The sequence below is a fragment of the Euprymna scolopes genome, chromosome 33 (genome assembly GCF_053919585.1).
Source record: "Euprymna scolopes isolate OS-2025 chromosome 33, ASM5391958v1, whole genome shotgun sequence".
Lineage (NCBI taxonomy): Eukaryota > Metazoa > Mollusca > Cephalopoda > Sepiida > Sepiolidae > Euprymna > Euprymna scolopes.
This window is the reverse complement of record NC_136514.1, coordinates 6,119,612-6,184,675: the sequence shown is the minus strand read 5'-3', so window position 1 is coordinate 6,184,675 and position 65,064 is coordinate 6,119,612. Positions and strand designations below refer to the sequence as shown.

General features: G+C 34.5%; 1 protein-coding gene across 1 annotated transcript; it reads left to right on the top strand.

Moving 5' to 3' along the window:
* Positions 1 to 18,977: 18,977 nt before the first annotated feature.
* Positions 18,978 to 47,184, top strand: LOC145258127 (uncharacterized). Its single transcript, XM_080115870.1, has 3 exons — positions 18,978 to 19,706; positions 37,596 to 37,890; positions 45,673 to 47,184. Exons 2-3 carry the CDS (start codon positions 37,644 to 37,646, stop codon positions 45,831 to 45,833), a joined length of 408 nt encoding a protein of 135 aa, XP_079971996.1. The 5' UTR covers positions 18,978 to 19,706; positions 37,596 to 37,643; the 3' UTR covers positions 45,834 to 47,184.
* Positions 47,185 to 65,064: the final 17,880 nt, after the last annotated feature.

Here is a 65,064-nt window from a genome sequence, read left to right as displayed (position 1 = left end):
TGAATTGTAGATACACTTGTATTTGATGTTGTTGGACTCCGAATAAATACAGTTTTAACGAGCTCAATTTTTATGAAAAAGCAACAGACAGTATTAGAAGTAACGCATTAAACGAAATAAGCAAATGTTTTTAAAAAAAAATTTGCAAGTATGAGTAAACATCCAGGCAATATCGCACATTTACTTTTATAAATTAGTTCTGGTTTTGAAAGTCGTTGAAAGTAAACGATAATTTGAAATTACATTTTTTTTTTTTTTTTTTTTTACAGTGATCACCACTTATCAAGGCCCGGAAGCCACTTAGGGATAAGGGTTATTGCAAGTACAGTACGTTAGTGTGGAGATTTGATGAAGTGTTTACTTAAGGGGGCGGTTCATTAGGAATTTGTTAACATTGGACTTGAAGACATCCAAGTTGTAGTCCGGTGGGAAGCAGGCAGACGGAACAGAGTTCCACAGGCATGCAGTTCTAAGAAAGAAGCTTTGTTCATGGAATCTGCGTTTTGATTTAGGCACAGATATAGAGTGGGGGAAATTTTTGACAGTGGATTCAGCTAGACGGGTGTTTTTCGTGAAAGATTGGCGAGGGGAGACCAGAGATTGGAGGTCAGACGAGCACCTGCTATGGAAATAACGATAAAACAAGGATAGGCTTGCAACGTCGCTTCTGTGGGAGAGAGGCTGCAGGGTAGAGAAAAGGGCATCCCCCACTAAGCCACGAAGTCTATTTTGTACTCTGTCAAGGCAGGATAGGCTGTTTTTAGCAGCTCCTGCCCAGATATGGCAACAGTATTCCATCCTTGGACATACTTGGTTTTTATATAGATAGAGAATTGCATCAGTAGTGAGATATCTTCTGGAGCGGTAGAAGGATCCCACCATCTTTCCAGCGACCTTGGCAACAGACTTGATGTACGTGTTCCATTTCAGATCAGGAGTAAAGGTCAAACCCAGAAGCTTGTCAAAACACGGGGCCTCACCCAGACGAGAGCCATCCATCACAATTGATGCCAGATGGGGATCAGAGCTTTTGCTCAATTGGAAAGCCCCACGAATTAAATAAATCAAAAATTTAAATAATTGCTTTAAATGTAAAACAATTGTAATAATCATGAATAAATCGAATATTTAGATCCAAATCTGCGGAAATGATTTTGTCTTGTTATGTTATCACATAGAAATAAATATTGGTTCAGAAAATGACATTTATTTTAAAATTTTAAATTGCGATACATTTTTTTTTTTAAATTATTTTTTGCTCCTTTTTACTTGTTTGATCATTAATCAACTAAGCTCCGACCTCTGTCCCATCACCGCAATGTTGCATCACTGTGCCTGTTTTACAAATATTTTAATGGAATGTGTTCTGATGAACTCGTTGCACTTGTGCCTCTTCAATATGCATATCCCCAACAAACCCACTTAGCAACAAAACCATACACCTTTACTGTTGAGATCCCTAAATGCCAGAAAGATTTCTACTCTAATAGTTTCTTCCCTCAAATGGCTAGACGTTGGAATTCCCTGCCTGCTTACCTGGCTGTACTGAGATGCAGAGGTTTAAATGTAACGTAAACCAATATCTTGTTAATCTTTCCTAGACATGGTCCCAAATAGTAGCCCCTTACGTCCAAGTGATGATATGCCTTGTTTAGGGGTGAATGTGAGTAAAAAAAAAAATAAAATAAAAAAACATATTGGTTATGTACTCGTCCGATTTAGCTGCTTTTTTTAATTTCTTCCAGCATAACTGGTAATTACTAACAATTTTGTTAATTCTGGAAGTTTTAATTCAAACAATAAAATAAGTATAAATTATTGTTTGAATGGCCCACAGCAATTAAAGCATTAAATTACAGTTCAATTTTCAAAATTAAAACAGAAAATTATTTCATAAAAGAATTTGGACAAAAATGAAGCAAAGTGGTTAATATATTCTAACACTCCTTGCAGTAAAAAAAAAATTGGTTGTAAAAATTGTAAAAAATAAATGAAGTTATCTTTTTACACTTAGAGATTAATATTTTTTTAATTAAAATTTCAAATGGAAGAAATAATTTTGTGTGCAATAAAAACAAAACCAAGAAAAAAAATAGACGCCAGTGATTATAACATCGAATTAAAGTTTGATTTTCATGACATTAAAAAGTAAATAAACATTTTATTTCAAAATTAAAATACAATTGTAGACAATAATTTTAGTTTTTAGATTTTGAGTAAAGGAACATAATTCGTCAGGATCTTCAAATTAACTAAAATAGTTTATTTCCGAGAATTTTTAAAACCAGAACTGATGAGTAAATGTGTAATATAACTCAAATCCATTATTTTTATTACATTTTCATCCCAAACAAGGCACATTGCCATTTTGGTGTAGGGGGCTAGTATCAAGAACATAAGCTACTGGGGTACTATGTAGGGAGTTGCGCAGTAAGATGTCAGTTCACGTTACACTTGAACTTCTGCATGTCAGTACAGTTGGGGAAGCAGGGAGCCGGAATGGAATTCCAAAGTCTAGCGGTTCTGGGGAAGAAACTACTGAAGTAGAAAGCTCTCTTACATCTAGGGATCTCTCCTGTGTAAGGGTGGGATTTAGCTGCTTGTCGGGTATGTCGAGGGTATTTACATCATGGGGGCACAAGTGCTTGCAGTTCGTCGGAGCATTCACCATTAAAATACTTGTAGAACAGGCAGAGGGATGCAACATTTCGTTGGTGGGACAGAGGCTGAAGCTTAGATGATAGTTCAAGACTTATCAGGTTGGAGACTCTCTTTTGAACCTTGTCTAGGAGCGAGAAACTAGTAACAGATGTACCAGCCCAAATATGACAACAATATTCCATACATGAGCGAATGGTGGCCTTATAGAGGCACAGGATACTTTCGGGTGTTAGTAGTTTTCTAGCACGGTAGAGAGAACCTACCTTCTTCACAATGTCCTGGCAATGCTCTCAATGTAATTGTTCCAACTCATGTTTCCTGTGAACGTTAGGCCAAGGAGTTTAAAAGATGTACTTTCAGATAATAAGTCTTTGGCCATTGCTATTGGTGGTAGAGAAGGTCTCTTGTAATTATTTAAGGAAACAAGTTTAGTCATGGCAGCATTGAATGTGACCATCCCTTTTTGTCCCCATTCCACTACAGATTGGAGGTCATCCTCTAGTGTTTTTGCCATTTTTTTAGTTATGTGTTCATTTGTTTTCCTGTCATGCCTGATATAGAGCGTGATGTCATCAGCATATATACCCATCTCAGAGGCAATTTTGTCGGGGAAGTCATTTATGAATATTAGGAATAATAAAGGTCCAAGGATAGACTCCTGAGGCACTCCCGCATTTATATCATATTGTTTAGATGTACGATCGTCAAGGACAGTCTGGATTTTTCTCTTATCTAAGAAGGATTTAATTATGTTAAGTATTCTTCCAGTGATACTGTATGATCTGATTTTCCTGAGAAGACCTTCATGCCATACCCTGTCAAAAGCCTTAGATATATCTAGAACTATCGCTCTACCCTCCCCTGCTTTGTCCAGTGAATGGTATATACGTTCAGAGATTAGTTAGGATATCTGCTGTGGAACGGGCTTGCCTAAATCCATATTGTTGGTCAATCAAAAGTTTAGCATCTGTAAGTGATGGATTAGAGCTTGGTTAATTATGGACTCAAATATTTTGGCAAAAAGTGGGAGGAGGCTAATGGGGCGATAATATAATGGGTCAGTTCTTTTGCCAGACTCATATCCACGTATCAAAAAATATACCCGTATCCACGTATCAAAAAATATACCCGTATCCACGTATCAAAAAATATACCCGTATCCACATATCATAAAATGCACCCATATCCACGTATCATAAAATGCACCTATATCCATGTATCATAAAATGCACCCATATCCATGTATCATAAAATGCACCCATATCCATGTATCATAAAATGCACCCATATCCACATATCATAAAATATACCCGTATCCACGTATCATAAAATATACCCATATCCACGTATCATAAAATGCACCCATATCCACGTATCATAAAATGCACCCATATCCACGTATCATAAAATGCACCCATATCCACGTATCATAAAATTCACCCCTATCCACGTATCATAAAATATACCCGTATCCACGTATCATAAAATGCACCCATATCCACGTATCATAAAATGCACCCCTATCCACGTATCAAAAAATATACCCGTATCCACGTATCATAAAATGTACCCATATCCACGTATCATAAAATGTACCCATATCCACGTATCATAAAATGCACCCATATCCACGTATCATAAAATATACCCGTATCCACGTATCATAAAATATACCCATATCCACGTATCATAAAATGCACCCATATCCACGTATCATAAAATGCACCCATATCCACGTATCATAAAATGCACCCCTATCCACGTATCATAAAATATACCCGTATCCACGTATCATAAAATGTACCCATATCCACGTATCATAAAATGCACCCATATCCACGTATCATAAAATGCACCCATATCCACGTATCATAAAATACAGACAAACAAAAAGAATAAAATATTTCCCTTTTTATTTTTCTCTCAATCATTTTTAGCGTTTTTCTTATTAATGAATTCAATTTACAATTTACGATAAAAGAAAAGGTACCATTTAAAATGGCTGCAAATCATTTCTTCATTTGCATATTTCAAAATTACACATTAATCAGAAGTGACTTTTCTAGAGCATTCATTGTCAAGCTCAAATATCAGTTGACATGATACTGCAAACACAGATGGAATTTGAGAAATGACATTATTAGTATTATTATTTAAAAAAAAATTTTTGCAAATTAGTCCACTGAGCAAATTATTCTTTGTAATATATAATATTCAATAGAGGATTGATTCTGTATTAATACATACACAATCTGCATTCTATGGAGGTCAGGCGCGAACACAGACCCCACAATTTTATTATCCCATCCCTATTTAAGTTAAAACATACTCATCAAAGTATTCTTATGTACATCTATATCAAAAACACTTGTAAACGTTTTTTTTAATTTTTAAATTTTTTATTTCCATACTTTGTGGACCAGACCCCACAATTTTAATGAACCACCGTTCTGCCAGATCAAACATACCCATTCCTGTGTCTCGATACATTTTCTATCATTATATGTAATCAGTTTTTTAAAATAGTCAACCATATAAGAGCCTATTCGTGACCAGACAACCCCCCCCACACACACACACAGACATTCAGCTTTATATTATATTATATATATATATAAACGACATCAATTTTGTACCAACCTAATAGAACCAATCATAGATAATGATTTACCTTATAACACTACACTACTATTAATAAAGCATGTTTGATTATCTCCCCTTCCCACTAGATTGAGAATTAAAGAGTGTTTCTATATTAAAAATATTGAATTTCAAATAAAACAAATGGTACCTACATAATTGTCATGTCGCAAATAGTAACATATTAAAAAATTATGGAAAATGGTAAGGTAGAAAAATAATTCCGATAAAGTTTAGATGGGGAATAAAATTAGTCTGACATTTTGAATTATGTTCATTGCGTGATGTAAGCAACTGAACTTAATTATCTCCCCTGTCAGCTCATCTCATTTTTATTAAATGTCTGCATGATACAATAATTTCACAATTTTTTTCGTGAATAATTATTTTTCTACCTAATCGTTTTTTGTGATTTTTTGATATGCTACTATTTGTGACCTGACAATTACATAGGTACCATTTGTTTCACTTAAAAATCAATTTTTTTTTATTATAATAGAAAAGTGCCAATTAAAGTTATGTAAAAGATAAAGCCTGTGAGACTGATAAACTATAAGAAAAGTTTTAATACCAAACAAGTACTATGTGAAGCAAGTTAAATATGGTGATATTCTAATCCTTCGTACTAAGAATTCCGTTTTGTCTGAAATTTTGTTTCATTTTTCAAACTTTTTTGTAATACAAAATATTTTTCTATGTCATAATGTTTTAGCCGATGTAACTTCCGACCATCTTCAGATGCTGCTTACTGAACTCTGGAATCTGTACGCGTACAGAATTTATTTCTTGGTATTAAGATAAAAAAAAAGTTCTTAGAGTGATCTCCCTTGCTTGTTGTTGTTGATGAAGTGCAATTTGGTTTTTATGCTTCGGCAAAGAACCACTGGTGGTATACTTTATCAAATCTGAATATTATAACTATTCGATCATGATTTTATTAATAAAACTATCCAACTAAATCTTTTGTTTTTTTTTGTTTTGTTTTTTCGTTTCTAATAACTTTGAATTATTATTTTTATTTTTATTTTTTTTGCATTAATCATAAATTTATTAAAAACAACAATAAGGTAAAACTAAAAAAAACAAATCTTACTAAAAAAAAAAAACATGATTATGTTTTGAATTATCTTTCCTAAGCCTTCCACCCGGGCAACATCGGGTAAATACAGCTAGTACTTTATAAAATTAGTATTACAATTATAATCAGCTAACATACTTCCTAATTTCCGACGTAGCACTACCATTCTTCAGTATTTCGATTGTGAAGCAATTTATTGAAATAAAATATTAAAAAAAAAGACATTATTGAAAAGTATACAATAAAAATTAACAAAATTATAAAAAGATAAAAATAACACAATTACTTTTTATTTGCACTTTTAATAACAAAATTAAAAAATAATTTTTATTTTAAATTTTATAAGAAACTAACAGGCTGCCTGGCATTACCCGGTCGTAAAATATGCTCAGATATATTTTGATAATTGCAAATTTCGTATTTATTATTATATTAGATTGGACCCAATATATAGTAATGATTTAAAAAGTTAAAAAAAAAAAAAAAAATGACTTGTGTGTGCCACTGTGCCACCACCGAGAATCAAAACCAAAACGTTTAGCTTACGATTTACCTTTTCCTTTGACGTTAATGCCTGAGCTATCAAGACATGTTTGCTTCAGTACTTCTATTGTGATGCGATTTATTGAAATAAAATATAAGAAAAAGACATTATTAAAAAGTGTGCAATAAAAATGAACAAAATTATGAAAAGATAAAAATAACATGATTAGTCTTTATTTTCACTTTTAATAACAAAATTCAAAAATAAGTTTTTATTTTATTTTAAATTTTATAAGAAATTTTTGTTTATAAGATTTTTTTAACTTTAGAAAATAAGTTTTTGATCCCCCCCCCCTCCTCCAAAAAAAGGTGGGTGGACCTGTAAATTCACTCTCATCTGTTTGTCTGTCCGCACTTTTTTTCAATAGCTACGCCTTGGAGTTTTTTTAAATTTTGCACAAACATTAAATATCATATCAGTAAAAAAGTAACAGAACGGATTTTTCGAGAAAACTTCGCCCGCCCCCCCCCCCACACACACAGGGGTGCCTTTTGGGTTAAAATGGCTAAAATTGACACTTTTGTGCTTATTAAAAAAAAATTGATGCCTTGGATTTTTATAAAACTTTCTGAAAATTTGTAACTAACTGATGTCTATATAATTTTGTTTGTCTATACTTCACAATAACTCTTGGGTGTAACCCAGGGGCTCTTTTAGGGCTAATAAAAACACTCCATTTTTGGGACTATTTTACCATATTTGTCCAAATTTTTCTGTGTATGTCTATTTAGCAGTTTTTCATGGTGCTGAACTCAAATTTAAATATATTAAGGCCTTGGGGACTTTTGGGGCTAAATGGGGGAGGGGTGCAAATGATGGACTTAGTCATTTCTTTTTTTGCATGGTGCAGAATAAAAATTTACAATATGTTAACACCTAAAACTGCACTGTTTGTTCATTTTCACCAGGATTTGACGTCCCCTGGGGACTTTTGGGCCTAAATGGGGGGGGGGCGGTGCTGAACTTAGTCATTTTTTTTTTTTATGCCTCGTTCACTGCACTCACGGGGGATCATGCATGCTTCACTTATTTTATTTGAATTTATATAAAAAGTATATGCTTATGAAAGTATAAAAAGTATATGCTTATGAAAGTATAATAAATATAATTAGTGAAATAAAAATAATAAATATTTTACAAGCGTGAGAGAAAAAAAGCGAAGGAACCGATTTATCTTGTCACCGCTTCCGGTAGCACTACACCGGAAATTAGGAAGTATGTTAGCTGACTATAACCAGTATTGCGATATAAATGCTAAATATGAGATGTGAAGTGGATTGTCTCAAGAGTAGATAAAATATTTAAAGTCTGCAAAATTTTTTTGGGTGTGTGTGGGAGGGGGGGCTGCTTCAATTTGAAATATTTTCATCTTTCTGTCATGCCTAAAACATTTGAACATGATTTTTGTAAATAAATTAAATTCACTCATCTTAACAATATTCGTTTCCAGTTGAATTGCAGAAAGGAGAAATTTGAGAAACCCAATACAGACAGATACATATTATTTGGATTCTTCAGGAGTATCTTTCAGTCAAACTTGGGAATCTGCATGGAATAAAGATTCCCAAGTTCGAAGGAAAGATTTCTGACTTCGAAAAGATACACGTGAAGAAGATCAACGCAAATGATACTCAAGATGAGAACAGTAGTTTGAAAGATTCAAATAATATGCATATGCCTGTGTCGAGTTTCTAAAATTAAAGTCTCTGTTTGAAATTCCATGAAAATTCCAGAGTTTAACAGAAAGAGACCCGAGTGTGACAAGGTACACCTTCAGAAGGTCAAGGGTTTTATCAATCGAAATGTGCAAATCGCACTCAAGATGAGAACAGTAGTTTGAAGGAATCAAATAATCAAACTTCATCTCAAAAATTCAGAACAATAACAGATACTTCATCTAGTAAGTTCATATTTGGATTTTTCTGTGGATAACGAATTCCAACCAAATAACTTGGGAGAAAAAAAAAAAAAAATTCTGTGACTCAGCTTGAAAAAAAAAAAGTGGGGGGGGGGGCATTCATCATAATAAAAGTTTTGAGTGGACTTTTAGAATGGAAATGATTTTGTTCAATCAAGGGGAAAAAACAAAATCCAACTTCACAGAAGCAGGCGTTAACAACAGGAAGTGATAATTAAAATGTCAGGAATCACACAAAGATTTCTTTGTGTACGGACAAGGTTAATTTACAGAATAACTGAACTGGGTGTGCTGTGCGAGTTTTTTTTTTATCTTGTACTAAAGAGTGACAACTTATCAAGGCCAAAAGCCACTAGAGGATAAAGGTTAACAAGAGGGATAGATTGTCAGCTTTTTTTTTTTTAACAAAGAAGTCACCATATCAAAGCATAGAGGCCACTCGAAGATAAGGGTTGAATAATAAAAAATATTATGAGATGATTGAAAATGATGAATGAGTGTGTAGGAATAGGATACAATAGTCACAGGTCTACTGATAAAAGTTCACCACAAAATTAAAAAAAAAATGGAGCTATTTGAGTAGAAAATTTCTCAACATCTGGTAACTTTTACAGTGATGGAAGAGCGGCCATCATCTCCTTCGTATTTTTTTTACTATTCTGTCACGTCTCAAGTAATTGTTGCCCACAATTCGACAATTAGTTTGAGAGTGGCTTCTATTGCATGGTACTGTTCAATATTTGGAGGTCCACTCTCCTGGGCATTACTTTTTCTCTCAATTTATTGTTACTTTTCCCTGAGGAGTGCTAACAGGTCTGTCCTGGTATTTCATATGGGCCAAAGTGCATTGCCTTTGTAACTAACCCTCATCTTCCAGAACCCCCATGTTACATCTTCCCGCAGTTAAGAGGTAGTTATAACTCTCAAGTTTATTTTTATAATAATGAGTCATCACTAGAGCTATGACAACAGCATATTCTTTTCATTGTTTTGACTTTCGAGTATATATCCGACACAGTTGGACACAGTTAATCAACCGAGAACCACATCACTCTATATAAAAGCATATGAGATATCAACAGATACACACTCGAGAGTCAAAACAATGAAAAGAATATTCTGTTGTCATAGCTCTAGTCATCACTTACCAAGGCCAAAAGCCACTCGAGGATAAAGGTTAATAAAATGCAATGTATTGTCAGTTAAATGATGAAAAATATTTTGATAAGATTGGAAATGCTGGATGGGATGAACAGAACTTAATTAATTGAGGGAACGGTTTATGACAAATATTCATTGATTTGAAAACGACCATGTTGTAGTCTGCAGGGAAGCAATCCCATGATAATGTTTTCCATAGACAGAAAGTCATTGGAAAAGAACTCTGTTCATAGAATTTTTTGCCTGATGGCGGAATAAATATATATAAATGATCTTGTCTGTCTGTCTGACTGAGAAACGGTCTCTACCAAACTCGTCTGTCAATTATTGGACTGGAACTGTGGAACAAATTTGGTAAAAATAGCTGCTAAGGGATTAAAATTGACAAAAACCGAAGCTTTGGTAGATGTATGTCGACTAAGTGCTCTTTTATGCATGCACAAATATACATTTATAGGTTAAAGAACGTTAATTTTGAACTTTTAGATGCATATGGACATGGTTCAGAGGGTAAGGAGAGGTATATGTTTTGGTTTCAATTCCAGCTGATGGCACCCAAGTCATATATTTTTTTTTTACTTTTGAAATCACTACTATATATTTGGTGCAATATAATAATCACTAGAGAATGGATTCTATAATAATAAATACGAAATCTGCATAAATTGAAATTTGTTTATTTTATTTTACCACCAGGTGGCCTGCTAGTATGGATATATAAATATGGAGGAAAAAAAGTTTTTTTCCATTGCATTAACCAGAATACTTAGATAACTATATTTGAATTCGAACAAAGTTGTTTCAATAATATGCAATTCTCTCCCTATATAAAAGTCAGGTACATCCAAGGATGGAGTACTGTTGCCACATATGGCCAGGAGTTGCTAGAAAGATCTTATCCTGCCTTGACAGAGTTCAAAATAGACTTCGTAGCCTAGTGGGGGATGCCCTTTTCTCTTCCCTGCAATCTCTTTCCTACAGAATAGACGTTGTGATCCTGTCTCTGCTTTATTGTTATTTTCATGATAAGTGCTCGTCTGAGCTCCAATCTATGGTCCCCGCTTGCTAAACTTTCATGATAAACACTCGTCTAGCTGAAACCACTGTCAATAATTTTCTCCATTCTTTATCTAAACCTAAACATAGATTCCATGAACAAAGTTTCTTTCTTAGAACTGCATGCCTGTAGAACTCTCTCCCTTTTGCCTGTTTTCCAGCTGATTACAAATTTGTAGTCTTCAAGTCCAACGTAAACAAATTCTTGATGAACCGTCCCCTTAATTCATTCAATTTACCAAATTTCCACTACTAATGATTACTATGATATTATCCCATTGACTATTGTACACTCAATAACACTTCTTCTCGAGTGGCTTCCAGGCCTTGATAAGCAGTGACTCCTTTGTAAAAAAAAAAAAAAAAATATTTTAAGATCTACATTCGTACCGGACATCCATAGAATAGAACTATTTTTAAGCACAGCAACAAAATACACCAGACGCAAAATACAACTGTGGAATGTCCGTGGGTCCCGCTAGTTTCTATGAATTGAGGAAAACGTGTCAACATAAATAAACATGAACAATGATGTGTCTGTGTATGCCAGTAATGGTTCGTGGATGAGAATAATGAACAAGTTTACTTAGACTTTGAAACTCCCGTGCCTCTCAACGCATGGGACATTCAAATTGTACCATCGTTTTCAGTCTAAAAACAAATCTACAGCGTCCCTCTAGCTTTTTTTTCCGCTGCTATCAAATTTCTCTCAATTGTTTGCTCCAAGCTGTTCTTCCTCTTCTTTTCCCATCAGAAATCCATTGAAGCATCTCGTTATCAATTCTCTTTGAGATCAAGCTTAAGGTATGTCCGAGCCAGCCTGGACATCTTTTGCAGATTGTTGACGATACCACCTGGTGATTAGTGCGGTCTCTGATAAATAAACCTCGTCTAATAAAAGGGAATGTCCAAATGAGCTCATCACTTCTGGCCTATATGATTATGCACCATCGTACCAAGGTCTCATGTATGATATAAAAAGAAACTGGAATCTTAAGGAGATATCAATCATACCAGTTATTATAGGTGCCACAGGGTTTATGAAGAAGAACCTGAAGTCCTAACTAATATTCCTGGTGAACCAAGTGCAAAAGAGATCCAGACAATTGCACTTAAAGGAATGGCGAGGATACTAAAAAGAGCTCTCGGTTGATTTCAATAAAAAGTGGGGCGATGTTGGCAGCTGGTGTGGCTGCCCCATACCCAGCGTTACAATCTTCAAAGTAAGAAAATTTACAAAAAAAAAAAAGAAAGAAAGTTGAATCTGTATTGGTTATATTATTCTATCGGCTGACAAATTGGAATTATTAATGAAAATTGATCTTTTAAGAAGACGAGTTCACAGGCAAAAGATATAGCTGATCTCAGATAAAAATAATTGATCACTTTTCATCATCATCATCATCATCATCATCATCATCATCATCATCATCTGTCCCGTGATTGATGATGATGATGATGATGATGATGATGATGATGATAGAAAGTAATCAATGATAACCTGGTAATTAGCTTTCTGCCTTCCTCAGCATGTTACTCATCACCAGCTCTATGCACCCGGATGTGGTATACATGTACCCGAGTGTGGTATATGTGTACCCGGGTGTGGTGTATATGCACTCGGATGTCACAAAAGTTGAGCACATTTTTCTCACAGTAACATTAAATTCAAAAGTTCTATTTTAAATTAAGCTAGAGTTCTTTCTAGAAACATGCTGGTTACTTATTGGAAGAATTACATGAAGGTTGCCAACATCCCTAAGTGAAAGTGTTTCTATGGAACAAACTGAATTAACTTCCTAGCCACCGTTACCTCCCAAGATGGCTGCCATTTAAAACATAATTGTGTTAACCAAATTATTTTTTATTTTTTTTTTTAATAATTTGGTTCACTCAATAAATATGAGTGCAATCTCATGATTCTCTACACGTACGCACCATGAATGACCATTGTTTCCTAAAATGCACAACAACTTCCTGAACATTTGACTTTGAGCCAGAAGCTAATCTTGACAAACGATCCAATTCTATTTTTACTTTCAACAGCAAATCTCATGACTTTCACTTCCTTCCTAAAAAATTTCACATGAGTATCGATAATTAGAAATAACAGATAAAAAGTCAATATATATGTGCGTGTGTGTGTGTACGTGTGTGTGTATGTACGTGTGTGCGCGCACACGCGTGTGTGTGACTGTACGTGTACGTGTGTGTGTACGTGTGTATGTGTGTGTGTGCGTGCGTGTGTTTTGAGGAAAATCCAACATTTTTTTATTTGTATTGTCCTTTTTGTGTATACCAATCCTTTTTGTTTAATAGCTCTATGTTTATTAAATACTAGCAGGCTGCCCAGCATTGCCCGATCGTAAAATATGATTAAATATGATATTTTTATTAATGCAGATTTCGTATTTATTATTATGTTATATTGGACCCAATATATAGTAATGATTTGGAAAGTTAAAAAAAATTACTTGTGCACCATCACCAAGAATCGAAACCAAAACGTTTAGCTTACAATTTATTTTTTCCTTTGACGTTAATGCCTGAGCTATGAAGACATGTTTGCTGCAAGGCTAAAAATCAAAATATGAACCAATAGCTATTACGTTATGCATGCATATTCGTAATGCCATCATTGGACCTTCACCTGGCAAATTTCACTTTTTTAATTTTCACACTTTTGTACCGATTTTCCCTGGTTAAAATCCAATTATAAAGTTTTGCATGGGTTCAAATACCTTATATATGAAGTTTTATGTTGGTAGACCAAAAACTGACATGAATTTGGTAGGCAAAATTTTTTAAACAAATATATATACACATACATAAATATATATAGAAAGAGGGTTGTGTTTACGCAAGTATAAATTGTGTAGAATATCTGCATTAATATAATTACACATAATAGTTAACTAAAGATGATCATACCATAAGAAAAACCAAAAACATTAATAGGGAATTAATTAAAATGGATGGTTAAAAGAATATGCAAATTAGCTAGATCTGTTGCAGATGAATGCAATTTCACGACCCATATATAACAAAGTTGTATTTTCTTTTTAAAATAAATAGAAAAAAGTGTTTTTAATATAAATATCAATACACAAAAAAGAAAAACAGATTTATAGGAGTATAGATATCAACAAAACATATATAAATGAATAATAATTTTGCTTTATTCCAAGTTCCAGGGCTTTATTTATCTTAACAATCAATTATTTTGACATATGAAAACTTTGGTACATTTTTACATATCTGTTTCATTTATGTGAAACAATCAATATTTTTATGTCAATATTGATTTTTTCCTTACGTGTACTACCCCCCCCCCAAAAAAAACCCCTCAGAAATTTTCCTAGAAAGAAAGAAGCATGATCATGTAATGTTGAAAATGAAACCTAGAGTGTGTTTGGGAAGGGTGTTGTAGTTTTCTTGAAGCATTGTGCATAGTGTGAAAGTTGTTGCGTTTGAAGGCTATGTCAGTGCAGTTCATGGGAAACACAGTAGACATGTTAGCATATGAAAGAATAATGACAATATTAGATGGAATTTTTATTTATATTTTAAATTATATTACATTTATTTACCAACATAATGTGTCGTATAAGATGGTAGTTTTTTTTTTTTACATGGTAGTCACCACTTATCAAGGCCCGGAAGCCACTCGGAGATAAAAGATAGATGTTGATGTCCCTAATTTTCGAGTGAATTATCTCTTCTTCAGGGGAGAAAATAAAAAGCAATGTATATAACTGTTTGGCAAGGCTTTCTTTTGTCTTTATTATTTTATCTTTTTATTTCCGGAACTCAGTGTTGCAGTCGGGCTGTCAAATCAATTTCCAGTATATAAGTTGTGATGGATATTAAGTATTGTTAGGAATTATTGTATCTTTTTTTTAAAAATGTATATAAATGATCAATTTTTGCATATTATGCTTAAAGTGGATACTTAGGAGTGTTGATGACTGCTGTATAAGTGTGACGTAATATTCAGTTTAGGTAAAGGGGAAGTTCTAAAGAAGTATATGTCAAAAATAAATTATTTATTAAAATTAATTATTAATGGAAATAGTTTTCAAAAACAATTCACGAAAATTAAGTTCTGCTAAACTGAACAAAAATCTCCAGTTTTCAGAAAATATTTACCTCCCTTTTGTTACAATTAGAACTCTCGTTTCTTTTTTTTTTATTGTTTTTTTTTAGTAATTTTTGCTAATTGTTTTCGAAAACTATTTTCATTAATAATTAATTTTATCTTTTTTTCACAACTTTTGAATATGTTCATTACTGTCATATGACAATTCAGTAGATACCATTGATTTCACTTTAAATTTAATGTTTGAATTTTCGAATTTCACTACAATAATGAAGAAACGAATTTTGATATTTTTTTTTTTCATAAGAAATGTTACTGTTTTAAGGTGATACAAAGAATATTATTCTTTATGACAAAATGATTTTTTTCATCTACTCCTTTCATGTTTTTTCGATTAAGGTTTTTTTTTTTTTTTTAAAGATTTTTGGTTATTTGCCAAGAATTTCCAAGAAAGTACTCTTTGCAAATGTCTTGTAGGAAATTTTCCCAATTAGTCAGAATGTCTTCCACTAGAGTCATTGTGACGGATTTACTAAAATGATTTATTTTTAAACAGTTTAATTTTTTGGTACGACAAAAACTAATATTGTTTTCCCAATTTATTAACGGTTGTCTGCTGCATCGACTGAGCATTTCACCACAATTTGACAGTTTATGTAAGCTGCCGGAATATGCTGATGTAACATCCACAAAAAAACGGGCGATGATGAAGGCAGAACGTGACAAGCAGAACAACGACAATTGATATGGACATCAAAACATTCCGCAGCAACCACTATCTCGCCACCATCACAGGCCTTGGACGAACGACATCAGTGTCTTTCCATCTGTGCCGATGGAATGAATCTGTCCAAGACGACGACAATAAGGCTCTTCTAGCGCTGGAAAAGGGTCTTCCGGCAGGCTCTGAACTCCTCACTCGTGTGAGTGAAGGTTGCTAAAATATGGGATAACCTACACAAATGCGGCTATGTACAGGATGTTCTGTGTCCCTGTGGCACAGATGTGCTGACTATTCCACACATCTTCATCAACTGTCCTCTGAGTGATGCATACTCTGATGTGGACCTGTGGGATGCCTTGGAAACTGCCTGACAATGGATCTCAAGATGGGGCGAAATGCTATGATGATCCTCAAAGTTTTTGTTTTGATAATTCCTTATCTCTCCCCAAATTAAGTGACAGCTTGATTTCTCTCCTCCTGTTTTTTGCTTATAAACATGTCTTGTTGATACAATAATGAATTCACACAATTCGTATTTTACATATTTTGGTGAGTGCTGTTTCTTTTATTGTTGTTTGTCCATGGCTTTTTTCCTCCTCAATGTGGTAGACAGCATTTAACAACCTCCACAACAACCTCCACTTACAAGAGAGACCACATGAAGTTTGCCAATATCCTTAATTGAAAGTGTTTCTATGAAATGCACTGTATTCGAACTTGCCAGGTTGTCAATTCGTGTCTTTAAACACTGTATATAAGAGCCAGATATGTCCAAGGATGGAATACTGTTGCCACATATGGGCAGGAGCTGCTAGAAAAGACTTGTCCTGCCTTGATAGAGTTCAAAATAGACTTCGTGGCCTGGTGGGAGATGTCCTTTTCTCTTCGCTGCAACCTCTATCTCACAGAAGAGATGTTGCGAGTTTGTCTTTGCTTTATCGCTATTTTCATGGAAAGTGTTCGACTGAGCTTCAATCTATGGTCCCCCCCTCGCCAAACTTTCACAAGAAACACTAGACTAGCTGAAAACATTATCAATAATTTTCCCCACTCTTTATCTGTGCCTAAACCTAAACATAGATTCCATGATCAAAGCTTCTTTCTTAGAACTGCACACCTTTGGAATTGTCTTCCGTTTTCCTCTTTTCCAGCTGTCTATAATATGGTTGTCTTCAAGTCCAACGTGAACAACTTTCTGATAAGCCGTTCCACTTAAGTTAACAAATTTACCGAACTTCCATTACTATCGATTACTATATTGTCCTTTTGACTACTCTACACTCTTTAACTGTTATCCTTGAGTGGCCTATCGGCCTGGATAAGTGGTGACGCCTATGTAAAAAAAAACAAAAAACAAACAAAAAAAACTTAGCCACAATCGTCTCCTTGTCTTACAGCTGACGAAAGGAGGATAAAGAGGGAATCCCAAAGACGAGCGTTACGCAGAACGTTGATATTAGAACAGAGCGTGGTTTCCTATAGTTTTTGTTGGGTATCATTCATCCATTTTGTATGACTCGGATGATTATTGTCGGCATTCATTTCCCTAATATCTTTCTAGTTAGAATTCTTTCTAGAAAGATATAGGGTACTTAAGGGAGGAACCACATGAAATTTGCCAACGTCTTTAAGTGAAAGTTTATGTAGAACAAACTGGATTTGAACATGGCACAATCACGTCTGCAGTCCATGCCGTTAACCACTGAGCCATTATCACCTCCTTGTTGTTGTTGTTGTTGTTGTTGAGTATTATTCATTCATTTAAAATGAATCAGATGATTATTATTGGTATCTATTTCCTTGATATCTTTCTAGCTAGAATTATTTCTAGAAAGACATCAGGTACTTATGGGAGGGATCACATGAAGGTTGCCAACATTCTAAGTAAAAATGTTTCTGTGGAACGAATTGGATTCAAACTTGGCACGATGATAATGATGATAATGATGATGATGATGATGCCGATGTTGCTACTGATAATGATGATGATGAATACTTCTTTCATAAAAATTGGAGACTTTTCTCTGAAGAGTTACCACCTCCTCTTAATTCCATTCGCATAAAACTAAATTTTGTGGGGAAAATCCACACATAGGTTTTGCCTCTAGCAGAATAAAAGAAAACCAATCAGAAATTACAACAGGTTCACCTTCCAAACTTGAACGTAAATTTTATTAAAGCAAAAAGATCCAAGTTGCAAAAGATGTATCATCTTCAGCTGTCTGCTGAAGGGATAATAGTTCATCTTCGATAAAAGCTGGGTACAAAACTCCGCAGACGAAAAACAATGCGCAGGTTGAAGAGTTGAGAGATATCTTCCAAGATGATATTGCAAGTCCTGTAACCTCAAGGAGTCCTCCGTAGATAACTGTTCAATGGCAGACAAGACAACTCAAACAGTAGACCATAATTTCGTCTTTGACAGACATTATATTGTAATGAAGAAAGTCAATTGATTCACAGAGCACAACAGCATGCAAGAATATAATAATTCGCCCAACATAAGGGCATTGGTGTTTGCAAATGATAATAACATTTCGTCCCACATTAGGGCATTAAAACGTCTGAAAGAGACAAAGTAATTTAGAGGCTTCGAGCCTCGAGTGAGAATTTGATGTCCATTCCAGCCTGCATCTTCTCGAAATCTAGCGATCTGAAGAGATAAATTCAGTGCCAAGAACATCCTCAGCAGTTAGTAATAACATGCAATTTGATTGGTTCAAACAAAATCGTGGACGGACAAACCGTCCAATAAGGAGCCTGCTTATTTCTGCAGTATTTCTTACAATTAAAAAAAATATAGCCCACATTACAGTCTCTTATGACTAGCAACTGTGCTCTAAAATTCGTAATGATCGTTAATTAGTTTGGTTGCGAAGCCTATATAGAGAAACATACAAACATATACACAGGCTTAACTTTATGTAAACAGGGATACGCTTTAAAATATTTTGCAAATATAGACTCTATTCTTTTTTTTTTTACATTTTTTACATTCCTTTTTTAGAGTGTTTATTTAGCCCCACGCTAGTAAATTTAAACGTGGTGTCAATTTATAATAGGAATCCCCCCCCCCACCTTCAAAAGGTGCAATCTAGATGGGTGTAAAATTTGATCCATCAAACCCGTCAGCATGTCGATGGCAAACAATGGAAGGAGCGGGTAATGCCTGTGAGGATGATATCTAACGATTAAACAAAACAATTCTTCACTGAGATAACCGAAGGGTTTATGGCAGACGAAATAAGGAGTTATTTACGTCCGAGTTTAGTAAAATGTGACACAAGGTCCAGAGGTGGTAGAAGAGGGAACCAACTTCCTCAAAGGGCACTTTGATCAGGAAGAAAAATAGCTAAGCACGGACTCGTGAGTATTTTCCGAAATGGGCGCTTCAGGCGGCAGGCGATAAACCAACCTCTCATCGCAAGCGAAACAGTAATGTCTTGTAGGGAGGGCGTACCGCGTACGCACTCCTAAGACCGAGCCGAACAATACCTGATTCAAACACTAGACTTCACCACACCAGTACACCACACACCACCACCGCGTATAAGAATGTGCCAAGGTTTTAACCCTGTGCCAGATAAGATTGAAAGGTGTTACAAATATATGTGCCCTTACAGACATTCCTTTTCTTAGGACGTTCTGCGGCCCAATTCTCACGCAAATAAAATAATGATAATAAATCTGTGTCAAATTTTGGGTGTCGCTAAATTAACGCATGCGCAACGACAATTTACCTGTCCGTAAATGGCCGTTATTGACAAGCACTTGTTACCTTTCAAGCTAGACAAAACTTTCTAATATTTCAACAAAAGTAGTCTGGTAAGTTTTAATTAAATATCGAACATTATTTAAATGTAATTCACTTTTGAAAAATTTGGTAGAAGTTAATTTTATTTTATTGGGGGAAAAAAAAAAAACCAATTTGCTCGTTTATTCTTTTACTTAAAAAAAGACGGAAGTTACTTTTTTTATTATTATTTTTATTTTTACCTGGTGAAGTGTTTTAAACTTCTTTAACTAACGTTTTTGTTTTTTCTTCTTAATAGAAATTTTAAAGGTTATTATTTTCGTACTTATGCAGAATACGGGTCGTGCTGAAATAATAACGTTATTATTGAGAAACCATTATTGACATGAGGAGGGTATGATGTTTTGTCACTATTCTGTACTTTCACCTAACAATTTAAAATAAACAAAAGATGCCGTAAAACTTGAATTTAAATTCAAATTTCTCCTCATAAATAATAATAAAAAATAGCACGGTTCGTATTCTGCCTAAGTATCATTATTTTAGTAAACATTAAAAGAAAAATGTACGTGTTTATTTAATTCAAACAGGAAGTCACCAAGCAATATCCTAAAGAACAGGTGTGTTTTTCTTTATAGGTGATAGAAAAAACGTCCAGTTGTAAATGACGATTGAAATCCCGATTAAATAATTAAAATAACGGTGCTAATGCAGAGAGACCCGCGCTATTTTTTAAATCGTATTTCCACGTTTAATTAAAGTTTTATGATTTCTTTTTATTCAATTGTAAGGATAAAGTACAGAATACGTACAAAACACCCTCCCCATCTCATGTTAAGAATGGCTTTTTAAATAACGTTATTATTTCAGCACGGATCATTCTCTGCATGAGTACCAAAATAACTTCTAAAGTTTCTAATAAATTTTCACGGTGTTACTGTTTACTTGCTTCCCCACGAGGGCTGATTTTTGATACTTGTTGAGATAGTCGACGGATCGATTTATATATATATATATATATATATATATATATATATATATATATATATGTGTGTGTGTGTGTGTGTGTGTGTGTGTGGTTTTAAGCAGAAAAACTATATTACACACTTAATTGTCATGTCGAAAATAGTAATATATCAAAAAATTACTAAAATTCATAGAGTAAATTTATTTATAGTTAAAAGTAATGTTTACCGAAATTGGGTAAAATTGCATTTTTCTTATACGTTATAAAGTAGACTGTGTAGAGTTCACACAAAGGAGACATAACTCGGAACGAATATTCTAGATTACTTGTTAATGGCGTGCAATATTTGGTACTTGTTTACTTCAATCAAGGCATAAAAAAAATGAAAATATTGGGGGGGGGATTATATTGTACGTACTCCTTATGGAATAAAGTTTTCATAGAAAATTTTTTTTCTTTTTTTTTTTTGTTACGGAGGAAAATAAAACTTTAATGAGATCTATCGTGTTGCAGCCATCTTGTTTATTTCGCGAATGAGGAGGGGGGTGCCAGGGGAGATAACTCCAATCGCCGCTTAAAATTTGTCGAGATTATTTGGAAACCTGGACAAAAATATATCTAGATTTTATTTATTTCACTTATTTTACAGAGTTTTTTTTTTTTTTGCCCTTTTTTTAAATCCTTTCTCATTTTGTCCTTTGTCAATCACTTTTTCGTTTAAAGGCAAATAAATATGCAATATTGTTTTTTAAAACAACATATAAAAAATCGATCTGTTGACTCTTAACCTGCACCTGAGTTTTGATGTGGGGGGGGGGGGCAGCTCACCCAAGAGAGGCAATCTGAATAAAAAATAAAAGGTATTTTTTTACGACCTAACCCAATGTAGTTTTACCTTCTAAAAAGAAATCAAAATTTTTTTTTTTTTTTTTTTTTTTTTTTTTTGGCTAGTACGTTTTAACAACCTTTAAAGATAATATGGAAGAAGGAATTTTTTTTAAATTTATTATTTTATAGTGGAGGATCAACGTAAAATGAACACTCACGTCTCTGTCAACGAGACATGTAATTGTGTGTGTGGCAGGAGGGGGAGGAAGGAACTAGAGTGGGGGTCAAATACATTCCAAACATTTTAAAAACACAGAAACATTTCAAACATGCGGGGGGGGGGGGGTTAAAATTTATAACTCCACAATTTTCACTTTTTTTTATATAAGATTTGCCTTGGCCATAAGCTTGAATATTATTTCCTGATGTTAAAATACACACACACACACACACACACACACAAAAATAAGTAAATAGGGTGGCCCTATACAATACCCTCCCCATCATCATACACACAACATATTTTTTTCTTTTTGTTTTTTTTCAACAAATTATCGGTACTAATGCAGAGAGTGATCCGCGCTATTGTTTAAATCGTATTTCCACGTTTAATTAAAGTTTTATGATATGTTTTTTTTTTATCAAATGTAAGGTTAAAGTACAGAATAAGTACAAAACACCCTCCCCTCCCCATGTTAAGAATGGCTTTTTAAATAATAACGTTATTATTTCAGCACGGATCACTCTCTGCATGAGTACCAAATTATCAATTGGACACTAGTCTACCATATTATATATAAAAAAAAAAAATTAAATATTTGTAAGGGGTGCTCAGTTTCCCCATGTTGGAACCACTCGATGAGAACACGCACCCCTCCTCTTATGTAAACGAAATTTTATCTTCTTCTATATATATATATATATATATAAAAGGAAAAATGTGTGTTAGTGTGTGCACATTTTTTGCATGTTTGGCAAAGGCTTTTGGAAGGGGGGGCGCTTGGGGGAGTCACTACTTCTTACAACTTTTTATATACTACCTAGATTATAATATCTCTGATTTATGAAAGGACGTCGCGTCTATCTTTTATTTGATTGACTTTTATGTTATTTTCACACTATTTTTTACTCTCCCCGTGTTTGTTTGGCTTTTCCGTATATAGTCGAAACTGAATCCGGAGCAAATGTCTCAGAAAGCAATGAGCTTTGATCAATGTGGACAAAACCGTCATATCAGACAATTGCTATTCATTTGGACACTCCCCTTTTTATGGGGAGCTGACTTTCTCCAACATCTTGGGGGGAAACAAAGAAATATGCAGAAACTGGCTTGCAGCCAAAGTTAAGTGCATGATTTTATTCCCCTATGGTGTGATGTTTGACCTCGTTAAATTTATGTACCTGTCACTTAACTTTTTAATTGTTTAATTTCAATCATTCTCACTTCTCTGCCCTCTTAGCATCGTGGTAAGATGTCAGGCTTTCTTTTTGCCTTCGCCTCAAGGCTTCGAGTTCGAGCCTACCTAGCTCCCAAAACTTTTTTTTTTTCCTTTTAAACCTCCAAGCACTGGGCAACACTAGGCAACTCCGCTAGTTTATTAATATAAGGGCAATGATGTTGTCCAATGTATTCCATCTTCTTTTCACTGGCAGCATTCAATTTTTACATGCGTGCAAGAACAAACATGGCGACCAGTGAAAACAATATGGAATACATTGGATAATAAAGGTCTTAACATCATTGCCCTTAGATAAAAAAAAAATCCTTTATATAAAAGGACGAAAAGAAGGAAGTGTACATTGTACCGGTCCAAAAAACAAAAAAAAACATAACCCTGAGCCCCTGGTGGGACATAGGCCGTCCACAACTTTGTAGGTGCTTTTGTAGCAAGGAGGTTTTTTTTGGGGAGGGGGGGATGCTGACCCCATGCCCAACCTACTCAGAAGGTACATACAGCACCTTGCCTTTCCAAATGGTCACCCATCTGGTACTGGCCAGGCTCAACGTTGCTTAACTTTGATTATCTAGCGAGAGCTAGTGTGTCAACGTGATTGTGCTGTACATTTGTACAGGTCCACCCTAGGGTTTTCGTTTGTGTTAACAGCCTTAAAAATATCAGGAAATAATAATTAACTGATTAAGTAATATTTCACGGTGAGACCTTTTCAAAGCGAATCTTAAAAAAAAAAAAAAATCCCCCCCCCCATCCTCAATGTTTGAAGTGTTTCTGTGTGTCTACACCCCAAGTGTATCACAAATAAATCAATTCAGTTAAGTTTTGTATTTATTTATTCAGTAAATTTTTAAAATTATTTGCTGCTTCTATGTGTGTGCAGTCAGCACCAACCCTATTCAGGGTTTAACCAGCTTCCTCTGATTGAGGAAGTTTCAAGGGAGTATAAAATTCACAAGCAGTCTCCAGTCGCATGTATATCCCCGTTAGGGGAGATGACGACGTTAGGTTTTTGCAACTTTTTGCAGGGAGGTATTGATGTCCTCCTACATACAGCACCTGGACTTCCCAAATTGGTCACCCATTTTAGTAATGACCAGGCTCAATGTTGCTTAACTTCGGTGATCTGACGGGAGCTGGTGTGTCAGCGTGATTATGCCGTACATACAGTGCTTCTATACTGAACGAACGAAAATTGAAAGCTTGAATTTCAAGTAAAACAAATGGTACCTACGTAATTATCAAGTGGCAAATAGTAACATACCCAAAAATTAGGGAAAACGATAAGGTAGAAAAATAATTATTAATGAAAAAAGAAATCTGTGAAATTGAGCAAATTTTGTAGATTTTTCTAACTAAAAAAAGAAACGAGTTGTATTGTTTAGACACCCAGCTTTTTTCTTTCTTTTTCTCCTTTCTTTTTCTCCTTTCTTTTTTTTTCTTTCTTTTTTTTTCTTTCTTTTTTTTCTTTCTTTTTTTCTTTCTTTTTTTCTTTCTTTCTTTCTTTTTTTCTTTCTTTTTTTCTGTCTTTTTTTCTGTCTTTTTTTCTGTCTTTTTTTCTGTCTTTTTTTCTTTCTTTTTTTCTGTCTTTTTTTCTTTCTTTTTTCTTTCTTTCTTTTTTCTTTCTTTCTTTTTTCTTTCTTTCTTTTTTCTTTCTTTCTTTTTTCTTTCTTTCTTTTTTCTTTCTTTCTTTTTTTTTCTTTCTTTTTCTTTTTTTCTTTCTTTCTTTCTTTCTTTTTTTCTTTCTTTCTTTCTTTTTTTCTTTCTTCCTTTTTTTCTTTCTTCCTTTTTTTCTTTCTTTCTTTCTTTTTTTCTTTCTTCCTTTTTTTCTTTCTTCCTTTTTTTCTTTCTTCCTTTTTTTCTTTCTTCCTTTTTTTCTTTCTTTCTTTTTTTCTTTCTTTCTTTTTTTCTTTCTTTCTTTTTTTCTTTCTTTTTTCTTTTTCTTTTTTCTTTTTTCTTTTCTTAAAGAAACGTTTTCCCTTATCACTACGTAATACTAAATTGATTTTGATTTACAAAAATTTCATGTTGTAATTTTAATATATATATATTAATTATTTCTACAATTAAACAATGCCGCATCTTACACAAACCATGAAAGCCACCGACTTAAAATCCTAGACTTAAATTTTGTCCTCATTTAGGCTCATCAGCAGAACATATCCGTATTCGGGAAATGGACTTTCTTGTATGTGGCGTCTGTGTTCAGGTGAAAGGGTACTCACCTCACATATAAATGACTCGGGTTTCAATTCTCGAGTACAGATATGCTCTACAGATGAGCCTCAAAATGAGGGGAAACCTCAAATTAGGACTTTTTTTTTTTTTACAAGGAAGTTACCATTTATCAAGGCACGAAGACTACTCGAGGATAATGGTTAATGAATGTAAGGTAGTTAATGGTGTAGATTAGGTAGAATTTGGATTATTTCAGGGGACGACTCAACAAGAACTTGTTTACATTGGACTTGAGGCGACCATATTTAATTGATCAGGAAGCAGGCCAATGGAACAGTGTTCCAGATGTGGGAGTTCTAGGAAAGAAGCTTTGTTCGTGGAATCTATGTTTAGATTTAGGCACAGATAGTTTGGCAATTTGAGTTCAGACGAGCACTTGCCATGAAAATAACGATGGAGCAGAGACAGGCTTGCAACATTTCCTCTGTGGGGAAAAAGGTTGCAGGGAAGAGAAAAGGGCATCACTTACTAGGTTTCGAAGCTGGTTTTGAACTCTATCAAGGCAGGATAGGGCGCACCAAACAGCTCCTGCCCAGATGTGGCAACAGTATTCCATTTTAGGACATACTTGACTCTTACACAGATAGAGGATTGCATCGGCAGTGAAATATCTGCTGGAGCAGTAGAATGAGCCAATCTTTTTTCCCAGCAATCTTGGCAACAGATTTGATATATGTGTTCCATTTCAGATCAGGAGTAAAGGTCAGACCCAGAAGCTTGTCAAAACATGGAGCTTCCCCAAGACGAGAGCCATTCATTTCAGTTGGAGCCAGATCGGGGTCAGAGCAGTTATGATGAAAAGAGAGAAGCTTGGTTTTAGATGCATTAAAATTAATCCATCACCTTTTTCCCCATTGCACTATGTGCTCAAGATCAGAAGAGAGAGAATCAGAAAGATCTTGGTCATTGTCAGCCTTTGAAGTGTTGCCATAGATTGTGGTGTCATCTGCATAAATGTCTTCATATGATCTAAGAATTTGATTTGGAAGCTGGTCTGTGGCTCTCATGGATTATGTGAGCTGTGGTATTGTTTAATTGCGAAAATAATTGTGTGTGTGTGTGTATGCGTTTATGTTATTCATAAACTAGCTAGATTGCTAGTCGTGGGTGAATCTACAATTATGTGTGCCTCCACAATGTGACATAAACCAAAAGAAAGTCTCTTGTACGTTTAGTAAGAAGTTTGTTGAATGATTCAAAACAATGTTTATTCTCCAGTGACAATGCTGACAGCAAGGAGGCGTTACAAAGTGGTGTGTGTGTGTAAAATGGCAGAGCTTTCCTGCCCGCGGTCGCTTTTTCTCTCGTTTTCTGGCTATCTCTTTTTTATTGGGATAGATGACATCAGAGAATCCCTCCACACCTTTTTGTTTATTGTTTGAAATGTTGGTCAGTCTCACTGATACCGTATCCCTGGGAATTCTGCATCCCTCATTTTGAACTTTTGCTGGCACACCTTGATCTAGGATTGTTGCCCTAACTGACTTCCTGGGTCTGGCTTCTATTGATGTCATCTTTGCAAGCCCAGATAGCCAATTGTCATTTATAGAATTACCTCTGTCATTTACAACTCCACTCCTCTCTCTGTATCATGCATATATCTTCTCACATTCATATATTTATATAAAATGATATAAATTAAATTTTTTGTATTAGCCAACAGTAAATAAAAGAATACTGTCAACAATCCTGTCTTTTACGATCAATGTAACATTGCACATATTTACACAGTGACTCCCTGTCTGAGAGTACATCTTTCAAACTGCTTGGCCTAACGTTCACAGGAAACATGAGTTGAAACAATTATATTGAAAACATTGCCAGGGCCGCTGCGAAAAAGGTAGGCTCTTTCTACCGTGCTAGAAAACTACTGACACCTGAAAGTATCCTGTACCTCTATAAGACCACCATTCACCCATGTATGGAGTATTGTTGTCACATTTGGGCTGGTGCATCTGCTACTAGTCTCTCACTCCTAGACAAGGTTTAAAAGAGAGTCGCCAATCTGATAGGCCCTGAACTGTTATCTAAGCTTCAGCCTCTGTCCCATCGACGAAACATTGCATCCCTCTGCCTGTTCTACAAGTATTTTAATGGTGAATGCTCTAATGAATTACAGACACTTGTGCCCCCATGACATAGACACCCTCGACAAACCCGACAGGCAGCTAAATCCCACCCCCACACAGTAGAGATCCCTAGATGTAAAAGATCTTTCTACTCCAGTAGTTTCTTCCCCAGAACCACTAGACTCTGGAATTCCATTCCAAGTTCCTGCTTCCCTAACTGTACTGACATGCAGAAGTTCAAGTGCAACGTGAACCGACATCTTGCTGGCCAAATCCCTACATAGTGCCCCAGTAGTTGCTGCCCCTGATAGTAGCCCCCTACACCAAAGTGGCAATGTGCCTTGTTTGGGGTGAAAATGTAATTAAAAAAAAAAAAAAAAAAAGATAGACCCAACACGTTGTAGCAGATGTTGTTGCAAGGAACATAGGGCAAGTAATAAGTTCACCCTTTCTTTCTTTTTTTTTTTTTTTTGTAACGACAACATTTATTTCCTCATTCTCCTGGTATACGTGACTTCTTGTTACGGCTGTGTACACATTTACAAACTGGACCCACACGTTGTATACAGTCTACATCGCAAGGAACATGAGGCAAATAATAACTCAACTCCTTTTTTTTTTTTTTTTTTTCTGTAACAACAACATTTATTAGTTTCCGAATAAACCATAATCATACTCTTTCTCACTGACCTCTGTCCTCTTGAACATGATCGTCGGTTTGTGCACACACTCTTTCTATAGTTTTTTTTTTCGTATGTGGCTCAGCATTCGCACACGTGCATCTGGACTCTGTTATATTAGCAACAGCTTCCAATCCTGTCCGCAGCAACATCGTCATAATCATCTATTGCAATAGGTCTTTCTTCAAGGGACGTATTTTATTTTAATGAAACAAAAACATTCTTATCTTTTGTTGTGCAAATGAGTTTGTCTTCCTTTTGTTGTTGTCACGTTCATTGTGCCTTTTTTTTTTTTTTAACATTTTCTTGTTGGTATGCTTGCTGACTGACTATCGTCATCCGTGCCGCCACTCCTGCGACATTTTTTTTTATTATTAATGAATTCCTCAGTTGATGTGGTTAACATGACTATTTCCCACTGTCGTTTAAATGATATCATTTCTTGATCGAGATTATTTTCTTCAGATTCATAAAACAAAATTTTAAAGATATTCTGCTATAATATATATATATATATATATATATATATATATATATATATTCAATTATTGAGCATCTTATAAAAAACCCGTCATGTACAGCAAACTTTAGCATGAACTGTTTTCAATCCGGAGTCGTGCTCACTCATTTCATTTAACAATCTTGGAGACTATTCACGTTTGGTTGAGAAGGCCTTCTCTCTGTAAACAGAAGGATTGCCTCTTGGGTTTGAGCATGATTAGTCTCTAAGATCTTTGAGTAATATAATGTATTTTTTTATTTTTTTTATTACATTTTCACCCCAAACAAGGCACATTGCCACTTTGATGTAGGGGGCTACTATCAGGGACATAAGCTACTGGGGTACTATGTAAGGAGTTGGGCAGCAAGATGTTGGTTCACGTTACACTTGAACTTCTGCGTGTCAGTACAGTTGGGGAAGCAGGGACCCGGAAGGGAATTCCAAAGTCTAGCGGTTCTGGGGAAGAAACTACTGGAGTAGAAAGCTCTCTTGCATCTAAGGATCTCTACTGTGAAGGGGTGGGATTTAGCTGCTTGTCGGGTTTGTCAGGGGTATTTACGTCAAGGGGGTACAAGTGCTTGTAGTTCATCAGAGCATTCACTGTTAAAGTACTTGTAGAACAGGCAGACAGATGCTTTAAAAAACCCTCATAACCTTGAAATTACTACTTGAGAAGCATATGTGGACATTTTAACATATATATGGCTTGCGATCCTGGATTGAGGTAGTTGCCTGTCTAGCCACACTGATGAACTGTGATACAGTGAAACCGTACTGTATGTGGATGACTATAATGCTCCCTATCTTGGGTTGAGGATATTGGGAAATTATATACAAACTGCCATTAGCGTATTAAGCGATGTTCTTTGTGTAAACAAATCGAGCTTAGGCATTTGGACGATGTCGAAACATCGTTAGTTCACTACCCGCACAGCAGCAGCCGAATAGCATATTGGTGAGAAGCCTTGACTATTTGGGGAGTCTGGTTTCGATCCTGGCTTGAGGTAATTGCCTGTCTAGCCGCACTGATGAGCTGTGATACAGCAAAACAGTACTGTATATGGATGACTATATATATATATATATAGCAATCATGAAGGGAAGACTTAAATTCATGGTGAAAAATGTTTAAAATAAAGTTAATGGGATGAAGTTAATCTTTCCTAGGCATGGTCCCAAATAGTAGCCCCTTACAGCCAAGTGGCAATACGTCTTGTGAGGAGTGAACGTGAGTAAAATAAAATATATATTAATTTATTTTTATTTCGGACTATTAGTCCTCATCTTCATTAGTTGTTTTTTGATCTTTTTATTGGTTTGCTTATTCACAACGTTTCGGCCAACTATTCCTCTGGCCTTCGTCAGGTGGTAACCGCGACGGATAGGAACGCTTTGAGTGGGATTGAAACCGCTATCTTCAGACAAAAAAAAAATGAATTCCAATTAAGGAATAATATATATATATATATATACCAATCGGTATGGACCCGACTATGGAAGATCAGATGATAAATAAACGTGGATTTATAAGATCAAAGAATCCAACCTTGATCGCTCTTCGGAGCCCGTGGCGCAGTTGATAGAGACGTTGAATCTCTACGGTTCCAGATGAGCATTGTCTGAAGATAGCGGTTTCAATCCCACCCAAAGCGTGCCAGAGGTTAATTGGTCAAAATGTGGTGAGACGACAACAACTACGGATGGCAGTGATGGCTGAGAATGCAGTTAGGAGATTCGAAGTTCCTAAGGAGATTCGAAGGTCCAAAATAAAAATAAATTAATATATAAAAAATGAATTCCAATTAAGGAATAATATATAAATAAAATATATATTTATATAGTTAACCACACCCTCATCGTTTAGATCAGAGAATGGTATATTAAGATATTATGTTTATATTTTATTTCTCTTAGTGTGTCTGTCTGTTCCAGAAACTACTGGTCTGATCTGGCTGAAATTTTGTATGGACCTTTGTTATGATAAGGTGCAGCAAACTAAGTATTATGATATCCGTTCGATGCATAGTTAGAGATTAATAGGGGTCATTTATCATAATACCACATTTATTTTAGAAGTTTTCTCGGAAACTACTAGACAGATCTGGCTGAAATTTTGTATGGACCTTTTTTTCTCTTTTTTTTTTTTACAAAGGAGTTACCACTTACCAAGGGCCGGAGGCCACTCAAGGATAAGGGTTAATAAGTCTACAGTGGTCAATGGGACAACGTCGTAATAATTGTTAGTGTAAATTTAGTAAATTGGGTTACTTAAGGGGAATGGCTCATCAAGAACTTGTTTACATTGGACTTGAAGACGACCATATTATAGTGAACTGGAAAGCAGGCAAATGGAAAAGAGTTCCACAGATGTGCAGTTCTAAGAAAGAAGCTTTGTTCATGGAATCTACATTTAGGTTTAAGCACAGATAAAGATTGGGGGAAATTATTGATAATGTTCTCAGCTAGACGAGTGTTTCTCATGTAAGTTTGGCGAGGGGGGGCATAGATTGGAGCTAAGACGAGCGTTTGCCATGAAAATAACAATAAAGCAAAGATAGGCTTGCAATGTGTCTTCTGTAAGAAAGAGGTTGCAGGGAAAAGAAAAGGGCATCCTCCACTAGGCTACAAAGTTTATTTTGAACTCTGTCAAGGCAGGGTAAGGTCTTCCTGCCCTGATGTGGCAACAGTACTCCATCCTTGGATGTACCTGATTCTTATATAGGTAGAGAATTGCATCAGCAGTGAGATATTAGGAAAAGATGCAGTCAATTAAGTATAATAGTGTTCAAATCAGAATTGGGGATTAATAGGGATTAATATTCAATGCAAAAATTTAACCATATTCAACCAGCAATTTGACATAATGCACTCGTTCTGAGTCAATGGGCTATAATTTTTCTCCGTTTTTAATGGCTACAAATTTTTTAATGGCCTAAAAAGTCTTGTTTGTTTATAGTATCTTTTCCCAAATAATGTTGGCATATAACAATGGATGTTCAGTCTAAAATTAAAAGTTGGATTTAAAACAAAAATCTTACTTTCTGCTAATTGTTTCATCTCTCCTCAATTTCAATGTCAGATTCTGAAAGAACAGGTAACCATTTTCAGCTTTCAATCATGTTTAGAACTGAATACATGCTTTTCCAAAGACTAAAAATAGTTTGAGCATTTCAAAAGGCCATAATTTCGGTCTGCATAGGACCATTTTTCATCTAAATTGTTTTTTTTTTTCATCTAAATTATTTTTTTTTATCTCCCTGTAAGATTAATAATTAATAATAATTAATAGATTAATAATAATAATAATAGTAAGATTATCAAAATCTGTAAACAGTGCATTGAACACAAGTTGCTATTTTTATCCAAAATCAAAAGAATAGTGTGGATTCCTATCTTTCCCTAAGTAACAATGAATTGGCGCCACAAGATCTGTTTTCATGCATCAATGCCTGTGGGTAGGAGAAAAATCTCGCTGGCCACCAAAGTTGTTTTTTTACCTGGTGATTATTTTGATCCGCCTCATCTATAGCTTTGAAGTCTGGCCAATGATGACCAACAGAAGAGCTTGAAACTCTTTTTTTATAACATTTTGCACCGACATCACATCTATCAACCGTTAGTAACTCGCCTGCATCAACAACTGTATCTGCGACCACATTCCTCTGCGCTGTTAAAATAATGTCTTTAGTTTGGTAATGTTGTTTGTCGCCAAGCAGGAGAATTGATCTGAGACATTCTCTGCTTGCCTCCATTATCCAATAAGTGCAAGTATGTAAGAGGGCAGCTGAAAAAACCTGTGCGTCGTCAAAGAGGACTTTTTCAAAATCTCTGTCGCACAAGTTGTTGGCTGATAAGGAGATAAACTGGACAAAACAAAAGAATCATGCCGCACCTGATTTTGGATAATGTATTTTTCGTGTTAGTAATATCTTTGAAAAATGCCAAGAACAGCGCTAACAATTAATATACATGTAGTTAAATTGATTGAATGAAAAAAAAAAAATGGATAAAAACATGAATGTTATAAATGGGACACCAGTTAGCAAGTGCTAACTAAACAACGGGAATTTTGGGAATGAAAGTGAGAAAACATGAATTAACAAACAAAAAACATTTTTGTATCAACAATTTTACAGAGAAAAAGCAGAGTTTGTTGAGAAGTTTTAAAGTTCTTGAATAAGAAGTAGATGAAAGCATCAAAAAGTTTGTTTTAAAGTTCCATTGTGTGTGTGTGTGTGTGTGTGTGTGTGTTAGAGAGTTTACCTTCTAGGCAGCTGAGTTCACTAGAGAAATCGCAGCATGGGGTATTTCAGTCTTCTTAGGATGGATGTTATTAATGCTGAAAGCTGGAGGCAAATCACAGGTGTCACCCCCTCTCGGAGAACTCTGAATTCACTGCTTTTTTACAGGAGTTTCTCAGTTCACATCAACTTGTTAATCTGACACACAATTGTTACTTTTCGAGTTTGAAACGATTTTTATTGGTTGGAAAATATTTCGAGTTCACATGTTCCTGTAAAAACTAATTTGGATGTGATGAAGAGCGCAAATCTCAACGACATGAAGAAAGAAAAATGGTAGCAGTTAAAATGAAAGTGAGAAAATATGAATTAACAAACAAAATACAATTTTATATAAACAATTTTATAGAGATGTAAAATATACTTTGAAAGACCAAAGTTTGTTGAAAAGTTTTAAAGTTCTTGAATAAGAAATAGAGAAGAGTGTTAGAAAGTTTGTTTCAAATTTCCATTGTGTGTGTGTGTGTGTGTGTGTGTGTATATCTTATGGGTGTTTGTGTTCGCTGGAAATACAAAAACAGGCTTAAAGGAATTTCAGCATGTGGCATTCCAGTCCTCTAGAAAGGGCATTGTTGATATCTAAAGTCAAAACGCATTGCTGTTGTGTTGTAGGTATCCCACCCAAAGAACTCTGACTAGTTGATGAAGCCATTGTCTTATGGACTTCGTTAATTTCATACAGGATTGTAACTTTTTCGGTTTGAATCGATTTTTATTGGTTCAAAAATATTTTGAGTTCACACATGTAAACTGACTTGATGAACATGGAATGTGGCCGTTACTTTTTAACTGTGTCATTACCCTTCAAACCTCTCGGACCCACACGTTGTCTGGTACCATCACAAAGGAACAAAAAAAAAAAACAAATAGAAATAAAAAATCTGACTCTGCATTTAAAAAAAAAATTTTTTTTTTTTTAGTGCATTTATTTGTGGTTCTTCATAGTCTTCCAAAAATCTTTTCGAGCACACGTGTTTTACAACGCTTTGCCATGTAACATATGATTTTTAAAAGTCTCTCTCTCTCCTTGCCACTTCAGGTGGCCCTAGCCAACGCCTTTTTCGCTCTCGACTTCACACGTCCATCTTCCTTGGCATGTAATTTGCTTCTCTTGCTCGATCACGTGCTGTCGTTTTCTTTTTTCTTTTTCTCTTTTCCAGTTTTTCTTTTTCATTTTTTTCTTTTTCATTTTTTTCTTTTTCATTTTTTTCTTTTTCATTTTTTTCTTTTTCATTTTTTTCTTTTTCATTTTATTCTTTTTCTGTTTTCCCTGTGACGTTAGCACATGCACACTTGCCAATGTACATGTGTGCTTTAATGGCTGCTGCTGCTAATATTTTCGCTAGCCATTTTTACATTATATGAAAGATGAAAATATTTCAAATCATACTTTCAAGTTTCACAAGAATCTGTCAAAAAGTAGAGACGCTATAAACATTTAAATGAAAGGCAATTGTAGCTTTTTTGTAATTGCTAGCAACACAAAAGATCTGAACTTGGAAAATTTTTCAATAGTAAAAGGAAAAAACTTATGACAGATGTTTATAATCTTTTCACGGAATAAAATTTTACTAACAATGGCTTCAGATAGCAGAAAAAAAAATCTTTTTTTGTTTTTTTATTAAGAAAGGCCTAATCAATACTAGAGTAATGTAAAATTGATTTCGTTGTTTTGTTTTCTTAAGACAAACAATCCAAAAAAAAAAAAAACTTTTCGTTACTATAGTATCGATTAGGTTATTTATAGCACAACTAGATGTACCTAGCATTGCCAGTATTAAATGTAATGGTAAATTCCTTAAAAAAAAAAAAAAAAAAAAAATGAAGTAACTCTATTGATCTGGTAAATATCTCACTGCTGATGCTATTCTCTATCTATATAAGAGCCAGGTACGTCCAAGGATGGAATATTGTTGCCACATCTGGGCAGGAGCTGCTAGAAAGGACTTGGCCTGCCTTGATAGAGTTCAAAATAGACTTTGTAGCCTCGTAGGAGATGTCCTTTTCTCTTCCTTGCAACCTCTATCTCACAGAAGAGATGTTGCGAGTTTGTCTCTGATGTATCGTTATTTTTATGGAAGGTGTTCAACTGAGCTTCAATCTATGGTCCCCCCTCACCAAACTTTCACAAGTCCCCCCACTCTTTATCTGTGCCTAAACCTAAATGTAGATTCCATGAACAAAGCTTCTTTCTTAGAACTGCACGCCTGTGGAATTGTCTTCCGTTTTCCTGCTTTCCGGCTGACTACAATATGGTTGTGTTCAAGTCTAACGTAAATAAGTTCTTGATGAGCTGTTCTATATAACTTATCAAATTTACCAAATTTTCATTACTAATGATTACTATATTGTCCAATGTTTACTGTACACTCTTTCACCCTTATCCTTGAGTAGCCTCTTGGCCTTGATAAGTGGTGATGCCTATGTAAAAAAAACAAAAAAACAAAATGGAAAGAAACTGAGACATTTTCATGCGAGTATTATGTGTTTTCTAAACAGTTCACTTCTTGTAAGTAAAAAAAACGATACTTGCTTGAAACCAAAAACTAAAGACATTGAGTCAAATACGCTAACCAACCATTAGGCCAGCTTGACACAATCTTTAAAAAAGTGTTTTCACACCTACTTATTCTTAACATAATTTGAATGATTTATGCATAGTCGTGGAACAGTTGACAAACAGATAAAAATCTGATGACCCCCATGTACCAATTTTCCATTTTGACTCCTGTAGCACTCTTTTTTTTTTTTTTTCGAATGAAAAGCAATTAAAGTTTTCCACATGTCTGAATATCCTATATACCAAATTTCAAGTCTATAGATCAAAAATTCGTTGAGTATATAGGTTGAGAAGTGTCCTCTCTCTCTCTCACACACACACACACACGCATTTCACTTTTATAGATGTATAAATAGATTACTACCCACCCTGCTAAAGGAGAATTCAGATGCCATTCTATTTACTGTAAAACAAACCGGGTTATGGAAGCACAACTGACTCAAATATGCAGCCCACAATCTATCTACAACCTACTCAAAACCATTTTCTTGAAATTTTATATCTTTGTCCTTCAACCCTTTTATATTTTGGAATTTGCAATATCGAATTTGACCAATGCAAACAGGTAATTTAACCAATATTAATTTCATCTCATCTCCATCAGGACGCTTAACCCCCGAATCTACACAACTTCTCGAGTTCTCTCAATCTTGCATGACAGTTTGCAGATCTCAAACACTTTCCAATCCTGTGTCCTGTAGCAGGTTGTCAATGTAGGTCATTCTATCACGGTTTGGGTGTTCATCTCTTGGTATCCAGAGGACTAGCTTGCTGGCTTCCTCTTCGCTGTGTCTCATGCAGTGACTGGCTGCTATCATCTTTCTCTGCTATACTTTCAGTGATACTGGTGGTAGGTCACCATAAAGCTGTTGATGGCTGCGTGGCTCCTCCATGATGTATTGAGGGCCATCCTGAGCATCCGTGTGTAACAGTCATTCAGTCTCTTCTTCAAAACATTTGTAAGAGTCCACGCTGAATATCAAGATTAACCGTCTATTCTAGTTCTTCTCTAGGTAAAAGAGGAAAATTCTATCTCCCCAACGACCATTTAGTCTTCATCAGTTACCTACCAAGAGGATAATATGTCTCTCCCTTTTTATTTATAATAAATAAATTTAAGAACACATATTCAGGAAAGAATAGAATGCCCTTTTCTCTACCCCGCAACCTCTCTCCCACAGAAGAGACGTTACGAGCCTATCCTTGTTTTATCGTTATTCCCATGGCAGGTGCTCATCTGAACTCCAATCTTTGGTCTCCCCTCACCAATCTTTCACGAAAAACACCCATCTAGCTGAATCCACTGTGAAAAATTTCCCCCACTCTTTATCTGTGCCTAAATCAAAACGTGGATTCCATGAACAAAGCTTCTTTTTTAGAACTGCACGTCTGTGGAACTCTGTTCTGTCTGCCTGCTTCCCACCTGACTACAACTTGGATGTCTTCAAGTCCAATGTTAACAAATTCCTAATGAACCGCCCCCTTAAGTAAACACTTCATCAAATCTCCACACTAACGTACTGTACTTGCAATAACTCTTATCCCTGAGTGGCTTCTGGGCCTTGATATGGTGACCACCGTGTAAAAAAAAAAACAAAAAAAAGAAGTATTTAGTATTTATGTGTGTTACAGAAAAAAAATGCAGTATAAGGATTGTGCTATCGTCAGAATCATCTGGGTGGTTTATAGAAAATGTTGGAAGGTGTTTAATAAGTTTTTTGTTTTTTTCTTTTATTCACGTATTTTCAATAAAAATATTATTTCTGTCAGCATGAAGCCAATTCAATGAAAAATTAATTGAAAAATGAAAACAATATTCTTGAATAATTATTGGACAATTTTTACAAAATTAAAAAAAATTCCAATTCAAAAAACAATAATTGTAAGGTAAGTTTTATGAATAAATATTTATTTTTTTAATAACAAATTTTTATATTTATGTTTTTTATAAGAATTTTTTCTTTTTATGATTTTTTTTTATTCAAATCAAGATAAGTATTTAGATATTTTTTATAATAAACCAATGATAGCAAATAAAAATCTAATATATAAATCCAAATTAGTCTCTATCATTTTTGTCATCGATAACTTTCTTCCTATAAAATCGATATTTAATTCTGATTTGTCAGTTCTTTGATAGAATATTGCAGCATTTAGTTAACAATAACATCTTATTCAATTTAATTTCTTCCAGAAAATAATTTTTCTCTTTTCGTTTTTTTTTCAATTTTTTACACTCTTAACTAAAGGACAAATCTTACCATGACCCCCTTAATGAATTAAAAGACAATAACATTTTTCAAAGTAATTTCAAATCTCTTATAATTGGATCAAATAAAGATGTCCTTTCTCTCTTTTCAGTGTTAACCTTTCATTACGACAACGACGACAACCTATCAAAACAACAAGATGTCTCAAGATTTAAAACCAGCTCAATCGTTTGAGATGGAACAAAAGAGATGGAACTCACAGATGAGTATGCTATCAAGTAGCCGTCCCAGTCTCCATTCTACTTACACAGTACATTCCTCCTATGTGCTTCCGATCGTAGGAGAAACTCCAGATCCTCTTCGAAGACCACCAGATTATCTCGGATTCTCGCTCTGTTCCCTGTTTTGCAATCCATTTTTTGGATTGTTTGCAATTTTACTTTCGGGTAAGATTTTTCTTTTAAAGTTGCATTTTTACATGATGTCATCATACGTTAAAGTCTTTTTGGAATTAATGGATGATGTATATTGCTATGTGTAAAGCTGAAAGAAACCTGCAGAATCATGTTTACAGTTAAAAATCAGTGTTATTTACATGCCATTATAGAGTACTTTAAGGCACAATTACGTTGACACGCCAGTTCTTGCCAGATCACAGAAGTTAAGTAATGTTCAGTCTGGCCAGTATCAGATAGGTGACCATTTGAGCTGTATATACTGCGAGGTAAAAATGCCAGGTTGGGAAGCTGGCATTGTCTATTCTTCTCTCGAGGGTAGATGGGCCTCTCGGAAGCTGTGGTAGGCAACCCATCTAGTGATGACGTCACAATAAAAATACCCTTGATAGCCTTGGTGAAGCATCAAGTATTTCCAGCCATTAGAAAAAAATGTGAAAGATTCTGTGGAATTTGTTCACGTTTCACCTGCACCTACTAGCACTGAATGAACGATTTCTTTTTTTCTAAGTGTTGTGGTGGCACCCACTCATTTACATATGTGGATAATATTACCCATAAATAGCAATACTCGTTTAGTCTGAGTGTGTTTTAACCAGAAGCCACCAAAGGCCGAGCCGAGAGCAGATATGTTCTCCAGCCAAGCCTCTCTTACCTAACAACCATTATGTAAATATACTGTAAATATTACTTTTCCTAATACACTTCTTATTGATCTACCTTTGTTTGTTGAGTCTTCATTTGTATTGCCTTATACGTTATTTGGTTCAACCTGCAAACATAACAGTTGGCGACGAAGATGAATGTCAAACATAACACTAAGGTACTTTTAAATTATTATATCGATTGAAAGAGATATATTCGCTTGAAGTAGCTGAGTGGTCTTATCTACTAACTTGAGTAATAATCCAGCATGTCACCTTACTGAATAAGTGTTCGTGGTCAGAACTGGTATTCCGTAAGCGCGAGGCTTTTAGCGTACCTTTTGATGTCTTCCCCAAGTGGTTCCACCAGTCACTATTTATGGGTTAACCAATCAATCATCTTCTTGTGAAGAGAAACCCGGATATACGCGTATTCATTCCATCATTAATAGACGGTATGTTACCGTGTGCAAAGCTACCTTTCATTTTGCGATTAAAAATTTGTGATATTTTATTGAAGGAAAAAACTGATTATAAAGAAGATATATCCAAGTTTCTACTCAGGATTATCGCCCTTACTTTTTGTTTTCTTTAAACTTGTAAAAACAAATAAACCGTTCAAATAACTGTAGTTTAAGTTAAAATAAAAAATAGTTACTAAATTCAAGAAATAAATACCATTATCTGCAAATTTAGATTAGTTTTCAGTAGAATAAATTCTACTATCTGTTATAAATTACATAAATGTCTGAGAGATTGCCCTTATAATGACTATTAGAAAAACTATACATTTGGCTAACCCTAACCCTAACCCTAACCCTAACGACTGGATTACTAATTATTGTTTCATATTTAACTGTTCAACAATTTTTGGAAGTTTATGGACATAGTTCTGGATGTTTCTTCAGCTAACAATCTCTGATAAATATTTTATAAATAAGCTCTCTGAAATTTTATCAAAATTTTGTCTGATTTTAATTTTTAAATTGTGGACCTGTGATATTGCTTGATTTTAGCAATTAAAAATTTACGTTTTATAATTAAAATATATTTTATTTCTGACTCGAAAATTTACACAAAATAAATAAATGTTTCTAATGTTTTTTTTTTTTTTTTTTTTTTTTTAGATAACTAGTGCTTACCATTCTTTTCAGTTTTTTTTGTGTGTAAAAATGATAAATGTCAATTTCATATTGTTCGTGTGCTTTAGAATGTTGATGGTATCGAAAGAAAATTATTTCCATGGCAGGTGCTCGTCTGAACTCCAATCTCTGGCCCCCCCTCTCCAATCTTTCATGAAAAACACCCGTCTAGCTGAATCCACTGTGAAAAATTTCCCCCACTCTATATCTGTGCCTAAATCAAAACGCGGATTCCATGAACAAAGCTTCTTTCTTAGAACTGCACGCCTGTGGAACTCTGTTCCGTCTGCCTGCTTCCCACCAGACTACAACTTGGATGTCTTCAAACCCAATGTTAACAAATTCCTAATAAACTGCCCCCTTAAGTAAACACTTCATCAAATCTCCACACTAACGTAATGTACTTGCAATAACCCTTATCCTTGAGTGGCTTCCGAGCCTTGATAAGTGGTGATCACTGTGTTAAAAAAAAAAAAAAAAAAAGAAAACGGGATTTCTTTGCTCCTTTAGTATTTGTTGATTTTCCGAATTCCTTTCTTTTAAAGTTTTATGATTATTGTAATGGTGAGTTAGAATGAAATCTGACCGAAATTTGGTTTATTATTGAATTAATTTGAATTCTTTATTGAGATGAGTAATTTGTATTATTTATTTTTATTTATTTTTATTTATTTATTTATTGCGGACTATTGTCCCCATCTTTTAGTTGTTGTTTCACAACGTTATTCCTTTAGCCTTCGTCAGGTGGTTAATCGCGACAGGATAGTAATTTTGAATCTCCTAAGTGCATCCATTGTCTGAAGATAGCAGTTTCAATCCCACCCAAAGCCGGCCACAGGATTAGTTGGCCAAACCGTGGTGAGACGATGATGACAACTATGGAAGACAGTAATTGTTGTGGATGCAGTTGGGAGTTTCGACATTCCTATCCCATCACGGTACACCACCTGATGAAGGCCAGAGGAATAATTTCACGAAACATTGTGAAAATAACAAGTAGAAGATAAGGATAATAGTCCGCAAATAATTAAATAAAATAAATAAAACTATGGTTTGTTCTTTATCCTTCAGGCCAAGATCAAAGTGTAGTAGCTGTTCTTCAGATGCTACACTTAATTTCTTATTCTCTGTCAGTGGAGGAGAAATTCTTCATGACTAAGACAATTTTTAATTTTTGTTCCTTCCTCCATGTTAAAAAAAAAAATGACCCTGGTGTCTAACTCTGTCCCATGGAGAGACAAAGTAAATAGGAACTCCATGTTTCGTTTTTGTCGTCTTTTATTTATTTACTAGCGAGGAGTACCCGGCGTTGTCTGGATGTTTGGGGGGGGGGGTAAAAAAAAAAGTAAGTATGAGGATCGAACCCGAACCGTTGAAGCAAAGGTGTGAAAAAAAAAAGTGCGACGTTAACCATTGCTCCACCGCGACATGCTTACGGAAACATGTTTGAATTTATTTAATTACTTGGATTTAGCAGTTGCTCGTTTTAATGAGTTAATGAGGTCAGTTTGACTGCGGGATTTCATTTACTGCTGAACACTTTTTTCCTCGCCCCCAAGATGTTATAGGAAAAAGACTAACCCACATGCGGCGAGCGACAAATATTGAATATTTATCTTCCCGAAATCGAGCAAATTAAATAGACAGGCGAGCTTCGTTGTTAACAGTGAGATATTACGATTTGTATGTGATTTGAAAAAGTTGTGAAGCGACCGACCGCTTCTCTGAAAGAAGCTTTTTGTAGACACACAGAAAAAGCGAACACACATAAACACATACATACATACATATATACATACATACATACATTTTCGCTTTTATATTTATAGATTAGAAATCACAATTATATATTCAATACAATATAATATTCAATAGGGAACTGTCTCTAAAATAATACAAAATCTTTTATTTATTTATTTATTTTGGTTCTGATTATTTGATTGGAAAGCTAGGGAACCTTTGTCACTCTTAGGTCCTGTTACTTTAGGGTTAGGAAGCTCTGATTTGAAAAAATAAAGAAAGGAACAGAAGGAGAAAGAAAGAAAGGAACAGAAGGAGAAAGAAAGAAAGTGTTGTCGCTTTTTATAGAAACTTATTTTTATTTATTTTCATCATCATCATCGTCATCTCTATTACTATAATTTTGATTTCAATACACTCTAATAATTGTAAATGTCCGTTTTTTTCGTTTGTTTTTTCTTGTTTAAAAATAAAAGTATTCGTTTTCTTTTTTTCCATGTAACTTTTCTTCCAGATCTAGACCTATACGTGTCATTAGCAATATTGTTCTCGACTTTGTCGGTATTACATGTTTTTATACCTTTCTTATTGGTTGTACATTCATGTGTCTGTGCTTTCTTAGCAGCTCTAGTTTTATTATTGCTAGTTGGTTTTGTATACGGTTTCGATCTATCTGTTGATACGTGTGTATGAGTACCCATTGTTTATATCAATTTGAAAGTGTTTAGCTGGTTGAGTCAGAGCTGGAAAAATGGTGGGACCTTTCTATCGATCCAGTAGATATCTCACTGCTGATGCAATTCTCTATCTATATAAGAGCCAGGTACATCCAAGGATGGAATACTGTGTGCCACATCTGGGCAGGAGCTCCTAGAAAGAACTTGTCCTGCCTTGATAGAGTTCAAAATAGACCGTAGCCTCGTAAGAGGTGTCCTTTTCTCTTCGCTGCAACCTCTATCTCACAGAAGAGATGTTGCGAGCTTATCTCTGATGTATCGTTATTTTCATGGAAAGTGTTCAACTGAGCTTCAGTCTATGGTCCCCCCTCGCCAAACCTTCACAAGAAACACTCGTCTAGCTGAAAACACTATCAATAATTCCCCCCACTCTTTATCTGTGCCTAAACCTAAACGTAGATTCCATGAACAAAGCTTCTTTCTTAGAACTGCACGCCTGTGGAATTGTCTTCCGTTTTCCTGCTTTCCAGCTGAGTACAATATGGTTGTCTTCAAGTCTAACGTAAATAAATTCTTGATGAGCCGTTCCATATAAGTTAAGAAATTTACCGAATTTTCATTACTAATGATTACTGTATTTTCCAATTTCTACTGTACCCTGTTTAACTCTTATCCTTGAGTGGCCTCTTGGCCTTGATAAGGTGGTGATGCCTGTGTAAAAAACAAAAAAACTTTATAAGGACCTGAATATGGTGCCTCTAATGGTTTTTTAACTCCGTCAACTCTGTGCCATACTTTCTCACATGAAAGTAAAGTCTTTGATATAAAGGTTTTTGCATTCGCATGGGTATATCCCTTTCTGTTGCTGAGTGCATCAAATTGGAACATCCATTCACACAAATTATTTATATAGTCTTCTTGTTTCTTTTTTTAACCCCTGATGAGGAATCAATATCGATGCTTCAGTAACAGAAGTAAAAGGGGGAAAAACCTTATTCCTTAGGGGTGCTACGTATACCAAGTTGTCATGAGAGGATAGTGTTCCTGCTAAAATATAAAGAAATTACCATTTCTTACATAAATAAAAATAGAAAATAATTACAAAAATAAATATATAAAAATAAATAACATAAAATTAAATATATAAATATATAATATAAAATATATTATACAAAATTAAATATAATATATAATAATATAAAACTGTTACTATTAAAATACATTTCATTACAGCTAGAAAATAAAAAGATTCTTTTTATAAGCGTCTCTGGAGAGATTTAAAAATAGAACAGAAATGTGTTCTTTTTCGAAGGCTCTAGAAAGTTCCAAAGTTGAGGTGTTCCATTTTTGAAAATTCTAGAAGGTTCCACTTCACATCACTATAAATAGACGCTAATAGCGTCATAACTTTGGTTATTAAATTAGCTCTGAAAAGGATAGCTAAGTTGGGGTGACCTTTCAACTATTTGACTCCAGCCAATTTCCTGGGATAAAATTCGGTCATGAGGAATTTCCTGAAACAAGCCTATTGCAGACTCACTCACAAAATAAATGGACACTGAGTAAATATTGATTTTCTGATCCTCTATTCTGATCAAAGTAAAAGTATATTATATTTTCTCAAACTCTAATATTATTCCGTGACAAAAACTAGTAACAAAGAACTTCAGTTATCTCCCTTTTTTTGTAAATATTTTTTCCATTTGTTTATCTGTTTTAATAAATTTCCTTTTTCTGCCTTAAACTTCTTTTATTTATTTATTTATTTTTTTCCGATATGTTGTGTGTTTACCCCTAGACATTTATCTTGCATGTAACAAAGTAGAATCACTGGTATTGCTTTCATATTTCCTTGGTCCTGGATATGACCTTAAACTATATCCAGTGGTGAGGCCTCAGCTTGCAGGCTTTGGGGAGTGTGGAGCCACCTTTTAATTGCCATTGCTCCCAGGTCCACTCTGATGCGGACTGGTAGTACCTGTTAGGGTCCCAACTATGGGTTAAATAGAAACCGACTTGAAAACAACAAATATATTCTAGTAAAAAATTTTTCTTCAAAATCTTTGGATTCGGCATTAAATAACCTGAAAAGGGTTGATATGCCGTAAAACAAAAACAACCAACCAGCCATTCGTCTTTCTTTACTGTAATTATTCCTATAATTTTGATTTCACTACAGACGCATATTCTTAGCTTTGCTTGTCAAAACCAAGATGGCAGCTTGAGAAACTTCCTATGTTAAATCAGATGTCTTTGACTTTCATCTTTAAAGTTTCATACATGTATGACATATAAATGCTTATGTAATACATAAAAAAAAAGGATATCTTGCTCTACTTTGGTATTGAGCACTTTTGTATGAACATTCTTTGGTTGTTTCACCTCTGGAATATATTAACCTGGAATTATATATATATAAAATAAAAATTACAATTAAATTTACCAAAATGATCCAAGATGGTAAAACTAAAGTATATTGTAAATATTAAAGAATTAATATATATATATATATATATATATATATATATATATATATATATATATATATATATATATATATATATAAATTTATTTATGTCTCGGCAGCAATGATAAAAGCATATCTTATTTTTCTTTTATTAATATTATTGAAATTTTTCCCCTTTTCCCTTGTACATATTTGTGAATTATTCCATGGATTTCGGCCTTTTGGATTATTTTGGACCATCTTCCAATTACGGGATTTTCTTGGATTTTACTTGTGCAAATGGAAATTCAATTAACTTTCTTGAAATTATATTGTTGGATTTCACTGTCATTGGATTATTTATCTTTCACCAGACTATCCATTCACGTGTAATCACCTTTTTCTTCACCATATTCCCTCTGCTCCACTTTTTTGTTATCAAGTAAGATCTTTGACTTACTTGTTGTTTCATCAAATACTTTTGTATGCAAAATCCGATCCCGCATTTTGCTAATTCCTACCCTCTGATGAGAAGGAAAGTATTTTTTCGAAACTCCGCGGATTAAGGACTATCCACTTATCAAGTGTTTCCTTTTCAGATTAAATATGTTTTTAACTCTTTTTGAAAGTGTTTTTTAACATGTTTTATTAACTGTTTGCTCATATATATATATATATATATATATATATATACAGGCCATCGCAAAATTAACCAACTGTTTTAATGCTAATTTATATTTTAAAATAGATGATTAATTTTTGGACACCCTGTATGTGTAATTAAAAAAAAGTATTTAAATTTAAAATGTGATTATACAGGGTGTCTGCAAAGTCTGGACACATACTATTATTGGCCATCAGCCTTGTAACATCTCTGATTGGTTATAAAAACAGTAGAGTTCTCACTAGAGGGAGCAGGTTTTGCTCACCTTTTTGGCCTTGTTGTGTAGGAAAACACAAGATGTAACACAAGAAATCACTGGATGTTTACTTAACCTATGTGCCCAGACTTTATGAACACCCTGTAGATTAAATATAGTGATGCACAAAAGAGCCATCATAAATTAAAAAATAGCACCATTTTTTTTTTTATTATTTTTTATTTATTTTTTTTCATTTTTCAGAAAAATCCAAGGCGTACTACAATCATTGTAATTACAAAAAGGCATCACGGTTCGGCTCTTTAGCATATGGCGTTGCAGTTGGCGGAATATCCTGTACAGTGATCATAATTTTCCTAGCATTGAGCATATACCTGTGGACGTATATGCCTTATATTGAATAATAAATAAATGACATTTAAACATAGCAACTGCTGATGAATACTAGGGTGAGCCAAAAGTTTTGCAATATTTACGTAACCTCCTTTGCGTTTGCCGATGTCGTAAACCTAACTGACTACAATGGACTGTGAGATGCCAAGCATATTTACATCAAATTGCTATCACTGCATTTTCTTTTATGGCTTGGAGCATGACATCAGAATCCAGAGTTTTAGGATGACCATCAAGATTCTCGCAAACTTGAACGCAATTTCTTTTTTAACCATCAGATTATTATATGATGATTGACTGTTTTCAATTTTTGCTCAACGTTTTTTTTGGGGTTTTTTTCGCAGCAATTATCGACTACCTCCTTGTTTGAATGCGTGACGTATCAGTTACCAAATGAGACCATATTGCATGTTTATCTATACAGGCGTCGAATCCTTAAACAATGCATAATGTATGCCAACTATAACCCTAACCTTAACCACAACCACAGCGGGTTTCTTCCGTGGCTTAAATTACTTAAGTCATGTGATATGCATGCCACACATATGCAAATATTCCAGAACTCTTGACTCACTCTTGTAAATTTACTTTCCAAAAATCTTTCATGTAAATTTATCTGTAACTCCCCCCTCCCCCTCCCTTTTTAATGTCTGTTTTATACTTTTATATTTTTCTCCAAGTCGCAGTATGAAATGAAAAACCATTTTCTATTTTAATAAATCTGAACATTAAAAAAATGACAACTAACTTCCTTCCATTTTTTTTTTTCAAAAAGTTTAATAGAAAAACAAAATTAATCAGTTTTTTATGTCACTTTTCACAACTTCTTCTAAATGTTCAACAAGATTTGCATTACGTTGTCAGTAAAAATCAAAAAGCCAAAAAATGATGAATAAAAGCAAGAAGGAGATGTGCTGAAAATGTTAATTTTTCCTAACTGACATTCCATTTTCATGATCCATTATAAATGAAATGAACAGCAATTAACATGAATTAAAAACAAACGAACAAAAAAAGATTCCAAAATGAATAAAAAAAAATAGAATTTGTAAAAAAAAAAATGATTAAAATATTTGAAAAAAAGAAAAAATGACAGGAACTTAGTTGCCAACCCAATAGATGTGCCTACAATGTTATTTTTCTTAACTAACATTCAATTTGTGAAATACATTTTGATAAATTATTTTAATAGTCCTTTTAATAAAAAATAGATAAACAGAAATTAACATGAATTAATTAAAAACAAAAAAAGTATATTCCAAAATGATTAAAAAATAGAATTTGTAAAAAATAAAAATAAAAAAAAGATTCCAAAATTTGAAAACAAATAATTCTAAAATTTGAAAAAAAAAAAAAAAGAAATGGCAGGAATTTATTTGCCATATTTTCTCATGAACATGTACATCATATTCCATTAAATTTTGCTCTCTATTTTATAAAAATGAGCTCCTAGTTCAAATTGATTGAATGTATGTACTTGCTTGATATTCTAGTATGCAAGTTTTCCACTAATGAGCGGGCATCTGCTTTTTAGGGGAAAGAGTAATCGATTTACAGCAATATTTGCTATATCCAATATTTCCGCTTTTCTCTGCTTCTCTACAATCTGCTTTGTTTTTTTGTTTCTTCCCTTTGTCTTTGCCATTGCTCACTAATTACAAATCCTTACCAGTAATGTTACAGTAAGGGTTTGTGAGTTATATGTTGCTAGGACTTAAACCTTTGACTTAAAATGATTTTCAATTTTTTCTTAGAAGCAAATATAGACCTATTAGAGTAGAACATTTAATTAAAGAAAGCTGGCCCATCTCCTTGCCTCCCAATCACCAATTGCCTTTTTTCTAATTTTATGTTTTCAAACTGAGCAAAAAAAAAATGTCTAAAAAAAAATATTAGCTTGATTCGTGTACAAATAGATTTGGTAATTAATTTCATATATAAATTTGCATGTTTTTTTTTGTCCATTTTTGTTATTTTATTTAAAATGACACAGTTTATGAGTTTTTAAAAACTCATAAACTGTGTCATTTTTACAATTCTCGGCGCATTTGTTATCTGTCATCTCATCTCCATGATCACAAAACCGATTCTTACAGAACTGATCAAAGTGATTTTACTAATGAAAATAATCTTGGAAAATTTATTTCTACTTTTCATCTATACACACTTTTGCTCGTTTTCACCCCAGGTTGGAAATCTAGTGATTTTTTTTTTTTTTAATTTATTTTATTTTTAACTGCCAACTACTTTCGAAACATTCTTTGTATTAAGTTCTTAGAGTTATCTATCTTACTTATTGTTGTGACTGACAAAACAAAGAATTTTAATGTTATTACATTTAAAATGTAACAAATGCTGTGTTTATCTGCACATTTGTGTTTTTACAGTAATCGAGAGAAAATAACAATTTTATATTTAGAGATTTATAAAGAATCAGAATCGGTAATTGTATCGGAATCGTCCCATTACTACTAAAATATCATAACTTCATACAATGAGGATGGACTTTTTACTTTTACTTCTGAGGAAAAAAAAACAACACCGCTTCAGAACTCTTTTCTCTGATGAGCGATTTTTAAATCTGAAAAAAAAAAAAAAATTATTTTTTTCACATCTAAAAGCAGTTTAGCTGTTTATTCTTTAATCATATATATATATATATATATATATATATATATATATATATATACCTTATTAAATCAATGAATTATGGGAATATTTTATTTTTTCACCTAAATAATCATTCTATTCATGTTATTGAAATCCATTCAAAGTGTTATTTTACTCTGTGTAGCCATTTTGCCATATTTAATCCTTTATAGTATGTAAATATACTTATAATCCTTATTTCAGTATTTGCTTGAGTAGCAATTTCCTTTGTGCGTTCATATACATATATACACACACACATGTATATATGCTTATTTACTTCAAAAGTGTTCAATGTATGATTAGAGCTTAGTAGTAGTAGTAAGAAAATTTTACTTATGGTAAGTAAGCTACACAAAAACGTTTGTTTTATTCTCAGGTGAAACCATAAGGCAATTAACTTGATAATTTTCCTTTGGAATGAAACAAACTTTTTTGTAGCTTACTTGCCATAAGTATATTTTCATACTATAAAAAGTATATAACAAAATTTCTTTTTCACCTTTTGCTGGTCCAATGCGCACCTAAAATCCATACTAATTTTTCTTTTTCAATTTTCACACAAAATTATAAACAAAGACAACATCACCATGCCCCATAGCATGGATCCATTTTTAAACTAAGCAATGGACTCTGATTTTGCATTCAATCAACAATAAGGAAGATAATCCTCTTTTCAACTGTAATCATAAAATAATAAAATTATTTCTTTCAGTTTTTAAATGTTTCTTTTTTTTTTTTTTTTATTTAACAAAAATTTGATATTTTTCTTATTCAAATATATTTTTTTGCAGATTATAATTTGTAAATTTGTATTTACTGTTTAAAAATCTAAAAACAAAACAAAAAACAAAAAACATTTCTGAATTTTTTAGATGAGGATTGGTTATTTATATTATTTGGATTCATCAGACTACTATTCTCATTTTTTTTTTTAGCCCCCCCCCCCATACACACACCTTCAAACACCCAGGCAATGCCGGGCACCCCCGCTAGTCTATAATATAAAGGGCAAAAATCTGTTTAAATGTATTTATGTATTATGTATGTATGTTTGTATGTCTGCCTAAAACTTTTGACAGACACGTTGAAACGTGATGAAACCAGTATCATTTTAAACCTTGAACTTTTGGACAACAAATATCGAAAAATTGGCCAAAAACATTAATTCCTTCACCCTCAACGGGGCAGTTTTCTACAAGGTGGGGGGCACTTTTTTTGCAGATATTTTCGAAAGTGATCCACTCTTTTTGATTGATTAGCCTTAATTTTGATGTTCGTCACTTCCGGTTTTGCGATGGGCGCAACAGCAAAGATGTCACTTTTTTTTTTTTCACATTCTTTTCCTCTTCCGTGGTACAGGTTTTTTTTTTTTGCTCAACACACACCTCCAAACACCCAGGCAACACCAGGCACTCGGGCTAGTAATACTTTAATTGAAAAAATATTAAGAAGTTTTTCAAATTAAAAAGAAAATTACGTTAAAAAATGAAGATCCATCACTAAATCCTTCTCTTATCCGAAAAATAAAATTCTAACTTTTTTAGGCGATTTTAGAATCAGAATCAGTAAGTGTATTGGAATTGAATATAGAATCAGAATCAGTAATTGTATCAAAACCAGGAAAAATATTGGAATCATCCCATCACTAATCTTTACTATTATATAAAAGGAACTTTGTCAGCGATTTTGTTCCCTATGGACTCAAAAACTGCTTGGTCGATTTTTATGAAATTTTACACAAAGATACTTTATGCAACTGGCGGTATTCTTCAATAGGTTTTGTATCAGAAAGTGTTTGATAAATATCGATAATTGAAATAATCCGATGAAAAAACAGGCGATTTTGACCAAAGTTAACACCTTACATAGTCTAACATCACAAGTGCATTTGAGAAGTTTTATTGACACAAGCCGAAAAGCCTAACATATAAAATCAACAGTAGGTTCTTTGATATGACAAGGGTGCATTCGAAATGAATGTTTCTGTTTAGAGCACAATTGAAGCATGATACTTGACTTTTACATTTTAAACTTCAATGCAAGCCATTAAATATAAAAAATAATTTTAGCTGATATTGAAGCATTTCTCCTAACAAATACCCCGGATATCTTAGCACTAAGTGAGACTAACCTACACTCCTCCATCCCCTCTAACTACTTTAACATGCCTGGCTCTCTCCCACTGTTCCGTAAGGACTCTGACAGACATATGCACGGACTTGGAGTCTACATTCGTAACACCCTCCCCTTGACTAGAGAAACAAACCTAGAATCGGACGATCAAGCCTTTATGTCTATCCTGCCTTGACATAGTACAAAATAGACTTCGTGGTTTAGTGGGGGATGCCCTTTTCTCTTCTCTGCAACATCTCTCCCACAGGAGAGACGTTGCGAGCCTGTCTTTGTTTTAGCATTACTACCATGGCAGGTGCTCGTCTGAACTCCAATCTCTGGTCCCCCCTTGCCAATCTTTCACGAAAAACACCCGTCTAGCTGAAACCACTGTCAAAAATTTTCCCCACTCCTTATCTGTGCCAAAATCAAAACGTAGATTCCATAAACAAAGCTTCTTTCTTAGAAGTGCACGCCTGTGGAACTCTGTTCCAATTACCTGTTTCCCACCTGACTACAACCTGGATGTCTTCAAGTCCAATGTGAACAAATTCCTGATGAACCGCCTCCTTAAGTAAGACACTTTATCAGATCTCCAAAACTAACGTACTGTACACACAATAACCCTTATCCCCGAGTGGCTTCCGGGCCTTGATAAGTGGTGACTACCTTGTAAAAAAAAAAAAAAAAAAAAAAAAAAAAAAAGTCATGATTACAGCCGGTCAGGATATTCGAACCCTAAAATTCAGCCACAAAGCCATCTCTGACTCCATTAGCAAGGAACTAACCGCTTGGTCAATGTTAACCCAAGCAAGAATATAGTTGAAATGAACATTTATATAAATTGTAAATGTTATTTAAGAAAGCCAAGAGTGAATTTTGTGATTTTAACATGATCTGCACATGTGTCTTAAGTGACCAACTTATTTTATTTCAACATAAAGCGCTCAATAATAAGAACCGATTTTTTAAAGAGGCAGACATAATTATTACTATAATCATTTTTTAATACCTACAGACACTCGTGTTTCATCCTTTCTGGAATCATCAGTGCAGGGAGTTACGATTACTGCCAGTCAGGAGATTCAAACCAAGCCACAAAGCCATCTCTGACTCCATTAGCAAAGAACATACCGCTCAGCCAACGTTAACCATGTCGATAATATAGTTGTAATACTATTTATATAAATCGTAAATGAGAGATAGCGATACATACATACAAGAGTTCGTCTGTTTGGCTTCATTAACTGTTTTCCAAGACACTTCTTTTTAGCACTAAAGAGATTGTCCTTTTCATCTGATTCCAAAATTTGCATTTTTTTTTTTTTTTTTTTTTTTACTTTTTTTGTGCCATCTCAACTGTTGAGTATTTCAGTTTAGAACGATTGTTAATTTTCCTTTGAATATTTTTTAGAAACATTCAATGGCAGATGGGGAAACGGGTTGTCTGGCGATGTCAGAAGGTCAAATTTGACAAAACTGGAGGTAAAACGAGGAACATAATCAAATAAAGATTGACTTCATTAAAAAAGATTTTCCAGGATTGGGAAGTGAGTCAAAATAGATATACAAAATAAAAGCCAACACAAAAACTGTCTACAGACATGAAACTTAATATATAGGGTATTCGAACCCATGCTAAACTTTATATTTGGGTTTTAGTTGGGGGAAAATTGAGGCACAAGATGTTCTAGTAAGGGGTATAATGGGTTTATAACTTAAAATATTGCAGCATTAAGAATTGATTATATAATGTTATAAATTGAATTTAAAAGAAAAAATTCTTAATGCTGCAATCTCTGGTCCCCCCTTTGCCAATCTTTTACAAAAAAACATCCGTCTAGCTGAATCCACTATCAAAAACTTTCCCCACTCTTTATCTATGCCTAAATCAAAACGTAGATTCCATGAACAAAGCTTCTTTCTTGGAACTGCACGCCTGTGGAACTCTGTTCCGTCTGCCTGCTTCCCTCCTGACTACAACTTGGATGTCTTCAAGTCCAACGTAAACAAAAACCTGATGAACCGCCTCCTTAAGTAGACACTCTAAATATCCACACTAACGTACTGTACTTACAATAACCCTTATCCCTGAGTGGCTTCCGGGCCTTGATAAGTGGTGATCACTGTGTAAAAAAAAAAACAAAAAACTGTCGAGTATCATCTCCAGTTCAATTTACAAACCTCCCCACGAGGCCAGGATATGATACAAGATCAAACTTAGTGTGAGGTAAATTCTGAGCACTACAAGGGTGTACAAGACCAGTATTGAATATTTATAAAACTTGCCTGAATTAGATGCATTAGCATTCCCCAATATGAGCACCTCAGTCATTAAACCAATATCCCTGCTAATGAGAAAAGCGAGGAGGGGATAACTCTTTCATTGCCTCTGAAATGAAGAGTTAATGCCTGGGAGGATAATCAGATGATCACTGAACAGAATGAATACAACTACACATGAATCTTAACCTAAAGATCAGAAAATTTCAAAATGACCCTTTTTTTGTAATCATTATTGGGCTGTTATCCTGTTTTCTATTAAAGGTTGAATATTTCAGCCAGTTAAAAATGATTATTATTTTAAAATTGTTATCTTTTGTTTTAGAAATATTCAAGAATAGCCAAAGCAAAGGTTTTGTCTGGCATGGTTAGAAGGTAATTTGTGACAAAAACGTGTGGACAGAAAAAGAGAAAAATGCGAATTATATGAAAAAGTGAACGTTAAAAAAATGCATATGAAATTTTTTTAAGTAATAGAAAACAACTGGGGAGCTTGTTGAAATGTCACGGAGATATTTATTAATTGGATTTCTGTTTTTATTTTACTTTTTTGCGAGTTTTTGACCAATTTTCAGGACTCCAAAGACAAGAGCGCCATGGTGCAATGTTTGTTTTTGCTGCAATTTAGGCGCTCAGCACAACTAGTGTTTACCACTTAAAATGCTTTAAAATCAGTTAAAACCCCAAAAACTTATCCAAGTAGGTAAAAGAGCAACTTATTTTGCCTTTGGTAGCATTTATTTGTTATAAATTTGTTTCTGTACCACTTTTTCATACCTTGGTCTATTGTAAAATAAACTCCAAAATTTCTTTCAAGCAGTTCTTAAGTCTCTCGACTTATTTATGATGGTGGCTATTGAATTTTTGTTTTTCTTTTCAAATTTATCACGTAAATTTTGTAAAATAAGCCAAAAAATAATGGAAAATCATGAATCACTTATGAACGATGTATAATTTCTTGTGAAAGAAAAACATTTCTACAAAAATATATTTGCCAAATAACTGGGGTGGGGTGGTGGGGTAGCAAGATTGCAGTAGAAACAGGACAAACAGGCATAAGAGGACCGTCACTAGTTTGTATAAACTACCTGTTTTCTGCTTTTGTTTGTTCAGCTTACTATTTCTAAAGAAAGCCCACCTTTGCAGCAGTCTTGGCAATGCCCTCAATATTTTTGTTCCAATTCATGTTCCCTGTGAACGTTAAGTTAAGGACTTTGAACAAAGTATTTTCAGATAATTTATCATTAGCTAAAGCTAATAGTGGTTGAGAATTTTTCTTGTAATTATTAAAGGGATAAAGTTTAGTCTTGGTAGCATTGAATATTGCCATCCATTTTTGTCCTCATGTTCATTCAGTTTCCCTTCATGATGTTGTTAGCAAATATATCAATCTCAGAGACAGTCTTTCTTTTAAAAAACATGATATTGACACAGGGGTGTGAACTCAATATTTGTCAACCAATGAAAATGTGCCCCCTCCCCACCGCATCCTCTCCTGATTTTAAACTTAAAAAAGTAACAAGTCGATACCAAGTAAAATTAAAACTTATAAAAACAGTGAACTAGTCACCAAAGTCAAGAGTTATACTTAACAACACTCTCAATAAAAACAAAACCAACAATTACTCATCCAAGAAACATGACTTGAAGTGCTCTAAGATGAAAATCCTGCTTGCTCTGGAGTAATAACTTCTAAGAAGATTAACTCTCTCTCTCTCTCTCTCTCTCTCTCTCTCAGAAAAAGAGAATAAGAGAGATCAATCAGAGCGGAAAAGGTAGAGTGGAAAAGTAAATATGGAGAGAGGGGCAGGAAGAAGAATATTAAATTAAATATGGCCGATATTACGATCCCTCCAGCCTCACATCCATTTTACTATGACCTGCCGGGGAGGGGGGGGGGTCACAAGCACTATGACCTGATCTGGAGGTTGCATCCACTAGGGCTGCCCCAGTCAGTCATTAAGTTTATGGTATCCTGAGTTACGGACACTAATATTACATGGCAGGTTTTGAAGCCGGCCAGTCACAGTCTTTTAGATATATATTGAGCTTGAGTACACGTTACAACCTTAATGACCTCTTGCGGTCAGAGGTCACTGAGGCTAATAAGACCCAAAGTTTCTCCAACTGGACAATTCCAGTTGATGATCGTCTACAGCCAAAATTATCGCTCACCTTCATTTTGTTGATGTTGCGCCTCTGCTGTCTAAAGGATCGCTCATTCACGTTGCTGGTTGTTGTTGCTCTTCTGTAACAATTTTCAAGAAGATGAACTCTGTCTCTGTTTCTCTCTCTTTTACACAGAAGGAAAACATGGGAGGAAGTGATATGGCTGGATTTGGTCGAAGGTTATTGTGGAAGTCGCTTTTTAAAAGCCATCCCACACTTGCCAATTTGTAAAACTGGACAAACACAGAACAGATACAACACCTTGTATCTAGTCAAAAGGTTATTCAAATACGTTCTCCATGTAAAGCTCGAATATTATTTGTTTGCTTTACAAAGAACAAAAGTTTAAATCGGATCCGCAACACAAAAACATGGATTGATAAATTATTATTTCTGTTGATTAAAAGTTTCGGATTATTTGGATTTTTTGGATTACTGTTCTCATCTTTATTTTCACAAAGTTTCAGGCGTATCTTGTTGAACTCAAGAATCTTTCTATCAAGTGCAGAAATCTGCACAGAATTGTGAATGGAACCCTTTATTTAGTTCAGAGAGGTAGGATATTCTTGTTCTATCAGCCATAATGGGGTAGAAGTCTTAAGTAGTTTGCAATTGTATTCTGAGTTTTGCCTGCATGGAGGATTGAACCTTCAACCTCCACTTCCAAACTCATTCACAACTGAAATTTACCAAGTACTTTATTCATTATACCTCAGATTCTGGTGTGCAGATTCCAGAGTTCGATAGAAAGACTCCCGACAAGATACACCTGAAGAAGATCAGATGTTATATTGGCCCAAAATAATACTATAGATGAGAACAGTAGTCGGAATAATCCAATTAGGTTGGTGCAAAAATAATGTTGTTTTTTGACATGAACTTGAACGTCAAAAAACGGCATTATTTTTGCGCCAACCTAATAATATAAATTATCGATCTTCATCTTAAAATAATATAAATTATCGATCTTCATTTTAAAAATTCAGAACTATAAAACAACCCAAAGATTTTTACTTTTTTTGTTTTTCAAGTATTTCCATTATGAATTACTTTTTTGTTGTTTAAATTGACCAATTTTCATCAATCTAAGATCCGCATCAATGACTAAATCTATGACTACTGCAGTTTCTTTATTAAGCTTCTTGTTGTCAAGCAGGAGAACTGATCTAAGACATTCTCCTCTCACCTCCACTATCCACTGTGTCCAAACGCCTCTCTGGCAATTGAAAAATTACACAACTACCATTAAGGGCATCTATGGCCTGTAAATCGTTGGTCTACATAAATAGAATAGGAACTGACTTGCTGTTTTAGTGGAGCTTGCGTAGAGCCATTATGAGTGGACTGTGATGGATGGAGATTATGTGCAGGCAAAGTTTTGTTTGGTTGTTTTCTTTCACAGAATATCAACCTTTTTTGAGTTATTTAATGCTGAATTCAGAAATTTTGGCAAGGAATTGTTTTTTTTATATCTTCAAATATATATATATATTTTTTTTTACATAGGCGTCACCACTTATCAAGGTCGATCGGCCACTCAAGGATAAGGGTTAAAGAGTGTAGAGTAGTCAAAAGGACAATATAGTAATCGATAGTAATGGAAGTTCGGTAAATTTGTTAACTTAAGTTGAACGGCTCATCAAAAACTTGTTCACGTTGGACTAGAAGACAACCATATTATAGGCAACTGGAAAGCAGGAAAACGGAAGACAATTCCACAGGCGTGCAGTTCTAAGAAAGAAGCTTTGATCATGGAATCTATGTTTAGGTTTAGGCACAGATAAAGAGTGGGGAAAATTATTGATAATGTTTTCAGCTAGTCTAGTGTTTCTTGTGAAAGTTTGGCAAGGGGGGACCATAGATTGAAGCTCAGTCGAACACTTTCCATGAAAATAATGATAAAGCTGAGATAAACTCGCAACATCTCTTCTGTGAGATAGAGGTTGCAGCGAAGAGAAAAGGACATCTCCCACCAGGCCACAAAGTCTATTTTGAACCCTATCAAGGCAGGACAAGTCTTTTCTAGCAGCTCCTGCCCATATGTGGCAACAGTATTCCATCCTTCGACGTATCTGGCTCTTATATAGATAGAGAATTGCATCAGCAGTGAGATATCTACTGGATCGATAGAAGGATCCGACCATTTTTCCAGCGGCCTTGGCAACAGATTTGATGTATGCATTCCATTTAAGATCAGGAGTAAAGGTCAAGCCCAGAAGCCTGTCAAAACTTGAGGCCTCCCCAAGACGAGAGCCATTCATTTTAATTGATCCCAGATGGGGATCAGAACGTTGATGATTTATTCATGGTTTTTGGTTTGGTGGTTTTGTAGAGTAAAATTGTTATTTTTGTTTTTGGCTTTGCGAAACATGAATGAGTTTTGCCAAAGAAAAGCCCCCCCTCCCCAACAAAAAAAACAACAACAGCATCTTAGGTCAGGAAGCTGGTATTTGCAAACAGCCAGATTTGGTTAGCACCAGGAGGGCGAATGAGAAAACTTTGGTCAGCCTTCTCAGAGTAAGTATCACGCCAAGAACAAGGACAAAAACTGAAGACTGTTATATGCAAAAAAAATATTTCCATTTCCTCTTCTGTTTTTACAATATTTTCAATTTTATTTTGAAGGACATTCTTTGGTCCCTTTCGTTTTGAAAAAGAGATGATTTTTTCGAAATATTAAGACCTCCATTATTCCAGTCACATCAAACAGTAAGTTCATGCTTAGTGATTTGTATTGTGATTATCTTGAAAAATAAATGGATATACGAAGATTATAATTTTTTTTTGTTCATATGTTACATCAATAAAAAAGCTGGTTCCCTGCATTGCTATAGCCTTCTTATACTCCTCCATATTTATTTAGAAGCAATGCTTCAAGCAAACTATCTTTCTGTTATTATTAAAAAGAATGTATATTAAGATATCGCCAAAATATGTACAAAATACACACACGTCACTACCCCCTCCCCAAAAGAAACGCCCCTAAAAAATAATTTCTTTTATGAGTACCAATATTTAATTTTCTATTTTTGAGCGATTATTAAGACTTCAATGATGCTATATTTGCTGTCTTTTTTGCATTTTTTATTCCTGATCACGATTTGATTTAATTTTATATTTTTGACCGATTGCCTCGGCTTCAAAATCGTGACTTATGTTGACACTATCTTTTTAGAACTGAATAAACGCTTTCAAATAAGTTGAAACATAAAAATATTATGCAGGTAGGTTTCAAAGTAAATTTTATTGGCTACGGAAACCCTTATTTGTTATATATTTTTTTTTACCACTTTTACTTTCTGTGGAGTATTTTGTGCGATTATCAAGCGTTGAAAGACGTTATGTATAATTTTGTTTTACTTATGCATATGTGTTAACATGCTGAATTGTTAAAAATAAGTTGCCAGTATTTAATTTTCTGTTTTTACAGCATCTGCTATTAATTTGTTAGGTGAAAGTATGCAATAGCTGTAAAACAATATCCCCTCCTCACATTAGGAATGGGTTTCTAAATAATCACATGGTTATTTTAGTGTGATTCAGTAAATGCATAAGTCCAAAATCTATAAATAAAAAAAAAAAAATGAATTATCAAACTGTGGCATATATGTTTTGTGCAAAGATCGTCCTCCGCTCGTAGGCGATCAGAATGATAAAAGAAAGTCTAAGCCACATAAATTAGTTAATGCGTAAAATTAGATGTGCAAACAGAAAAAATAAGCAAACATTAATCATTAAACCACGACTGATATAAAATCAGTCAACAACTACTTGTATTTTGTTTACATGTGATGGTAACGACCACGAAGAAAGAAAGAAGAATGTAGAAGATATGTATTGAAGTAAATGTATGTTTGTGAATGTTTTAGTCTTGGTAGAAAAGCTAAACAGTTATTAGTTACGTAAAAGCAGTGGATGATTTACTTGATGTTATTATATTTTGAAAATTAAGTGTCTATTAACTGAAATTGATGCGGTGTGAATAAGTATTTGTCCTAGCGGTGCCATATTGCAATATTCTAATGTGTTCATTTTCAATGATCTAATTCCGGAATAAGAGAATTAGCGGGCAACCAATCAGAAGCAGCAGACTTACTTGAGGAAAATTATTATTTTTGGATTCTACAATGGGAAAGATAATAGTTTATCTGTGCATGTATGAACCAGTTATGGCCAGTGAAAGTGTAGAACCTGTGGAACATGTAAACTTCCTCCCGGTGTCGACTTGTAGTGGTGGTAGGTCTAAATATTTAGAGGGAAAAATAGATACTGCTTTCTCTAACGATGTTGCGATTGTGATGGTGTTGCTCCTAGGATGTAATGTAGTATTTTATTATCACAATTGAATGTGTCTGCAAAGGTGTTCGAAAGCTACATAAGACAGCCTAGCTGTATTGAATTTGTATGTGGCATCTGTTGTTGCAAACCTACAATATTTTCCTGTGACTTATTAATATAAAGAAGAAGATTTTTTAAAACTATTTTAAATCAATAAAGAAAAATTCTGCATTGTATTGGTTTCTTAACTTACACATTCTTAATTTATTTATTAAATCATTTAAAATTAATTTATAATCATTTAAAATCAATCCTAGTATTCTGCATAACCACTTGTTCAGCACCCCTTACCTAAACTGAAACTCTTTAAAAAAAAAAAAATGACAGTACAATCTAAAATCACGCTTAAACCAGGACAAAACTCAAACAAAACCAAATTGCCTCCTCCCTTGAGGAGAACTAATTTAAATGATGTTGAAGCATTTCTCCTAACAAACACCGTGGATATTTTAGCACTAAGCGAGACTAACCTACACTCCTCCATCTCCTCTAAAACTTTAACATGCCCGGATATCTCCCACTCTGCCGTAAGGACTCTGACAGACATCTGCACGGGCTTGGAGTCTATATTCGAAACACCCTCCCCTTGACTAAAGAAACAAAACTAGAATCAAACGATCAAGCCTTTATATGCTTTAGACTTAACATACAACATAACATTAGCTACTTTTATTTTTTCTACCGCTCTCCCTCGACCCAGGACTGTACCCTAATAAACAAAGTCTCTGACAGCATAGATACAGCACTTTCCCTCGACACTAGTGCACAAGTGCATGTATTTGGTGGTTTCAATGTCCACCACAACTGGCTTGGATTTTCTACCTACACAGACGCAGCTGGTAGCACAACACATAGCTTCTCTATATCTCATTCCCTATTACAGATGGTTACGTTTCCAACCCGTTTCCCTGACCAGCAAGAACAACATGCATCACTTTTAGATCTGTTTCTGACCACAGTTCCCAATGATTGTGTTTGTGTTACGAATGCCCACAGCCCACTTGGGAATGCTGATCATGTAGTGATAATAGTTTAAATCACCCTAAACTCTAGAGCCAAAGCAGAAAAGCTATTGCTCAAAACGAGATGTTATAAAAAGGCTGACTGGGAAGCCATCAGGGATCTCATCAGAGATGCTCCATCGCGAAATATCTTTTCACTTTCTGCTGAACAGGGCGCAAATGAGACCACTGAATGGTTCAAAACAGCAATTGAAGCACGTTCCCATGCGGAAGTTTTATAGCAAACCCCACTCTTCCCAATGGTTTACTTCTACTTGTGCTGCTGCCATCGCACAAAGGCAGCATGCATACCACAGATTTAACTGACATAAGTCCAGTTCTAACAGACAGAAATATATAGAAGCCAGAAATAACTAAAGAAAGAAATAGCGACAGCTAAGAGAGAATTTACTGAAACCACTAAAAAACGCATAGAAGCACAGAAATTAGAAACCCGTGACTTCTGGAAAATCTACAGCAGTGTAGTAAATAATGGGCAATCAACAATTCCCCCACTATCCAATAATCATGAGGTTGTTTGCTCAGCAACCATGAAGGTTAACATGCTTACCAGTCGATTTACCTCAAACTCCACACTGGACCCTGCTAACTACCCCCTGTCTGACTTTCCTTTGTGGACAGACGCCACACTAGATGATCTGAAAATCACGCCTTCTCAGGTGCATGCTATCATAAAAAATCTTGACACTTCAAAAGCATGTGGACCTGATCTCACCCCGACTGTGCTATTAAAAAAGTGCTCCGCCAAAGTAGCTCCAGTTCTCTCCAAAGTCTACAACAAATGCCTTAATGAATTTTGCTTTCCGGGCTGTTGGAAAACTGCTTCTGTGGTACCAGTATTCAAGAATTCTGGCGAAAGAACTGACCCATTAAATTATCGCCTCATTAGCCTCCTCCCACTTTTTGCCAAAATATTTGAGACCTTAATTAACCATGCTCTAGTCCATCACCTTACAGATGCTAAAATTCTGACCGACCAACAATATGGATTTAGGCAAGCGCGTTCCAAAGCAGACATCCTAACTGTAATTTCTGAGCATATATACCATTCACTTGACAAAGCAGGGGAGGGTAGAGTGGTAGCTCTAGATATATCTAAGGCTTTTGACAGGGTATGGCATGAAGGTCTTCTCAGGAAAATCAGATCATACAGTATCACTGGACGAATACTTAACATAATTAAATCCTTCTTAGATAAGGGAAAAGTCCAGGTTGTGTTCGACGATCGTACATCCAAACAATATGATATAAATGCAGAAGTACCTCAAGTGTCTATCCATGGACCTCTGTTATTCCTAATATTCATAAATGACCTCCCTGACAAAATTGGCTCTGAGATGGGTATATATGCTGATGACACCACTCTCTATAACAGACACAACAGGAAAACAATTGAACACATATCTAAAGAAATGGCAAAAACACTAGAGGATGACCTCCAGTCTGTAGTGGAATGGGGACAAAAATGGATGGTCACATTCAATGCTGCCAAGACTAAACTGGTTTCCTTCAATAATTACAAGAAACCTTCTCTACGACCAATAGCAATGGCCAAAAACTCTTTATCTGAAAGTACATCTTTTAAACTCCTCAGCCTAACGTTCACAGAAAACGTGTTGGAAAAATTACATTGAGAACATTGCCAGGACCGCTGCGAAAAAGGTAGGTTCTCTCTACCATGCTAGAAAGCTACTAACACCCGAAAGTATCCTGTACTTCCATAAGGCCACCTTTCGCCCATGTATGGAGTATTGTTGTCATATTTGGGCTGGTGCATCTGCTACTAGTCTCTCACTCCTAGACAAGGTTCAAAAGAGAGTCGCCAACCTGATAGGTCCTGAACTGTCATCTAAGCTTCAGCCTCTGTCCCATCGACGAAACGTTGCATCCCTCTGCCTGTTCTACAAGTACTTTAATGGTGAATGCTCTGACAAACTGCAGACACTTGTACCCCCTCGACGAAATTACCCCCGACAAACCCGACAAGCAGCAAAATCCCACCCCTTCACAGTTGAGATCCCTAGATGTAAGAAAGCCTTTTACTCCAGTAGTTTCTTCCTCAGAACCGCTAGACTTAGGAATTCCCTTCCAGGTTCCTGCTTCCTCAACTGTACTGACATGCAGAAGTTCAAGTGTAACATGAACCGACATCTTGCTGCCCAACTCCCTACATAGTACCCCTGTAGCTTATGTCCCTGATAGTAGCCTACATCAAAGTGGCAATGTGCCTTGTTTGGGGGTGAAAATGTAATAATAAAAAAATTTTTTAATTCAACAATATATATATATATATATTAGGCATGTAATCATTTTGTGTTTTTCTTTTTCCTTCCTCATTGTAATACAGCTTCCCATTCCAGTAGCTTCTTTCTAAGAACCACAAGCTAGTGGAAATCTCTTCCTGCTCAGTTTTCCTCCTACTGATAACCTTTGTATTTTTCGAGACTAAAACATCTTCTGTCTTTGTAATAATCATCTTTCATTCTTGTTAGCTCCTTACATCAAGTGGCTTCACACCTTGTCTAGAGCAATTTCCATAAAAAAATCCTGTAATTAATTCACTTAAAATGAATTTATAATCATTTAAAATTAATCCAGTTCATTTCACAAGATCACTTTCACTTAGGGATGTTGGCAACCTTCATGTAAGTATCCAATATCTTTCTAGAAAGAATTCAAACTAGGAAGACATCAGGGGAAAGCGGGGGGGGGGGTACCGATATCAATAATATTCATTCTGATTCATTTGAAATGAATGATACTCCTTCTCAACAGTAATTACGATGATGATGATGGTGGTGGTGGTTGTGTAGACTGCAGTTGTTATCAAAAAACATTGAGTCTGTGCAGATCAACCATTCTCATTAGTCACATTTCGTAACCATAAAGAAGGATTGTCCATACGATAGGTTGCTAGCTGTTGCAGTTTCCTCTCAACACCAGATTAACCGCCTGAGATGGGTGAAAGTCGACTTTGCAGATCACATAATATAACAAGCTAGTAGGTATACTCGGCATTGTCTGGGTCCACTAAAAAACAAAATAGATGTAAATTAGTGGACCTTGCAGATAACATCATATAACAAACTACTAGGGATATCCGGTGTTGCCAGGGTAACAAAATAAAAGATGCTAAATAGTGGGTATGACATTTATATCCTCAAAACACTAAAACTAGTCGTGAAATTTCTGTTTTTTACGTAATCTCACTTTTGGGTTGCTATCTGCTCTATGCAGGTAATTGAGCACTATGGATTATGGTTCAAGGGCAACACCAACAAAAAGACAGTTCTTTATCCTAGGTGCTACTGTGTTTAAACATACATGAAATTAAGGCGAGTACTACTAAAACACCCTTGACAAAATGTTTACTTTAATATAACATTAAAAATCATGTTTAGTTCTTAATAACAGAAAGAATTTTTATCAGGCTTACGCTTGCTGGTTAGATAATTGATTATTACAATACAGTTTGAAAATTGCAGAAATTTTTTTTTATTTAATTTTTTAAACTGGGTTCCTTTAAAATTTATTTCTGGTTATTTTTAAATTCCTGAAAACAAAATAAAAATATATAAAAATGAAGTCATTAGCTGGAATCGAAACTAAAACCTTCAGGTCAGTAGCATTTCATTCTACCAACTGAGCAAATTGATACAATCATTAGAAAACGTTTGAAATTAATCTATTTATTTGTTTTTATGCTTGGAAAGGAAAGAAATATACATACAGATGAAATGCATTAATGAAAGTACAATGAAATTTGCCCTCCCCCCTCTCCTCCCGGAACGAATTATTTTACATTTCTATCCCAAAGAATTAATAGTTTTTTTGTTTTTTTTATCTCTACTATTATATAAAAGTCGCTTTGTGTGTGTGTGTGTGTGTGTGTGTGTGTGTGTGTAAGAGAGTTTCTTATAGGTCCCAAAATGGCTGAGCCTATCTTTTGCAAATTTTACACAAACGTAATTTATATGTCTGGCAGTGTTCTTAGATATGTTTTGTACAGAAATTCATCCGATAAATATCGAAAATTGAAAAAAATCCGATCTTAAAAATAGTCTTTCTTTCTTCTCTTATAGATAAAAAAGAACTTTTACAATGGAATATTTTACGTTACACCAGTGTAACGTAAAATATTCCCCCGTAAAAATTCATAAGAGAAGAAAGAAAGACTATTTTTAAGATCGTCAAGCCCAATTATCAGCCGAGTGATATTGTAAACAAACTGACGGAATTTGATGAATGACATTATCATTATTTTTTTTTTTTTTCAAATTATTTCTTGTAATATATAATAATAATAATCAATCGAGGATTGATTATTATAATACATATACAATTTGCATAAATTAAAATATCATGTTTAAACGTATTGTATGATTGGGCAATGCTGGACGCCCAGCAATTTTAGACATTATACATCCAGGGCAATGTGTTAAATTGTGGAGGGGGGGGGGTTATATAAGACCGTGTATATACAGCACTAAATAAATGTATGTATGTGTGTATATAGTCGAATTGTATGTGTTTTTTACATGGTAGTCATTACTTATAAAGGCCTGGAAGCCACTCGAGGATAAGGGTTATTGCGTGTACATTAATCAATGGGATAGTATCGTAGTAATCGTTAGTAATGGAGATTTGATAAAGTGTCTTACTTAAG

What these genes read in the sequence shown, in the direction of transcription:
- LOC145258127 (XM_080115870.1), top strand. Translation starts at nt 37,644, where the DNA reads ATGTCTCAAGATTTAAAACCAGCTCAATCGTTTGAGATGGAACAAAAG. An exon ending in GTTTGCAATTTTACTTTCGG is followed by an intron (nt 37,891 to 45,672) that starts GTAAGATTTTTC and finishes TTCATTTTTCAG; the next exon opens with AAAAATCCAAGGCGTACTAC.